General features: G+C 42.7%; 2 protein-coding genes across 2 annotated transcripts; one reads left to right on the forward strand and one right to left on the reverse strand.

Annotated features, from left to right (window-relative positions):
- The first annotated feature begins 38,019 nt into the window (after positions 1-38,019).
- Positions 38,020-45,929, forward strand: amn1 (antagonist of mitotic exit network 1 homolog). The gene is made up of 7 exons (XM_080545415.1): positions 38,020-38,106; positions 41,059-41,191; positions 41,446-41,575; positions 42,344-42,561; positions 44,170-44,226; positions 44,384-44,495; positions 45,468-45,929. Exons 1-7 carry the CDS (start codon positions 38,081-38,083, stop codon positions 45,542-45,544), a joined length of 753 nt encoding a protein of 250 aa, XP_080401541.1. The 5' UTR covers positions 38,020-38,080; the 3' UTR covers positions 45,545-45,929.
- Positions 45,930-46,686: 757 nt separating this feature from the next.
- etfbkmt (electron transfer flavoprotein subunit beta lysine methyltransferase) lies at positions 46,687-56,363 on the reverse strand (the record flags this gene model as incomplete). The annotated part of the gene is made up of 5 exons (XM_080544718.1): positions 46,687-47,701; positions 48,040-48,170; positions 48,415-48,645; positions 55,578-55,606; positions 56,283-56,363. 5 exons carry the CDS (start codon positions 56,361-56,363, stop codon positions 47,352-47,354), a joined length of 822 nt encoding a protein of 273 aa, XP_080400844.1. The 3' UTR covers positions 46,687-47,351.
- Between the last annotated feature and the right edge of the window lie 8,756 nt (positions 56,364-65,119).

The following is a 65,119-nucleotide window of genomic DNA, read 5'->3' on the forward strand; positions in this document are numbered from 1 at the left end:
GGGGGGGTGTAGAACACAGAGTCAGCGACCGGGGAGGGGGGGGGGTGTAGAACACAGAGTCAGCGAACGGGGAGGGGGGGGGGGTGTAGAGTCCGGTGTTGATGTTGCTGGGAGCCTCGATGGGGCAGCGGAGAATGGCTGCCTTGGTGGCAGCAGCAGCAGTGAGGCGATGGTTGTGGTTCAGTGAGTGTAGGTGAGACGAGAGAAGGGCAGGGGGAGGTGGGGGGCAGGTGAGACGGCCGGGAGTCCAGGGCAAAACGACAGGCAGTGAACCAGAGCGACAGCGCGGTGCCGCCGTTGCCGTTGTCATCTGTATTGCCAGCCTGGGACCGAACCCGCGCGGCCGGCCAGCCTAGCCGTGCCATGCCATGCCAGCGACCAAATCGCGCAGCAGTGAGTGAAGGCTGGGAAGGACCGACAGATGGCAACCCCCGAACCGGGGAGGGAGCGGTGGCTACCTCCCGGGACGAGGGTAGTAGCACAGCACGGCCAGGCCAGCGATGTCTGAGAGCGGCGCGCAGCGGGTCGGTCGGCAACACAGAGCCGGGGGACAGGAACGGTGAGGCGGTGAGTACTGCAGTCCGGTAGTGAAGGCGGTGAGTATTGCAGTCCGGTAGTGAAGGCGGTGAGAGGCGGGAGATGGCGGGGGGGAAGGCAGCGGAGGTCGGCGGGACAGGATACAAAAAGGATAAGACAGGATACAAAAAGACAGGATACAAAAAGACAGGACAGGATACAAAAAGACAGGATACAAAAAGACAGGAGACAGGACCGGGAAACAGAAGCGGCAGTCACAACGCGGACGCCAGCGTGCTCTGAACCCGGAAAAACAACTACGGGAAACACAACAGGACAAATAGGACGAGACTGTGTGTGTGGTGAGGAGATAGCAGAGGCATGTGGGTGTGTCATTCATTCATTCATTCCAAGTGAAGCAGTTACCTCAGCCTCCAGCAAATGGCTCGGGGACTTTCCACCCAACTGGCTTGGGGACTTTCTACCCAACTGGCTTAGTTGCACGTGACATAACCAAATATTTTCAATCACATGCCTTGTGGTGATAGAGCAAGGGCTAAAGCAACCAGAGAGAATCTACTTCAAAGACAGACCTCCTGGGGCCTCATGTAAATGGTAAATGGATTGACTTATATAGCGCCTTATTCCAAAGCGCTTTACAATGGCCTCTCATTCACCCATTCACACACACTCACACCAATGGCGGCAAGCTACCATGCAAGGCGCCGGCCCGCTCATTGGGGGCAATTTGGGGTTAAGTGTCTTGCCCAAGGACACTTCGACATGTGGCCAGCCGGAGCTCGAACTGCCGATCTGCCAACCTTGCGATCATTAGACGCCGGCTCTACCTCCTGCGCCACAGCCACCCCGTATATTATATAAAGCTTTGTATAGAACTGCCGTAAAAAGCTTGTGTACGTAGACAAGCAAGAATGTTTACGCACACCAACATTTGCATTTCAGGAATCGTGGAGATGGGGAGGGGGGGTGGTGACGAATCTCCTTATTTATTCAGTATACTGTATTGGTACAGCCTGAAGCAATACATTCAGCCTGAGTCTGAATAGCACATGCAGGAGGCCTGCGATCCACGTGACAATGCTGTACTCAGCTCAGTAACTACGCCATGTAGGGACAAGCAACGCCTATTACTTTTAATGAACTGTCTATGTGATGCACTTATTCCAAGACTAAAATGTCACTCTGTACTAGGCGAATACGGGAGGATCATAGGAACAGGACATGATGCGAAGCCAGAAGCAGTGTTTTGCAAAGTGCGGCCTTAGACATCACAAGGCCTGGATCTGGGATTAATCAATACCATATCCGCATCCCACCCACTCCTGCATCATCCTTGTGTTCTGCCACAGCTATGGTTAAGAAACAGAACTATTGGGTAAAGATGTTGTTTATAAATCCACTGTCCTATATCCTATGTCCCTACACTGTTCCATGCTTGAATACGTTTGTATACGTTTATATTACTGTTGGGAGAAACTGAGTAGGTTCCGGGAAGGGTGAAAAGAACAACCTCAACTGATCTCTCCTGTCAAGCCCTACTGCTGAAAAACATTAAGTAAGGATGCGCTCATTGGGTGCCACCCAAGGTCATCAGGCGGGCTCGTTGTCTCCAGTGAGAACGGTTTATTTAGACTGAGATGTCACCCTGCCCTCTTACATGCCAGGATGTACCCCAGCCTCTCTTTGAGTGAATTCATGCACAGATACCAGAATTGTGTTGGGATGACCATAATGATCTAAAAAAGGAAATGACGGCATAGAAAGAGCGTCCCCCTATATATATACTGTACATCTGTGATTTTGCCATTCTCATTCAGTTGTGGTTCGAACCAACTCGTTTGTTGCAATCTGTGAAGTTTGTAATAAACTGGTATCTCGGCTAAGCTCAGTGTTTCCCGTGTTCATTTGTTCTCAACGACCAGAAGTCTCTATATGCATCCTTTCCTGTTTTTAAAAAAAATGTTTTAATTAAAAAAGCAGTTTTCCCGTGTTCATTTGTTCTCAACGACCAGAAGTCTCTATGCATCCTTGCCTGTTTTTTTTCTTTTTAATTAACAGACACATCCTGGCACATGTAAGAGGGCAGGGTGACATCTCAGTCTAATTTACCTCACTGGAGACACCGAGCCCGCCTGATGACCTTGGGTGGCACCCAATGAGCGCATCCTTACTTAATGTTTTTCAGCAGTAGGCTTGACAGGAGAGATCAGTTGAGGTTGTTCTTTTCACCCTTCCCGGAACCTACTCAGTTTCTCCCAACTTATTGGATACATTTTTAAATCTGGAGTGCCTGGATTTACAACATTTGGAGTGGGACAAAATCAAAACTTTCCACAGTAAGCATTGAAAATGTGGTGGATGTTTGTACTAATAGCAGTAGAAGTTTTTGTGAACTGTGTTATGGCTAGACAGGGTATATACAGGAATCTTGAGGTTAATTTCAATACCTTTCTAAGACTTTTTAAAGACCTTGTCAATATTTTTCCAGACCTCACTGCCACTTCGAGATGTAACCGTTTGAATGAATGAATGAATGAATGGTCTTTATTGTCATTGCTATAGTACAGGTACCAAACAACGAAATTTAGGAGGGGGGGCTCCCCTGGTGCTAGGAAAGAAAAAAAGAAAAAAACTAAAAAAAACAACATCAGTGAGGCCTTTAACTTAACAGTTTTAGTTTGCAATAGACTAGACCACTATCAAACAACACAATTTCCGGTTCATCTTTGTTTAATGAGTCTAATTCAGAAAAATACCAACAAAATTCAAGACCACATAAAATCATGATAAGACTTTTTAATACTTATTAAGGGTCTTGATTTTCCCAAAATTGATTTATCAACTTTTAATACTTTTCAAGACACCGCGGATACCCTGCTAGACAATGAATAGATACTTTTCACAAGATACAATTGTTTTCAGATCACCCCACATGCATCAAGGTTGTATAACAGATAACACTGTGTGGGAACCCATCCTGGAGGTAAATGTGTAACACTTTGTTACGATTTCAATATTGTTCAAAACATGTGCATCAACAGGCTACAGCTCAGGTTATGATCCAACTGCGAGTGTGGGTAATTTTTCCACACTTAATAATTTCTCAAAATATCAATAACAATTTCCAATCAGTTATCATAATTGCTTTGCACTTGATTAGTTTTACATTTACATTTACATTTTTGGCATTTAGCAGACGCCTTATTCCAAAGCGACTTACAATCAATACATTTGAATACTAAGCATGTGAATCAGCAATCCACCATTCGTTGCAGAAAGAGTAATCTAGCTCGGGCCCGGGGCCACTGATAGAAGGAAAAACCTTCTCCCTATCGCCTTCTACTAAAACCTTTTTTTTCCCTTTTTTTTTACTGGAGAAACTGAGAAACAGTACAAGGGGGGCAATAGAAGTTCTTAGGGACACAGTAGAGGGGAAAGCGGGTGTCTTTAGGAGACGTAGTGGTGAGGGTCAGAAGATGTCTCAGGAGGAGCAGTTAAGTTGAATCAGGTGTGCTGGTGGTGGAACAGATCAAATAATATTTGGAACGGCTGGTGGCCCCCGAGGAGAGGTTTGAGAACCACTGCTCTACTTGAAGCTTGACATTTGCTAGACAACAGACACATTTAAATGATCACAAAGACCTAATTGCTCTCTTTTCTCTTAACCTGCACCTAGAGAGACTGAGCCATCTAGAGCAGTTCTGGGCCTTTGTGTTTCCAGAGGCCTTTCCTCGTGGCCATTGTTTGCCATTTCCACCTAGAGGCAGTGGGGGTCAATCCCCCATAACCTCTTCATGCCTCACAGTTAGCCGCTCACCTGAGGACAGGTTTGTTACCTGAGTGTATAACAATACACCCTGTCCCCCCTGTGTCTAGACTGATGTCCCCCTGTGTCTAGACTGATGTCCCCCTGTGTCTAGACTGATGTCCCCCTGTGTCTAGACTGATGTCCCCCCTGTGTCTAGACTGATGTCCCCCTGTGTCTAGACTGATGTCCCCCTGTGTCTAGACTGATGTCCCCCCTGTGTCTAGACTGACGTCCCCCTGTGTCTAGACTGATGTCCCCCTGTGTCTAGACTGATGTCCCCCTGTGTCTAGACTGATGTCCCCCCTGTGTCTAGACTGATGTCCCCCCTGTGTCTAGACTGATGTCCCCCTGTGTCTAGACTGACGTCCCCCTGTGTCTAGACTGATGTCCCCCTGTGTCTAGACTGATGTCCCCCCTGTGTCTAGACTGATGTCCCCCCTGTGTCTAGACTGATGTCCCCCTGTGTCTAGACTGACGTCCCCCTGTGTCTAGACTGATGTCCCCCTGTGTCTAGACTGATGTCCCCCTGTGTCTAGACTGATGTCCCCCTGTGTCTAGACTGATGTCCCCCTGTGTCTAGACTGACGTCCCCCTGTGTCTAGACTGATGTCCCCCTGTGTCTAGACTGATGTCCCCCCTGTGTCTAGACTGATGTCCCCCCTGTGTCTAGACTGATGTCCCCCTGTGTCTAGACTGATGTCCCCCTGTGTCTAGACTGATGTCCCCCTGTGTCTACACTGATGTCCCCCCTGTGTCTAGACTGATGTCCCCCCTGTGTCTAGACTGATGTTTCACTGTTAAAGACTTGTCTTGACATGCTTGTAAACTTCTCCTTTTGCAAAATATAATTAAATACCTTTCCTATACAATCTATTATAGTCTACTAGACACACTGGTGATCGGAAGGTTGTGAGTTCAAATCCTGCTTGAAACAACACCACTAGTGTGCCCGTGAGTAAAGCCCTAAATTACTCCAGGGGGAATGTCCCAGTAAGTTGCTTTTGGATTAAAAGCGTTTGCTAAATGGCAAATTCCATTCTATTCATATCAGAAATGGACACAACTGTTGCATTTATTTATTTATTCATATATGTATTTATTATAGTCTACTAGACACACCAACATTTAAGACAACATAATTATGGCCACATACACATCGACACAGTTTGTCACAGCACCTTTATTGAGCCAGACATCACAGATGACGGTGGGCTTATTGTATTTCCCCCCAAATTCCTGACTTGTGAATCAGCCGCCATACCACGACCTGACCAGCAGATGGCATTGTGGAGCTGCTGTATCGACTGCATCGATAGATCGACACTTTTCCCGACACAATTGTGTTGAATGTGTCAATGCGTCGAAAGCTTCGTTTCCCCCCCCCATCACTAGAAACTAAACCGTGAAGGAGTGTAACCAAAAGAAGATCACGGGTAGATATTGTACAAAGGCAGCCATTCACCAATTTTCCCCCCACACCGGATACACCGGATTCCTTTATCTGATTTGCTCCCAGGCAGTCACTGGTCAAGGGGAGTGGTCTGGGTCTTGTTTTCTACCCCCTCCCAGAAATACTTTTCCCTTCGGAGCTCACAGGGAACCTACACGTGCGGCTGCAGGAATGTTGTGCAACACATACAAAGAGAAGATCTCGACTATGGATTTAATGCTATAATAGGTTGAAAGTGCTCAGGAAAAGCTGTAAGTGAATTATTTCCGTATATTCTCCTTTGTGCATGTAATATCCTAATTAATTAGTTAGATAGAGCGTAGTTGGTGCATGGGCCAACCCATACAGTGAAGACATCTTTGAACGTGACTCAAGGGCTATAGTATAGGAGCGAATGTCTAATTTTGCGTAGTTTTAAAACATTTTGATAACCGGCTTAGCGTGAGATAACTGTCCGATGACCCGCCAGACGCCATAGCGAGACACAGCAAAACAAAGGACAACGCGTCTAGCTGGCGCAAACCTTTCAAATCGCCACGCACCGTCCCTTATAGAACTCAACCATGTTGACGCTCGCAGAGCTTTTTCCATGGACGCGGATCAGGATCATATAACAATCTAGGGGAGTAGAGGGCTTGTAGTAGGGTTAGGAAAGGGCTTGTGGTCGTTTGGAAAGAGAGACTACTTTTTAAAGCTCTAAAAAAAACAAATAAATCCTGCGTGTGCGTTGAGCAACCTCTAGTGGTTCCCAAACGGCGCCGTGTAGCCATGGCCTAAAGCCCAATTTATACTTCTGCGTCGAATTTACACGCGGCTACGCCGTAGCCTACGCAATTGGGCTCTCCCAATTTATAGTTCTGCGTTGGTCGGTCTGCGTCGCGTTGGTCGGTGTACTCATAGCGGCATAAAAGCGATTTTTTTGTTATGCTTGTTGTAAAGAAAATGTCTAATGCATTGAAATGACATTAAACTAAGATAATACGATGTGTAGGCTATCATAATTTTTCAAATCTTTATTAATAAGTAATTACAGAAAAAGTAAATTACATTTCTGTAATGGCTTCCGCATTTACGAGAGAGAGTCGGAATCATGTCGGAATCATGTGCTACCAAGCGGACCAATCACAGTGCTTACGGTCTGCGTAGGCACTGCCATGCGTAGTTAAGCCTGATTTATACTCCTGCGTCGAATTTACGCGGGGCTACGCCGTAGCCTACGCGAGGGCTCTCCAAGTTTATAGTTCTACGTTGGTCCGCGTCGCGTTGGTCGGTGTACTCATAGCGGCATAATAGCGATCCAAAAACTTATATTTTTTATGCTTGTTGTAAAGAAAATGTCTATAATGCATTGAAATGACAGTAAACTAAGATAATAAGATGGTTATCATACATTTCCAAATCGTTTACGAGAGTCGGAATGTGACGCTACCAAGCGGACCAATCATAGTTCTTATAGATAATAACTTAACATTAAATATGTCTATCATAAATATAATTTAAACCCAACGAACAGCCATGGGGTTCCCTGTAACTAATCATTTATTTCTAAATAAACAGGATTGTACATCTCGTAATTGTGAATCGCGCTCAGGAAGGCTGTGCCTGACGCTTCCATAGGGCGCTCCGTTGGAACGGTGTACTCAAAGCGGCATAATAGCGATCTTTTTGTTGTTATGCTTGTTGTTAGTGTTGTTCCGATACCATTTTTTGATCCCGATACCGATACCTGACCGTGCAGTACTTGCCGATACCGAGTACCGATCCGATACCACGGCGTTTGAAAAAACAAAACAAAAAAACATGTTTTTTGAGCCGCATACTCACCTCGATGTAAAATTATTGCTAACACTTAGTCTGGCACTGCTCAAAACCTTTGTAAAACAGGAAAAAATACCAACAGAGAGTGAATACTATAGAACTTTTTTTTATTGTCTACCTGGTATGGTGACAAGAAAATCAACCCCTTATAAAACCTGAAATGTGGCTCTCACAGATGCCAATCAGTGCAATATCCATTTAAGATATAAAACAGTCGTAGTAGTAGTGCAACAGCAAGTGAACATTTACAAACAAAATAACTTTAGTACTTAAAAAAAAAAAAAACGATACCAGCATTTTTGTGCGTATCGGTGGCCATGCCGATACTAGTATCGGGATCGGAACAACACTACTTGTTGTAAATAAAAGTTCTATGATACATTGAAATGACATTAAACTAAGATAATACGATGGTTATCATAATTTTTCAAATCTTTATTAATGAGTAATTACAGAAAAGGTAAATGACATTTCTGTCATGGCTTCCGCATTTTGGTCTACGAGAGAGTCGGAATCATGTGCTACCAAGCGGACCAATCACAGAGCTTACGGTTGCGTAGAAACTGACCTACGGGTTATTTTTATAAACTGGCCACATTTTGGGAATATACATGGTTACTTTCTAGCCTGAAAACATATTCAAACTTAATGAAGTGACTAGGGCTGTTACGATTAGTCGACGTCATCGACGTCGTCGACTACGTCAATACGTCGGTTTGCGTAGTATGCGTCGGTTAGTCGTAAATAAACAAAATGGCTGCGACCAGTGCAAACACGGAGAGAGTTAGCGATTAGCGATGTTAGCTTATAGCCAGTTTAACAGAAGTAACTTCACTTTTAACATTACTTCCCGTGGTCGTAGCAGGCTGGCTGACGGCTTAAAATGACCGTGATGACCTGTAGACCTTATCCAGCTATAGTCTTGTGTTTCTACCCCGGGGCATTGCCCTATTATCTCCATATTTATCTCCTAAAACAGTACTAGCTAAGCTGTTGTGTTTACCACAGTCCTGTTCTGACTGGTCGCGGGCCGTAAGTGATGCTTGTCTCACAAAGGAACAGTTTGTCAGTGTGTGTGTGTGTGTGTGTGTGTGTGTGTGTGTGTGTGTGTGTGTGTGTCTGTGTGTCTGTGTGTATGTGTCACGCATGTGTGTGTATCTTTGTCTCTGTGTGTCTGTGTGTGAGTGTGACATGCTCACATTCCTCCACAGTAATGCCTAAGGTGGAGGGGGGAGAAGGGAGAGAGGGGGGGAGAGAGCTAAGGGGGGAGGGGGAGAGCAGAGAGAGGGGGAGAATGTTATGTTTGTTATTGAGATTGTTATTGTTAAAGATTGTTACTGAGAGGTATACGGTATTCCGGTTAGAATTTCACTTTTTTACAGAATTTACTGCATTACTTGCACTTTTCCTTTTACTTGAAGTTAACTTTTATATTTTATAATATTATATTTTATGTTGGACTGTAAGAAAGAGATAATCTTTTTTGTTGTGTGGAATATTGCCCTGCAGTGCAAGAATAATTGAATAAAATACTGAAATGTTGATAAGAGAAGTTTTTGACATTTATTTGGGGGAAATTAAGTGATACATTAACCGAACAGCAAAAAATAATCGTTAGACTAATCGTTAAATTAGTCGTTAGAATAACCGACTAATCGAACAAATAATCGATAGATTAATCGTTAGAAAAATAGTCGTTTGGGACAGCCCTAGAAGTGACACACTTGTAGAGCCAAAATTCCGACAGCTTTTAGCCCATGCTTTAAAATCCCCACTGCTGGCTGGTGCGAAATGCATTTCGGGATACTGAGCTGCATATGTCAGTGTGAACAGTCTGCTGGTAATGGCATACTTATTATGAATTTAGTAGGCAGTATGCAGTACATACTCATTGAGTATGTTATGATATTCTATTTTTCTGTGCTGTTTTTATACTAACAAATACCATGGTGCAAAGTCAGAATCATAAAGGTCGTAAGACAAATAACGAAACAGGAAGTAAGCCTTGCTGCAAGCTATGTGACAGGAAGGACTGCGCCTCAAAACAACACCCACGCTTTTGATAGAACATCCGCACTTGGTCACAAGCACAGAGAATGGGTCTGCTGTGAACAGTTGTGAATAGTTGAACCAGTGTTTCCCCTAGGTTTGCTGCCTTGGGAGGGTAAGATCCTGTGACAAGATGTAAGATCTAGTTTGAATGTGAATGAATGAATGTGTGCAATAGCAACACAAATAAAGTTTTTTCCCCAAGAAAAAAAACAAAACTTTTTTTTTAATGAAAAAAAAGCGTATCAATAATTGATCGTTAATTCTTGATCGTTTGCCCAGCCCTAACTTGTACATTAAGCCGCCTCACGCTACGGAAACAGGATATAGGCTCCTGCCCCCTAAGGGCCGTTAGGCTCCAGAACCATCGGTTCTCAAGGCTACTTACTTATGTGGTCTTGACTACCTGTCCACTTTCTCACCTGGTTCTTGCTCTCTCTCTCTGGTGTGCTGACACCATCCTGCTCTCTCTCCTTCTCTCCCTTTCTATCCTCCTCTCTCCCTCTTTTGCTGTCAACCAAAAGGCAAACATAACAACCAGAGTATTTATAATCTAATAAGAGGTATACATTGATCCATATCAATTTATAACATAATTATAATTGTATATTGGATTGCTGTGGGCAATGCAGTCAGATAATGTCATTTTGACTTTACTCTCTGACCTGAAAAAATTATAAAAAACAGACATTTCCAATGCTTCAATCCACTGCCCATGTACTGTAAATATGCCATTATGGCATAAAGCCCAATCTACTTTAACCCCAAAAATAAAGTGCATCCAGTTAGCTCTTTAGCTGGCACGTGTGCAAGCAGACTAGCTCATCTCATCACCTCTGAGCTAGCTAGCTAGCTGGCTAGTTCTTTGACACCATGGAATTATAGTCGAGACACTGTCTAGTCACAATAATAACGACCCATGTTAACCAACTTTCTCTGTCAGAACACTCCAACTTGCTTACTTTCTATCTGCAGACATCTCACCCGGCAAAAACTCTCTCGCGTCGCGCGCACACACTCGCGCAAAATCTTTTATTATTCTCCAGCGCTGCCACAGTGCGAAGCGAAGTGCGGAGATAGGTCTGGTTATATGACACTACTGGCAGAACTAACGTTACCAACGAGCCCATGGGCTCCCTCTGTGTGTGTGTGTGCATGTGTGTGCATGTGTGTGTGTGTGTGTGTGTGTGTGTGCATGGGCTTGCCACTCGCCAGATTCGGGTTGGATGCGTTTAAAAAAAAACACAGATATTTTAGCCTGCTTGTCAGATGTTTGGTGTCTACGTCTGTAATAATTCCTCTTTCTTGGGGAGGCGGGGGGTTCCGTTGGGGGGCGGCCCGTCCCCCCAAGGCAATTGTAGGGGAAACACTGAGTTGGCCAATCAGTGTTTTAGGACCCATGTAGATACGGGGCGTGCCCAAGCCCAAAGAGAATGACAAATGTGACTGTAACCATAGGTCTTGGCTCACTCTGACAACTATCCTTGCTGATACTGTCTCAATGAGTCCAGCGCTGCCTTGTACTCTGCCTGTAATCTTCAATAAACAACCGCCTGTGGCGCAGGAGGTAGAGCCGCCGTCTAATGATCGCAAGGTTGGCAGATCGGTGGTTTGAGCCCCGGCTGGCCACATGTCGAAGTGTCCTTGGACAAGACACTGAACCCCAAATTGCTCCCAGTGAGCGGGCCCGCATGGTAGCTTGCCGCCATTGGTGTGTGAATGGGTGAATGAGAGGCCGTTGTATAAAGCGCTTTGAATAAAGGTGCTATATAAGTGCAGTCCCCAATCAAGTGTGAAATAGATCAAATCCTCTCCAATCTTCTTTGAGCTGTTCAACTAAAGTACCGGCCTAACAGTTAGTATGCCATTTCGAACCCTGGTCATCAGAGACCCAAATGTCTCTGATGACCAAGCACTGAAAAAGTGAGTTTTTCATAATATGGGACCGTTAAAAACTTCCTGTCAAAGCTTTTCACAGTTTGTGCCATTGATTTTGGGCATTACTAGAGTGTGATGCATCAAAGGCCCTGACTGCTATATTGCTCCGTGGATTTTATGTGGAGTGACAAACTCAAAGTGGTTTCCGTTATATAAAAACTAGGGGCGTAACAGTACACAAACATTTTGGTTCGGTACGTACCGCGGTTTTGAAGTCACAGTTCAGTACGTTTTCGGTTTAGCAAGGTAACATTTCATAAAACATATATTAGGCCTATATTTTTCATTATTATTAAATAGAGATGCTCCGATCAGGGTTTTTGGTGCCGATCACCGATCACCGATCACTGGAACCAGTGATCTGCCGATCCAATATCACCGATCACAGCGTCGAAAATGGCAATTGAAGCTTTTTTTTTTTTTTCTTCTTTCCTAGCACCAGGGGAGCCACCCCTCCTAAATTTCGTTGTTTGGTACCTGTACTATAGCAATGACAATAAAGACCATTCATTCATTCATTCATTCTATTTATTGTGTAGCATTAATTATGTTTTTAATTATTCTTAACACCATTGATATTGTATATTAAGTATTCAAATGAAATTAGGAGATGAGAAAGTATCATGAATTGACAACCATCTGTTTTATTGAATTCACAACCACCTGTAGCTTACTTCAGGAACATACAAATCATAATAAATAAAATGTGAAAATAAAAATCATAATAAATAAAATGTACACTGTCACATGACATCAAATGTGCAACATTCCACTCGAATGAGAGGAACTAGGGGCTCTTAGAGAACTTGGAGCTTATACTGTAGCTTTCCTGAGGAACAATAAACAATAAACATTTCCTGAGGAACAATAAACATACCCAAACTAACAAGCTGCAGCAAGTGCCTCTGCGGTGTGTGACCCAGGGAATTCTTGAGAGTGAAGCACCACTTTAGTCAGCTCAAAGTTTGCGTTGATAAACTGCGCAGTCAGGCTCAGCATAGACACAGGACTGACACTCGAACTCCAAATGTCAGTCGTGAAGCTGATTGACGCGATGTTGTCCTTCACTAGGCTCCCGATGTATGTGTAGACAGTGTTATATAATTCCGGCAGGCAAACATCAGTGAAATATTTTCGCCCCGGCAGCGTATAGCGTGGATCCAGGCAGGAAACAAGGCGTTTGAACCCGGCGTCTTCCACAACAGACAGGGGCTGCTGATCAAGGCATATGAATTCTATTACTTTCGCATTTATTTCCTTTCGTTTCTTGTGGTCGTTGCCGTATGGTTGCTGTCGTTGCAATGTCTCGGTAACAGTAAGCTGAGTGAGTGGTGTCGAACGTTCTTTCGACGACTCTTTCTCTCTGGCCTTAGTGCTCGCCAATGTATTAAACTCGTTATATTCCTTCGTGTGACAAGCCTTCAAATGCCGTATTATATTCGTTGTATTGAAAGACCTTGCGTGCGTTCCTCCCCGAGGTATTTCTTTTGAACAGGCATTACAAACGGCATATTTGTTGTCTCTTTCCGACACGGTGTAATATTTCCAGACGGGCGACGCCATCTTGTAAACTGGCAGGGTTTGATCGGCCATCTTGTGATCGGTCGGGTTTGATCGGCCGTTTTGAGAACTCCGATCAAAACCGATCAAGGCCATATCGGCCGATACCGATCAGCGCCGATCAGATCGGAGCATCACTATTATTAAACAGTGGTTTAGTGAATAAACAGTGGGTCTTCCTTTCTTAATTAAGAAAGCAGGTGCCTTGGATAAGTAGTGGACAACTGTAGTTTGCTCGTTTATAAAGGTCTGGTATGATTTGCTGGTTGAAATGCGGACGAGGGAACTACGTAACGAGACTCAATTACTTTCAACATAATGTTTAAGTATTTCGACTGTGTTTTCGACAACGGAGTATAGTCCGCTGCAATGTTTGTTATTGCTTTGGCCCGGTCTGGATTGTTAGCGAGAGGCTACTTAAATGCCATGGGGCACTGGGTTTGCGCTTCACTGTTTTTTTTCTTGTATCTGTGATGTTCACATTCGGGTGATGCTGCCTCAATGAGTGAGCGAGTTCGACGTAAAGCCAACCCAATCGCAGTTGAACAATGCTAGCTTTGGTCCGATCCACCCCATGCCACCTGTCTCCATCGTCATTGTAGGTAACTGAGAAACAGTCATTTTCCCAAGCAGGAGACTTAAGGGATGCTGGAGGAACTTCAAGCTAAACTTTAAGCTGAAGTACTGACAGTCTCTCGACTACAGAATGCGTACCGGCAGTTTTTTCATTTATATTTGCATAAATTAAATACATTTAGCTTTTTATTCATGCTTTTCAAAGAAAAAGAGTTGTGATAACTTTTATTGATCACTTATATTGAACATTCCAGCAAACATTAGGCTATACCAGGGGTTTTCAAAGTCCAACACAGTGAGCCTCCCTTAAGAGAACTGTGACATACATAGGGGTGTAACGGATCACGGAAATTCCGTGATCCGTTCGGATCGCCCTCCACGGTTCGGAACGCATGTGTACCGCGGATCAATTGCAAAATGTTAACAAGTAATAATATTACTTAATATCTTACTTAATATCTCTTGTAAATCACAATGTAGAGTTGCCATGAAAAGATAGACGCGACAGCTGCGGGCTTTGTTTTACTCTAAAGCGCAATGATAGGTTGATAATGCGAAAGAAAAATAATCCGTTGTTTGCTCACTACACGTGAAGCTGGGGAATCCACAACAACAAGGCTGCGTTCGTAAATCCGCGTTCGTAAATCCGCTCTGGAATCTGAGCGCTGAGCGCTCTTGTCCAATCAAATTACTTGGTCCCTTTATGACGTCGGACCCAGTGTGCGCTCCGGCGCTCTCAAAGCGAATTTACGAACGCGGCCCAAGTGTATCATGTTACGTTGTTCGGCGGAGAAGAACTCGAAATGCCTCCTCGTCATTTAAATCCCATGTATGTGAGCACTTTGGCTTCTCTGTCAACTATGACGGGAGGCACGAAAAAGGTAGCTCGACAACTTCTGATAATGTAGGCATTTTTTTCATACCATGTTCAAAATAAGGGTTCACTTTATTATTTAGTTAAAAGTGGCATAAAACATGTTTATTCATCTGCTTTAAAGAGCCCAGTGATTCACTGCTGCAACCAGGTCCTCCCTCTCTCCTATCATTTAAATTGAGTGTATTTCAGTATACCGTAATTATGTAATGTTTGAGTGTAGAATATGTTATATATATATTATATATACTGTATATGTATATATATATGTATGTAATATATATATATATATATTACCAGTTTTGACATCTTGAATGTTGTTGGTTTTTGTCACATAGTAAAAGTGGTGTTTTTACAGAATTCAAGAAAAAAGCAGTTTTTATAAAAACAAAAATGTTTTGTGTTGATCCGAAAAATGATCCGATCCGTGACTCAAAAACCGTGACACGATCCGATCCGTGAGTTAGGTGATCCGTTACACCCCTAGACATACACAAGCCCCCTAAATGTAGGTAAATATATATTTGAATAAACAGTAAAATAGACAGCAATAGACCTTCTCCATACGCCCTATGAAAGACCGAAACCTTGCGCAATAACATCAGATGGCGCATTGGGTGAAGGATCATATGGAAGGAGATCAGAAGCTGCTGAGGATGCAGGTGGACCCACCCATTGTTTCCTGGATTATGGACTACCTGACCAAGAGGCCACAGTTTGTACGGATGTGTGCAGGGATGTGTATCAGGCTTGGTGGTGAGCAGCACTGGCGCCCCCTAGGTGACAGAGTTTGGCCTCCTGCCCAATTGATGTACCAACCAGAATGCTCCTTTAATGTCTTGGTTAGACAAAAGCAGAAATAACTGACATTTGCATCCTGACGTCTTACTGTAGATTTTGGACTAATCATCACTTTTCATTATGTGCCTTAATTTCAGAAGTTCCATTCCACCCTATTACACGGCAGAAGCGAGGACTGAACATCCAAGCAGAATGCAGAATGCATGGCCACAATGTGGAGAGAATCAATCCTTTGTTACACAGTATTCCAATTCTGATGTGACCAGAGAAGACCATGATGATGGGACCAGAGGACAGATGAGTGGGAGTCCAAGCACCAATTCTCATCAGTATAGGGGAAGTATCTTACCAGCTCTTCTACGTACAGGATACAGGATACAGGAAAGCCAAAATCTCCCACAAAGCAAATCCGTTAGCCGTCATTGTATTAGAAAAATCAAATCAAAATTATCAAATCAACAAGCCTCAAACATGAACCAAAACACCTCTCAGCAGGCACACACAGGAACCAAGGCACCAAATTCTACAAACCTCTTGCAGTTGTTAGTGAACATTGTGACTTCACAAACACCTTGTGATAACACTCCAAATGGAAACAATGACACTCTTCCCGGAAGGATTGACACCTCTGTTATCAATCCTGATAATCAAGATACATTTATTCATAAAGTTGTTCAGCATCAGGGTCATGTAAGACAAGTGAGGGCCTCCCATAGCAGCTCTGCCCCTCCTGCTGTGGTAAATAGCCCTATCCATGTTAGTCCAAGTTCTCGCTCTGTCCAAATGGCCCGCCACCGCTTGTCGTCTGTGCTATCAACGGCACCTCTCACTACATCTAGACAACCGATGGGTCAGCCTAATAACCAGAGAAACAGCAGTGGGACTGAGATTAATAGGATTCAACATGGAGTCTCTCTTGAATCTGGGCCACCTAACCCACTATATCAACATCCCTCTCAGCCTTTCAACAACCAGGTTAACATAGTAAATGCTGCAAATGGACTGTCACTGCCAAACACGAGCCAGCAATCTCAATACAATAGGATGGGTAACTTTCTCTCAGGTTCTTCCCAGACACATCCAAATGTCTCTATAGACCAGGCAGGCCATCACTATTCGCAACCGAACAGACCCAATTCAATTTCTCATCTTGTTCCAGTAGTTGTTTACAATGTAAAGCACCCCAATGTTACATACTCAGGACTTCCTGGTCCTTTGCCAAATAAGGTTGGCTTTGGAAATGCACTCCTTTCCACCACTGGGAACCAGATGGCACTTTCTGCAGGGGCAGGAGGCCAAACTCAGCAGCATTTTACTCACCAAGTGTCAGCTTCTACCCCTGAACACTACACATCTCACAATGGACCAGCTGTATCTACTTCAAACCATGGTAGGCAATCGTCAAGTACACAAGATCCACGGGGCCAGCCACCTTCATATCCTAGCAGTCAGGGCTATTATGTGATAGTAACAGAGGACAAAAGTGGACATGGATTTAGGGCAGACAATGTCATTTTCATGGGAAATAAACCAAGTGAAAGTACTCTGGCTATACATGGACACTGGCAAGGGCCATCAGCAGGTCATGTCCCATCACAGGACCACAACAAAATCAATCACAACCAACTTATTATCAAACCCAGCGAAAGCCATAACCACAAGGCCTCTGATGCTGGACTGAAAGCCATTGCTGTTGTTCAACCACAGGTGAGCAGAACTGTCAATGCTAAATTAGCATCGGTGACCCAACGTGTCACAACCACAACAGATCAAGTTGTGAGCAACCCTGGAAAACCTTGTGATGAAAGGCCACAAGCCGGAGAAGACGACATTCGAGCCACATTTTTGCCCATGGAATCTGGACACAAGGACCCCAAGATTAGGCTAGAGGAGTTGTTACCAACAGATTTTAACACAGAGAAAGTGGATTCTCAAATATTATCTAATGTGGAATACCACACTTCCCTCACTCCTCACAGAAAAGAGATAAATGACATAGAAATTAACACTCAATGCCTTGTTAACCAATCAAAAGAGGAAATAAATGAAAAGGAGGGGCAAGTAGTTTCAGTTGAGGACACTTTTGAGTCTTCGGTTTCTGTAATCAACTGGACAGTTGATAAATTGGCGAAGTTGATTGATGTGCTTGATAAACTTACACATGACAACTCGGAGGCTAAAGTTGCAAAGGACATAGTAGACCTATTTTGGGGTGGAAGTTTTAAGACACTTTTGCAGGCTAGGGGATGCATGAAGGATTTGAATGAGGAGATTAAAGATTTCTTCAGGACACATGACACATCAACAGAGCCGATCATCCTTGCACAAATAAAAAACTGGGATCAAATTTCAGACAGATGTCACGTTCTTAAACATAATGTTTTTCCCACGGTGGTGCACAAGTCATCATGGTTGAATACCAATAAGGAACTAGACGACATAGATAAAGAGTTTGGCTTTCCACTGTCTTTAAGGAATGGCTTACAGACTCTTCAGAGAGAGGAACAACCCAAACTGATGGGGACTGAAAAGGACAAATCTGCCCTCTCTTCCAGTGAGAAGCAAAATGAAGTGACAACTGATTTTGACCCATTTTCCTCCTTGGTGATCCGCGTTTTACCGCCAGAGGAGATGCAGCGTATTTTTGGTGCTGAATCGATGGTCACAAGCGAATGTTTGAAAAATGACACACTCAAGGATGACTTACCAGAGGAAATGGATGTACAGTCAGTTGAGATGGCATCTGAGGACAAGGTGAATGATTACTGTTGCCTCTTACAATGGCTGAAAGGAGTCAATGGGTCAAGCTGCTCTTTACCCTGCAAATGCCAGGGCACAATTGAATTAAGTCCAGGAGAGACTGTTGTGAATACAGTGGACTCAGGTGAGGCGATTATGGTTAAGGAGCAATGTGCAACAAAAGCATCACAAAGGGAAAGCCTGCATTCTTCTATTTCAAATGGAAGTTTGAGTGACACAATGGAAGGGAAGAGGATACAGTATTCTGGCAATGATATGAATCTTCTATCTTTGAAATCTATAGGAGCTGAACAATGCTCTGGATTTATTTCCATTTCCGATGACGAAAATGAGATTATTATGAATCCTCTATCTTTGAAATCTATAGGAGCTGAACAATGCTCTGGATTTATTTCCATTTCCGATGACGAAAATGAGATTATTATGAATCCTCTATCTTTGAAATCTATAGGAGCTGAACAATGCTCTGGACTTATTTCCATTTCCGATGACGAAAATGAGATTATTCATTCAAGTACTGGTGAAGGGACAGAGAGCTTGCCTCTGCCAAGACCCCCCTCAAAGGCTCTAACCATAACCCACCAAAACATAGTTGAAGTTGTAATTGATGATGTCTTCTCAAGCTTTGAGGATGTTCTCAAAATGACCACCACAATTTCAGAGCCAATAATAGATAGTGGACTGCATAAACTACCAAGCAAGGAATTACCAAGGCCACGTCAGAAACCATCAGATTTTGAAGCCTTTTCTAGCCTAAGGTCCAGTGATCTTCTGCCTCCAAACAATTTCCTTGAATCTCTTTCCTTGAGAAAAAAAATTAACAAACCTCTCCCTCCTAAAATGAGCAGCTGCGAGAATGAAAAAGGGTTAAAACGAAAGAGGAGTCTAAGCATCGAAAGTCCTTTTCCAAAGAAGCGAACGAAGAAGGCAAATGTGCCCGCTCCTGAAGCCAACTTGACTAAAGACTGTATCAAAACATCTTTTGTGGACGAATACAACACAGATGAACCTCACACATCTGGGTCATCCAAATCGTTGGAAGAAAAGCAACCAGATGCTACAGACCTAAAGAAGGAGACAGAAACTGGTTATGGGACCAGTCGTGGCAAAGTCAGCGTTGTACAGCTGGCCTTGTTTGGCTCCTCGCCCCAGAGGAAAAATGGGACTATAGTAACAGGTCAACGCAGGGACTATAGATCGTCTCCATCTAAGCTTATTTTTTCAGACAGAGGTCCAATGCCTCCTCCAACCATCAGCGTGAACGTCACTTCCATGTGCAAACCTCCTTTAGAGACTAGCCGTGTAAATGTCAAACAACGGATCATAAGAGATTGGTGGAACAGCCACTTTGATGTGGCAACAAAGAAACAAAGAAAGTCCAGAAAAACATCCAAAATCAAAAAAACATCAAAAATAGATGACAGAAGACGCCTCAATCGAAATGTTATTATTGCGGAAGCACCAACCAAAACACCAACCCCCACCAACACAGATGCATGTCTGTTATCCTCTGAGGGAGGAGCAGTAGAACATGGAACAGAACAGAACAAGAAACCTTTGGGGCACGCTGTAAAAGAGTCCGTCTTAAATGGTCTGAAACTGAGATTGAAAAGATCACAGATGAGGACGGTGCCCTCCATCAAACCTGATGCTGTGGAGAAAAGTAAATATGAAATTGGGAACCCTGCTGTAATGTCTGTTCAAAAGAGCAATGTTTTACGGTACAGTGTGTTACCTGAGTCTTTCAGCTTTGAAGATGAACAAGAAACCATGGATCTCCAGACATCAACAGATTCAACAACAGGTACGTAATAAATACTTTGAGTTTGCCCTGTCTCGCTTTGTTAATCTGTACCAAGCTATGTTTAACATTGCTGTTTTTTTAACATACCTTTTAACCTTGTCTTGCCTTGTAACACCCTTTTTCATCAGAAATGACTGGCTCTGAACTCCCTGCCTCTGCAATAACAAAGACATTTGTGAAATCCCAAGGTAATGGGAGCAGGCTATTGCATCCACATAATGAACATTTACAGTGGCTTCCAAATCACATGAACTATTGATAATAATGCGTTAAGAGACTGAATTCAATTTATTGAGTGACTTGTTGACAACATAACTTAACACGTTTTAATTTTCACTTTGTTATTATGGGGCATTGTATGTGGATTGAATGGCAAAAAGAAACATTTAGTCTGTAACACAAGAACATTTGGAACAAGTACAGGAGTCTGAATACTTTCCGAAGCCATGTGGGAATCTGTTTGTCAGACTAGAATAGACAAGTACATTCCTAGAGGTGGGAGAGTGTACCCTCTGTCCCAACATCAACAAACAGGCCTCAATGTTGTTTACTTTATATTAATGCCCATACAAGGTTATAAGTATAAGATATGACAATGTTGACTGTGAGTTATACAGAATTAATATATCTATAATATGTTCCACCACACTGTTCTTAATAGGCTGATAGGTGAAAATAAATGGAGATTAGAGAATGTTATACTCATACACATTTTGTTTTATTGATTATTTAAACAATCTCTACAGGTGCCTGGTCAGTTGAAACTGGGAATAAATATTCTCCCTTCAACTCTTCAAACGTCAAAGTCCCTAAGTCAACCACCACCTTCCAGGAATATCAGAAGAAATACAATGACAAGACAGACATCTCCAAGTGAACTGCGAAACTGAGATTTTGGTAGCAGAATGGAGTGTGTGTTTCTTTAGATCTCAAACTGACTTTTGTTACTGGTTTCCCATGGAAATATATACTTGTTAATAAATCCATGTTCTTTTGAAATGCTGAAGTTGGGATTTCATTTATTGTGATAAGACACTGAAGCTATTATGTTATATTTATATTATATGTTATATTTACTACCTCAGGAAAGACATAATAAAAACGATTATTTTTGTATTCCTGTTTTATTTTTGTATTTTTTTAAATGTAATTTCACCAGTCAAATGCAATTCTTCAAAATCTGTATTGTCAATATGCTTTTTTCTTTCACCAGCCAATGACCTTTGGTTGATTGGTTGACCTTTGATTGATTCTCCCTTCTGAGAGGGAGGTAAATTATGTTGCTCTCTAAAGAGCGGAAATGGTTCTCCCTCCTATTGGATGCTAAATGCCTTCTTTACACTTCCTATCCACACTGACACACACACACACACACACACACACACACACACACACACACACACACACACACACACACACACACACACACACACACACACACACACACACACACACTCACATGCTACTCACAATACCAATATTGTTGTTGCTATTACTATGGCACCTTATGTTATTGTTATTATTGCATTGTTATTTGTCGATTGCTGGTTTATGCGTTGTTGAGGAGTTGCTTGTCCAATTTTTTTTATTGCACTATATCTAGTATGTTGTGCGCTTGGCAAATAAACATTGATTTTATTTGAGTAGGGTTGTTGGGTGTGTGATTTTATGTGTGATCTTTTAATTATTGAACAGATGGTAGTAATGTGTGCATTCAAAACCACTACTTTATTGGCCTCTTGGGACTAGTCACTAGTAGAAAAGAACAATGCTCATACTCCCCAGGGGCCTCATTTATAAAGCGTGTGTATGCAAAAAAAAAACGGGCGTACGCAACTTTTGGGCAAATGTAGCGTGAAAATGTGCGCTCCACGCACGCACACTGGGATCCATGCGTGCTCACAGAAACGGAACAAATGAGCAACCACTCCGCTAGCAGAAGGATGAGACTGGAGAAACGCTTTGAAATTGCTACCATTGTGTAAAATAAATCGAAATATTACCTCACGTATTATCTATATTGTCACCTTAAAATGATGGATTACGTCAATTTTGAGAATTTTTTTTTCTTTCTTATCATATATTCTAGATTTGGTTCAGTTTATTCCGTTTTTGTCAAAACTTGAAAATATGACTTATTTTAAGGTTGTGATATGAAGGAGTGCACATAAAACATATATGTGCACATTGCACTTATCTTAACTGTACATATATTCGCCCTTGTCCTGTATGTGTCACACTACATATTGATATCCATGCAAATATACTGACTTACCATTCATATTCATTGCACGTATAGCGCGAGGCTGGACATGAACAAGTTGGGCACTATCCGCATTGACTTCACAGTAATGAAGGGTAACGTTACCAAAAAGACCAATGATTGCAATGTCCATACATTCATGGCTTTTGCACAATGCATCTGGTTAGATGACGAACTGTTTCGTTGTCTTATTACTTGTACTCTGTCAATGACAATAATGTTGAAATGATTCAGGATAATAAATACAAACAGATATCTTTTGCAAAACGACCCCTCAAATAGGCTATGTTGTACAGTTTAATCGGGAATCATATTGAATTGGATTTGCAATTATTAAACAATACTTGGATGTTATGAAATGTATTATCATAAACAATAAGGTGAACAGTAGAACAAAGTACGTTAAATCTGATTCCGTTTTCGAAGAATTTCGTTTTCATTGTTATGACGTGTTCTTTGCGCAGGACTGTTGCGCAGAAATTCACTGAGTGAACATTCTTTCTGTCGGGGTTTCAGTGACAAGCAACTATGAGCGTTAAAAATCGTGTTACAAGACGCTCGTTCATGTGTGCAAAATTTAGAGAATGTTGGTGTGCATAAACGTTCTTGCTTGTCTACGCGAGCCTTTTACCAGTTCTATGCAAAGCTTTTTTTCTCCCTTCCTGACATCCTCCAGATGTCAGGAAGGGAGAAGGTTAACAAAAACACCATTAGCACAAGGGAAGATGGAACACTGCCGTCACGAGAAATAGGACCAGACAGAGTGCCAAAGGGGAGCTCGAAAACAGAAAAACAAGTGATGCAGAAAGATGTTTGTGCAAGTGTATAAAATGAATGTGCCAAGTCAATCTTATCAGTGTTGTTCTCGAGATAACTCACTCGGTTTATTGTAGGCTACCTGCAGGGGCGGATTTAGGATCGTAGGAGATCCGGGGCTTAGCCCAGAGGGAGAATATAATGTGCGCGCGGAGCGCGCCGGAAAAATTTGCCTTCAACCTTCAACTTACCACCACCTTAAAGCGGACAAAAGGCACTGGAGAACACATATACATTCACACCCTTTAATGAAGCAAACTAATTGTGGTGGTTCTGGGCACAGAGGGAGGTCAGCACACGTAGCTCCCCCTGTCAGTCACCATCATTTATATTTGTATAGAATTACATAATTGATGGGCTGAGGCTAGTTATGTTACAGTATGTATATCAGGGCAGACTCTGTGCTCACCACTTATATTGTATTTAGAGTCTTGTCCTGTGTTATATGACGATATATTACATGTATTGTTGGCCTGTACTGTGAAATCAAATCCCCCCTGGGACATTAAACAAACTTAGTTAGTTAGCGTTACATCTTAGGATAGATTTGAGTCATGTTCTGTATACATACATACTACCATAAGGGCATACTTAATGTGGTTACTCCATGTTTACTAGCTGTAACATTAACGTTACATCATTCTTTTTCACTTGTTACTCAGTCAACCAGAGTGCAGATATCAAAGACTATCAGCCTGTTATTCACTTTATTTGTATAAGTATTATCCTTTGTTTGATTTCTTACCATGTACCGTAACAGTACCTTGCTATGTTTCATTTTCATTATAACATAACGTTATGTTATGATAGCCAGCTAGCATTAGCAAACCGGAAAAGTAGTGTCAGTGAGTCAGTCACCTTTCTAATAAGATTCACAAACCTGAAACATCATCTATGTCATCACTGCTGGTGATGTCATTGTTGTCAGCTGCTGATACGGCTGCTGCAACAGTTCTTGGCGCTTGTTTTGTTGAAAACAACTTTGGGATATCCATCCTTACAATTTTGCAAGTCAGGCACTGATTGAGATCACTTCTTCTTCAGGGCAGGGTAGGCTACGCAGTATGCAGGCTAATGTCGCGCAGCTGCTGCCTCTCTGTTGGACTCCGGTACTGCACGTTACTCACGAGAGTTTTTTTTTTTTTTTTAAGTAAAACATTCGGGGCTTTTCAGAAAACATCCGGGGCTTGAGCCCCAGTAGCCACCCCCTAGCGCCGCCCCTGGCTACCTGCGAAGACTGCAATAAATCTATATATCTCTGCTGCAATCTGATTCCAAGTGTCTATTATTTTGCACAAGCTTCAATGACTGTTTCAAGTCTGGTTTGGATTAAGCTTTACATTCAGTGGACACAGATCATCCATATTTATGAGGTAGATTAGATACAAATGGACACCCTTGTGTTTCATAGAGATGCCACTGTTTTTTCATAGGGATGCCTCTGCTGAAAATATTTCTACAATTTCTTGCCAAAAGAGTTGAAAAGAAAAGTTTTCAGTGAGGAAAAGAAGGGTTAAATTCAGGCTTTGTTGGCAGAGGGACACAGTGAGTGTCAGGTTGCTACCATCCTTAACATTTCAAAGACGACGGTTCATTAAAAACAAGGTCAAGCAGCAGACATTGGGAACAACAAAGCTACAGACCAGCAGAGTGCAAAAACTGATAGGGCTGAATAAGGTTAAAACAGGATACTCTGTATGATTCTGTGTATCACTGTGTAAACTTTGTACGGCCTGTCTCTGGGCTCTGTTAATGATTGTGTGAACCTTGTACACCCTTGTACTCTGGACTCTGTTTATGAACTTTTCCTCACCCATTACCCCTGCTTATCAGATTTCCATGACACTTTTCGAAAACAGGTTTTGGTCGCTCACGGCCACGTCTGTTAATGATTCGTTCTGAACACCACCCCCCTTTTCTAGGACTCTGATAGGATCACAAACTGCCTCCTCTTTTCCATTCTGAGAGAATAAATAAACTGGCTTACAGGAGGAGAGATTAGTACCAATGTGGGGTCTCTCTCTCAGGAGAGGCCTCATATTCGTCCTCCTTGCAAGTAAATAATAATCATGATTGATTCCGTGTCTCTTTGTTGTTTAAAGTCTACTACGGTCTGTTTGAACTAAGCGATGGGTTAGCATGGCTTGCTTTACAACCAAGCTGAACAGAATATAGCATTTAAGCCCAGAACCAACCCGACAAAAACTCTCCACTGACCAGGGATCAAGTTTCAAGTTTATTGTTATGTCACATTACACAAGTGTAAGACTTCAAAACATTCTTAGACTTCGGTTCCTGACATTGCAGCACAAGACATAATGCAATAGGAATAATTAGAAAAATAAGATATAAAAAAAAGTGACAGTAGTACAGGACATACTACAAAAAATAATAAGGCAGGATATTGTTACGGTCAGACAGAGAACCCAAGCACAGACACAGAGACAGATGTAAAGTAAAGAACCCCAATGGGGTGTATTTATTTAAGGGAGTAGCAGAGGATGGTCGATAGGCAAGCGGGGGGGTCAGGCAGGAGAAGTACCGTAGTCGGCAGGCAGGCAGAGGTCTAGGCAGGGGGAGTAGTCGGCAGGCAGACAGGGGTCAGGCCGGTAGGGCAGTCAGGCAGGGGGTAGGTAGGAATTGTGGGGCAGGCAAGGGGGCATGTAGGGCAGGCAGGCAGGAGGGCAGGTAGGGCAGGCAGGAGGGCAGGTAGGAGGACTGGTAGGGTAGGAGGGCAGGCAGGGCAGGGCAGGCAGGCAGGCAGAAGGGCAGGTAACAGGAGTCAGGCTGGGGGTAGGTAGGACTTGTGGGGCAGGCAGGCAGGGGGGCATGTAGGGCAGGCAGGAGGGCAGGTAGGGCAGGCAGGGCAGGTAGGAGGACTGGTAGGGCAGGAGGGCAGGTAGGGCAGGCAGGAGGGCAGGCAGGCAGGGCAGGTAGGAGGAGTCAGGCTGAAAGGAAGTGAAACTGAAGCTACGATCTGGCAGAGTAGTGAAGGCTGGACCGGGTCTTCATGGAGGACTAATGAGTTGAGATGTAGAGCAGCTGAGCCTGACTCCCGCACACCTGACAACTCCTGCTGATTAGGGGGGAAAGAGGGAGAAGGAGAGAGAGAGAGAGAGAGAGAGGCACTGCCCACTACCTCGAGGTAGAGGGCGTGACAGATATACACTGAACAAACATATAAACACAACACTTTTTGTTGCTTTTTGGACGGCATATGGCTGTGGTTGGGGTGGCTGGGATCTTTGATGATCCTCCGGGCTTTGCTGACACACCCTTTGTCGTTTATATCCTGGACGGAGGAGAGCTCACATCCAGTGATGCGCTTGGCTGTCCGCTCCACCCTCTGTAGCACTCTGCGGTTGAGGGCAGTGCAGTTGCCATGCTAGGCAGTGATGCACCCAGTCAGTATACTCTCGGTTGTGCCTCTAGTCTGCCAAACTTCTAGAACCACCTGATGTGAAAGAGGTGCTGCTGTTCCTTTTTCACCACCTGTTTGGTGTGCATGTCCCAGGTGAGGTCATCAGAGATGTGGACGCCGATGAACTTAAAATTGCTGACACTCTCTACGGCTGACCCATTGATGGTGATGGGGTCCTGTTCCCGACCTTTCCTCCTGAAGTCCACCACCAGCTCCTTAGTCTTGTGAGTGTTGAGAGAGAGGTTGTTCTCCTGGCTGTACTGAGCCTGGCATATTGATACGCAATGTCCTTTGGGAAGACGTGGATATTTGTATCCGTAGTGGGCGTGGTCTGGTGACGTCTTCTGTGACGATATGAACCATACATGGTAGTGTTGGAAAATATCCTTTTATGCTTATATTCTTCATGAATGTTTTAATAACAACAAGTAATAATCAGCATGACTATGCAAATGCTTTTATTAATCAACCATATTCAATTGTGCAGATGAAGACAGGATGCTTGAAAGAACATAGTGTGCAAGATGAACAGGATGTACAAACCGTCACAGGATGTCATAGCGTCTCGAGCAGCGAAGACGAAAAACATCATATGTAGAAATCCTATGTCTAGTGATGTGTATAAATATGACTGGATCAGGAACGTTAGTTTGTCAGACAAGATACAATCTGATCCAGAATTCTGTAATACTACTTAATGCTTGGCTTATTATGCTTTAATATCTAACTAAAGACATTAACTCGAACTTTATCTTATGTGTGGACAATCGACTTGTTTCAAAGGAATCTCTTGACCATTCAGAAGTACGCATTCACCCACAGGGGTGGGTGAGAGTTAATTGAAATAGTATAACTTCCTTCAGTAGCTCTACGAGCCATACATGGTAACTCTACAAACCAGACATGGTAGCTCTACGAACCATACCTGGTAGTGTTGTTTCTAAAATCTTCTTGATTATGAATGGTGAAGAAATACTTGATCCAGATCCGATGTTAAATGAACAATTCTCTTTATTGATATCAAGTAACATAATATTCAATGAAGGTCCCAGGTTCCAAATTATGAGCTCTCTCTGCTTGCATCCCTTTTTATACCTCAAATGACACTGCACACATTTCTGATCTGATTGGTCTAGCTAGTAGCTCTACGAACCATATATGGTAACTCACGTTCCTTCAAATTCCATCACATTCGGCCGCGGCCATAAAAGTTGAGGCAGGAGAAATTCTGTTCATACCGACAAATAGCCAGTTCACATTACAAAATAGACTTTATTATAACGGTAATTCCTTAGTATTACAGTTTTAAAACCATGCAGAAATGTTTTTGATTAACATGATGATAATAGTTCTGCATATCTGCTCTCTATCATTTGTGCAAGGGCAGCAGTGTTCTTTAAAAAGAGGAAGTCACTGAGTCACAAGACAAGATCATGTACGGCGAGAGAGTTCAGGTCAAGTTCAGGTCACTCGTGAGTCTAATGACTGCTGACAAGGCGGACACAGACCATAATGGTTCTGCAGTTGTAGTTCTAGCCACAGAATTGAATTATGCTCGGTCTTATTCCATTAGATATATACAGAGAGGGAGATAAATATTTGTACACCATATTACGTATCGCGGCTTTAAAGCAAATCACACGTAAATGGTTGGACTTAAACCCACCATCTGTTAATCATTGGAAAAAAACTGTTGAAGAGATAAAAGAAATGGAAAGAATTACTTGTAAAGTGGGAAACCGTGAAGAGCAATTCACTATGAACTGGAGTAAATGGACCGAATGAATGAGTAGGAAGGAAGCCCCCCCCCCCCCCCCTCCCCGATCCCACCCCTCCCACCCCCCTCCCTTTGTCTCTTACTTTTCTATCTCTATCCCTATAATTTCTCTCTTCTTTTTCTATATTTTCTCTCTAGTTTCTATTCTTTATTTTTGTATTTCTTGTTCTCTTTATAAAAAATAAAAAAACAAACAAAAATGATGCAGGATGAACTTAAACAAGTGAAGAAAACTTGTAAAGTGTATGAAATGAACTTATGAAATGAAATGTACAGTCCTGCAATAAAGTATATATATATTTTTAAAAAAAAGAATTGAATTATGCAAAACCAAACTTCTTAACTGTATATACGGTTGTACAAGTTGTACGCCATTTGGATGGCTTTAGAGTGGATTGAACAAGCCAAACCCAACATAGCTCTGATCTGTAGTGACTCTGTACAGCCTAAAGCTAGGAACAGTACAGCTAGTAATCGCCAAGACCTGCTATTTGTAATAATGAAAACACATTCACGAGTGTAGAGTATTCTTGTTGGTTATGGATCACGGAAACAATTCTGAGTTTAAGACTATTTATTTAAACAAAGTACACATGTTACAGAATATATGAGAGTTGGCTGGAGGTCTGGTGGTTGCTTGGATGATCAAGAGAGAGAGAGAAATAGTTGAATGGTGGTCAGAGAGAAGAGAAAGCCCCTCAGGCCCACTGCCTTATTTATAAACAATAGTATGTAAATACAGTTGTAAACATGGGCCTATCACCTTTACTGCTTGAAGTGTGAAAATGGGGCAGTTACCTGTGATGTCACTCTACCCTAAAGTTATTCCAGGTTAAAGTTCAGGGCAGATTCACAGGAAGTCATTCTAACATGCCCATATAAGGACAGCACTTCCTGAGGCAAAAACATAATGGCCCTTGAGACAAAGGATGTGTTTACAAGGTGTCATAAACCCCCCTTGTCAGGAGACATCCCTTCATAGCATACAGGCCCATACCATACAGTCCATGCATGTGTGTGTTTAAGTCAAATATACTACACGAGTAATAAAACAAGGAACTGTGGTCACATTTATTTGGGTCCCTGCGCATATGGGCATTATGGGCAATGAGAGAGTGGACTAACTAGCCAAACAAGCTGTTAAAAAAGGAAACATAGACACCATAATTAAAATATCAAAATCAGAGGGAAAGAGTATTGTGTGGAGGGAAGCCAATAAAGAGTGGCAGCAGCAGTGGGACCAGGAGACAAGAGGAAGGCAACTACATGCAATACAAAATAGAGTGGGTAGTGAGAGAAACAGGGGAGGAACTAGAAAAGAGGAGGAATAGGAAAAAAGAACAAGACTAAGATAACCCTAACCCTTGATCTCCACATCAGTTCACTATTCTTGGGACAGTCGTCTGCAGACATACCTTCTGCTGTGTTCTTGGGTACGTTTTAGTGAGTTACATGTGTTGTATACTAGGATTTTGTGTTGTTTACTTAGGATAGCCAAACAGTTATTTGTTGTTTTGTGAGTAAGGTAGCATCAGCCCCGTTGTTAGCATCAGTTATCAGACATATGGGAGTTAGAACAGCTTCTTCTTCTGTGAGGATAAATGGCATCTTGTACCCGAAACGCAAACATGCATGGAGATCTTTTATTCCATCCGGATCGGTCATTAAAATCACTGGGGTCCTAGGGTAAACAAATATTACCGGGGTCCTCAGGTAATTTATATGCCGTCCGGACAGGGCTTATGAATAGGACACAGTAACTTGAACGGAACTCTCCACATTATAGGGAAACATCCAACTGGACTATGTGAACATTGTGTGGGTTTTTTACTCTGATGTAAGCCCCGCTGTTCACTCAGACCAACAATTCATTAATGTTAGGTTTCAATATGTTTTCAATGTTTGTATAAACTGCTAACAATATATATGTGTGTTTTATTAATGGTAAAAAGTATCTGTGTACAAGATGTCAGTGTGTGTGTGTCCCACCCTAAAAGTGGGCCCCTTTCAGAGAAGTACAGGAAGACGCCCAAAGCGTGCCCCAAGTTGGAAGGAAGCTTATCTTCATTATTATGCTAAGTCATGTATGCAAAGTCATGTATACTACGTCATAAAATGTCTGTCATGTTGTGATAAGGAATTCAATAAAAGCCAGGAAGAAATGTGGCACGAGCAGAGATGGTTCTGGGACATCTGCCGTGCCAGCATCTCTCCTTATATAAGTAAAACTGAACTCGAGTCTCTGTCTATCTGTGGTTAATGAATTGTTGGTCTGAATGAACAGCGGGGCTTTACATCAGGTTTAGTACCCAACAATTAACCAAAGATGACAGACTTGAGTTCTCAGTTTCACTTGCTTGCAAGGAGAATGTTGAGCGGCAGTCTTTGCAAGTCTCCAAAACACTCTGCCCGCTCACCACCTCCTTGCAGCCTTTTATTGTTATTCTGCGGTTACATCATCAACGTTATCTGGACGGGTGGAGGGGTGGGGCACAAACTGTCACCTTATTGTCACTAACCCGGCTCAGAGTAAGTGACAAAATAGGGAGACAAGTCGAGGGTAAAGGTAAATTATTATTTTATTAACAACTAAAGACTATAAAGAATGAAGAAATGAGATGTGATAGTCAGTTTATCAGTTGTGTAGGGTGTGGGTGAGTGATCTGTAATGTGGAATGTTGTAAGGTGTAAACAAAGGATCAAAAGGTTGCCACTAACAAATGAGTAAAACAAAGGATAACCTGTATGGAGAGAGAGAGAGAGAGACTGATCCCCAACGCACACCCTAAATAGGCACAGGTGTGCTACATCAGCCAATCAGGCCTCCTCTCCCCACTGCCATCCTGAAACACAATCAGAACAAGACAGCAGTGGAGGGAGGAGACCGTAACACCCCCCCCCATAAAATTTGGGGACTAAAAAGGACCCAAAATAATTTCTAAATATTAACTTATTTACAAATTTACAAAATAAAGGTATCCCCATAGCCACCAACCTACTCACCACAACAGCACCCCCCCCCCCAGGCCACACCGCACACCTCAGCAACCACGGCCTATGGAAGCAGATTAAGAGGGTGAAGAGAGCCAGGGGAAGGATACAAAAAGGAAGAGGCTGATGACCAGGAAAACCCAAAATCAAAAATCAACAGATGCGGTAACCAAACCACACTCTCAACCAGGGTCAAACACAAATGTAAGCACGACCCCCTTGTTCAAGAACAGGAAAATTAGTCCTCCCACAAAAACACAAACAAGGCCAGCTACACCCCCACCTTCCTGCGCTGCCACCACAGGACCAGGAGGAGAGCTGGGCACTTCCACACAAATTTCACAGACAACACCAACAGATGCACCAATGGCAGGAACAGAACACAATGGTACAGACTCTGTAAGCTGAGGGACAACAATTTGAGGGACAACAATTTGAACCAAAGGATCCCCCATAGAACAATCTCCTTGAGGAACCCCCTTCCTCACCAACAGCTGATCCTCAAGGTAGTAACCCGCAACAACCTCGTCATCAGTTAGAAGCTGTTCAAATAGAACTTTAAGAACAGGGTCAGCTCTCTGCTTCATCACCAGGTCATCTCGAGTAACTACACTAGGACCTTTTGACAAAAGGTCACACGCCTTGCTTGTAACCCTTTTTTCAGGGTCAGGTGTAGGAACAGCATTTGCACGGCTCAGCGCACGTGTCACAGCACAGGATGGAACCACTTCAGGGAAACACTGTTTCACAACCAACGGTGGGGATATGTCACCCCAGACGCGTCCACCCGCTAAATTATTCCCCAAAATAACCTCCACACCTTTAACAGGCAGCAACGGCCGCACCCCCACAACAACTTCACCCTGTACCAGGTCTGAAAAGAGGTCAATCTTATGCAACGGGACTGACAAGGTGTTAAGTCCAATTCCCCTAATCAAGACACTGTCACCTGTATCAGATAGCTGGGAAAATGGCAGGGCAGATTTCAGGACAAAAGATTCAGACGCACCAGTGTCACGCAATATCCTAACTGGAACCTTTTCCCCACTCCCAAGGATAGACACAAAACCATTAGTAATGAAAGGTGCATAATTTGAAACAACCAGAGATTTCTCATCTGGCTGCACACAAGACAAACTGGGGGTAGACCAAGCATCTTCAGTAACTGCTAGCCCAACCGTTTTTACCTCAGGACCAGAAAAAGACCTGGTTTTGCCCTGAAGGACAGGACACTCATTCTTCCAGTGACCTCCCCCCCGGCAGTAGCGACAGGCTCCTCTTCCTTGTGAGCCTCTATCAAATTTAAAGGACGGGGTCTCATTCCTCGCCTCAAAACTAACAGGACGAAACCCAGATGAGCTCCGCCTCTCACTGCGGTCCCAGTCACGAGCACGTAGCTCCCCCAACCTGCCGTTGTGCGTTAAAACAAACTTATCAGCTAACACTGCTGCCTCAGGAGCTGTACACACCTCGCGTTCACCAAGATATACAGCAAGGTGCTCAGGAACAGAATCTCTGAACTGCTCTAACACAATTAACTGACACAACTCCTCATAGCTGGTAACAGATGAGGCAGAACACCACCGATCAAACTGTAACGTCAACTCACGGACAAAATCAACATGAGATTGCTCGTTACGCCGCTTTGCAGTTCTAAAACGTTGGCGGTACGCTTCCGGAACCAATTGATAAGCACGCAAAATTGCAGTTTTAACTAAGGAATAGTCCCTACAGTCAGTCCTACTCAGAGCAGAGTAGGCCTCCTGGGCTCCACCCGTAATCACGCTCTGTAGGAGCAAGATGCGGTCTGAATCAGACCAACGTCTAACCTCAGCCACTCGCTCAAATAGTAAAAAAAACGAGTCAAGGTCTCGCTCATTGAACTTAGGCACAAGCTTTAGGTTAGTAGAAATATCAAAATGGTGACCCACACGTTCCCTAGCGGGGTCGGGATCATAGAGAGAAAAACCCCCGACATTTTCCCCCTCTTTAATTAACTTAAGATGCTCCCACTGTAATTCTAACTTAGCATCCTCCAAGCCTTTCTCATGCTCTTGCCTGCTTTTCTCATGCTCTTGCTGCAACAACAACAACTCCCTCTGTTTGCTTTTCTCATGCTCTTGCTGCAACAACAATAACTCCTTCTGTTGGTCAAAAGTCAAATTACTACTCACGGGAGTTGGGACAGGCGTAAGGGTTAGAGATTCCTCCAGGATACCAGCTTGAATCAGATTATCCATCACGACCGTTCTTAAAGTCTCCTTGAGACGGCTAACAGTTTTACTTATTTCAATCTTATGGAGATCCGCGATTTTCAAAAGTTGGTCCTTACTACATCTCTCTAACAACTCCACTGATGGTTTCTGCATGAACTCTTCGACAATAGAAGCCATGATTAATGTGCACGTAACTACTATAACAACAAATGCCTCCCCACCTGTTGAAGCATACAAAACAGTAGCAGTCGCAGTCGCACCGAGCGCAGCAATGGAGATATTTAACAGAGCTTCCCCAAATCCTAGATAGCTCAACCCTAGTCTTCGTAGTCTTCGTGTGGCTTCGTGGTGGGTAATTACGCACTCAATACCGCTAACACGGAACAAGTAACCAGCACGCTGGCGCACTCCCCCGTGCTACGGCAATGCCCCCGAGACCACTGCTCTAGCCACGGTTACCACACAAAAATAATAAAAAAAACAACAAAAGCCCAACGCACTCCCCAAAGGAAATACGCCGCTAAGCCTAACATGGGGTAGAAGGCATCAGCTCCTAAATCTCTCAACACTGCACAAGGAACAACCACACTCCTAGGTGTCCCAACAGATAGCAGAGCAAATGGCGTCTCTAGCCTGGGCAAGTGTCTGGAGACAAACCGTAGTCCTCTCTCTCCCCCAGCACACAAACAACCACAAATAACTGTGGGCACAAATCACAACACAAAGGTAACTAAGATGCCACAGCATCAACAAAACAATACTCAACTTATCTCCCAAATGTTTAGCGCTTAACAAAGAACCTACCGAAGAACAACGAACCAACGAACTAACCAATTTAACAAAGAACCTACCAAAGAATCCAAAATCACTGAACCTATCAACAGTGAAACAAAGAGCGCTAACCAAACTACAACAAAAGGTCCTACAACAACTAAATCCGACGGCCGAGCCCCCATTTGTCACTAACCCGGCTCAGAGTAAGTGACAAAATAGGGAGACAAGTCGAGGGTAAAGGTAAATTATTATTTTATTAACAACTAAAGACTATAAAGAATGAAGAAATGAGATGTGATAGTCAGTTTATCAGTTGTGTAGGGTGTGGGTGAGTGATCTGTAATGTGGAATGTTGTAAGGTGTAAACAAAGGATCAAAAGGTTGCCACTAACAAATGAGTAAAACAAAGGATAACCTGTATGGAGAGAGAGAGAGAGACTGATCCCCAACGCACACCCTAAATAGGCACAGGTGTGCTACATCAGCCAATCAGGCCTCCTCTCCCCACTGCCATCCTGCAACACAATCAGAACAAGACAGCAGTGGAGGGAGGAGACCGTAACATTATCAACAGCTACAGCCTGCCTGTCCCACCTCTTACCCAGCCTGTGTGTGTGTGTGTGTGTGTGTGTGTGTGTGTGTGCGTGTGTGTGTGTGTGTGTGTGTGTGTGTGTGTGTGTGTGGTAAGTCTTAATTCCCTATTCTTTGGGACACAATGTTTCAGAGTATGTCACAATTGTACAGTTTAAGCAAAGCAATACATTTCTTACGCAAAGTGCAAAAGGTGATTTATGCCTATGGGGTAAACATAATTAAAGCCTAAACAACAATGAATCACACATCTATTGTTTAGCAGCTATACAACATTGAAAACATATTGAACTCTAACACATTGTCAGGTAAAAGGAACAGTAGAACATGCACATGTTAACTGCAGGAAATATACCTCAGAAAGAAAGGACATGATGATCAGATCAGGGCTAACAGGAGCAGTTGTAAAGGGTCTACTGGAGTGTGGTGGAAGTGGACAAGGCAGGAAGTGTCTAGTCAGCTTAAGCCTCAAGAGAACAGAACTGATGGAAAATCTGACCAACCGGACATTGTAGGAGTTAGCTAACTCCAGAAGATGGCAGTAATGCCACATCAAGGATGCAAGCTGCCGTTGAACCCAAAAGGATGAATGAATGAATGAATGGTCTTTATTGTCATTGATATAGTACAGGTACCAAACAACGACATTTGGGAGGGGGGGCTCCCCTGGTGCTTAGGAAAGAAAAAAAAAGAAAAACTACAAAAAAACTACAAAAAAAACTTTAAAAAAAACAAAAAAAAACAAGAAGGGAAAGGAGCTGGTTTACATAAATAAAGGCTATGTACACTATCCACTATACTATACTATACAAATAAAACACTGTGCTGTACTCTATGCTATGCTATACCTATTCTAACATTTCCTATTCTCTGAACCTTATGTACCCTAGGGTTGTCATATTGCACATAGTGTTATTGCACATTCATTTAAAGTGTCGCAGTTTGCAGGCTTGAAATGTACACGTTTGTGCCTCAGCACTACACCTGATTTCAATCCAGCAGCTACCATCAATCCGTCCAGACTGTCCAGGGCCCAGAACCTAGGTCTTTGCTGTGTTCAGGGCCTGGATGGCCCTGGGGTAGAAGCTGAGCTTCAGTCTGTTTGTCCTTGCGAACATGGTCCTGAACCGCCTGTTCGAGGGCAGCCGAGCAAAGTGTTCGTACCCAGGGTGGGATGAATAAAAGGAGAAGAAGAAGAAGAAGAAGAAGAAGAAGAAGAAAAGCCACCCAACCAAAAAAGTGCTCCAGGCCTGCTGGGAAAGGGAGGGAACAGTACAATCAAGCTTTGGATGGACAGGAGATGCAGCAGCTGAGACACCTGGGGGTGTATGGAATGTTGTTGACCCATAGATAGACTGGGAGACTGGGGTGTTGTTGACCCATAGATAGACTGGGAGACTGGGGTGTTGTTGACCCATAGATAGACTGGGAGACTGGGATGTTCCTGACCCATAGATAGTTTTCTCCCATCTTAATATTTGAGGTCTGTGGCTTTCTCAAAGTCGCCATCGGCCTCACGGCGGTACATCTCTAATGTTTCATTATTCTTCGGCTGCTCACTTGAGAGTAATGGCCTGATGTAGTATGCCCTGTCCATTTCTTATTGATAGGCATAAACCTTTCAGAGAGAAGAAGAAGAGAGTTCTGCCCGGCGGTGGTGTGGCCTACAACCCCTGTATGGATGCAAGAACACATGGTTGTTGACTTAGAATTGTTGCAAGTTAAGGCAAGGAAAGAAAGTGTAGATTTTGTTTATGAATTTTATATGAATACAGAAAGGAAATGTACAGAATATATACAGGTGTTTACGGACGGATCAAAAGATCCAATAACAGAAAGTACTGGTTCTGCAATGGTAGTTCCTAGCCACAGAGTTGAGATATGTGACAGGACTCCAAACTACAGTTGAGTTGTAGCTACGCCATTTGGATGGCTTTAGAGTGGGTTGAACAAGCTAAACCCAGCAGAGTGCTGATCTGCAGTGACTCAGTACATCTAGCAAGCGCCAAGACTTGATACATAAAATAATGGAAATACATTCAAGAGTAGTGAAGCAAGGAATTGTGGTCACATTCATTTGGGTCCCTGCACATATGGGCATCATGGGTAATGAGAGAGTGGACAAACTAGCCAAACAAGCTGTTAAAAAAGGTGACAAAGACACCACGATTCAAATATCAAAATCTGAGGGAAAGAGTATTGTGTGGAGGGAAGCCAATAAAAAGTGGCAGCAGCAGTGGGACCAGGAGACAAGAGGAAGACAATTACATGCAATACAAAATAGAGTGGGTAGTGTGAGAACCAGGGGAGGAAATAGACAAGAGGATGTGGTGATGGCAAGACTAAGAATAGGGCACGGTAATTTGAAGGGAACTTAACATTATGGGAAAACATCTGACAGGATGTCACACTGTTGGTAGAAGAAACAGTGGAACATGTATTGGTTAATTGCAGGAAATATACATCAGAAAGGGGGGGGACATGATGGAGGGAATGAAAAGAGCAGGACTGACAGGAGCAGGTTTGAAGGGCATAGTGGAGTGTGGTGGATGTGGACAAGGCAGGGAGTGTCTGGTCAGCTTTCTTAAGCGAACAGGACTGATAGCGTGAGCTTAGAATGATAAGGTTCTATCTCCGTTTAGGGTAGTTCAGAGATATTGAGCGTCAAAGTTTTTACATTCCATTATGTTTTGTGAGATGGAACCTTTGTATTTTATGAATTACTAACTCAAAAATGTCAACATTTTAAAAATAACACCACACAGGCATTAATAAACACCTAATGGACCAGATTATGTAAAAAAAAACTCAATTTTGACAAAAATGGTATAATAACCGTATAATTCTAACGTCACGATAGGACAATCTGACAACCGGACATTGTAGGAGGTAACTGATTCCAGCAGAGGGCAGTAATGCAACATCAAGGACGCACGCTGCCGTTAAAACCAAAAGAAGAAGAAGAAGAAGAAGAAGAAGAAGAAGAAGAAGAAGAAGAAGAAGAAGAAGAAGAAGAAGAAGAAGAAGAAGAAGAAGAAGAAGAAGAAGAAGAAGAAGAAGAAGAAAAGCGGACATGGGTTTGTTTTTGTTTTGACCACTAGCCGAGTTACCAACAGTCGTGTCCATCAATCTAACCTGTTATTTATTTGAGCAAATGGCTAAATAATAGCGACAGTATTGAGTTTCCTTGAATGTGATCTATTGCGCTTGACTTGCTGGGGAGTTCATCAAACAACTGAGAGTAGTTGGCATTATTATGGAAGTGGATTCACTGTTGAACATGTGAGTATTGAGAGCTGAACGTGTTTCTGTAGTATGGAAGCATATAGCTGACCTAATTCAAATGCTAATGAAATATGAGATTGCAATTGCATGTTCCACTTTTGCATGCATTCTTTCAGACAATATTCAAATTCAAATGCAATTCTAATGATTTGCATTTTCATTTTCATGTACCCGATGTGCACATTCGCTATTAAAATTATAATGCAAAGACATTTGACATTTAATTTCCAAAGTCATGCGCTGCTTTGTAGCTGACCAAATTCAAAAGTTCATTCTAATGTGCAAATGACTGCAATCCCAAAATAGCATATTCATTTGCCACTTTTGCCTGCGTTATTTGAGTCAATATTCAAATTGTAATGCAATAATGTGATACGCAATTGCATTTACATGTTCTAGGAAACACATCCGCTTTACAGCTGACAAAATTCAAACTCTCTATGCAATTCAAACGCATCCGGGTACTTTGCTCTCCCGTCATGTCCACGCCCCTTTTTGGGTGATAGAAGGGGAGAAGTTTGACTGGCGGTCAATGGAAATTTCTGGTCTTTGCTACTTTAATCCGATAAAATAAGAAAACCGTAGTGCTTTTTAGATATTAGGCAATCAAGGCAATAAACAAACAAGTAAACTCACAATAAACCCAGCCTGTTATACTAAATACCCCCTAAATCATATTCATGCCTCCGACAACACCTCAGGCCTTTGGGTCGGGTGGTTCATCCACATGGATGGAGGCAGACTGAAAGTCTGTACTCCTACTTTGATTGTTTGTTTATTGCCTTGATCACCGTATTGAGAAGTCATAATATGACTTCTCAATACGGTGATCAAGGCAATAAACAAACAATGTTGTATGGTTATGGGGGGTGATATTGCAAGGTAATTTAAGCACCTGCGCACCTGGCATTGCGGTAGTGGAGAGAGAGGGGAGCGATGTATTTTTGTTGACCGCATTATACGCATATGACGCAGATGAACCACTGATGAACCAGATGAGACACTGACCTCATGTCTTTTAGCTTGCTTTTATAGTTTTTTTTATTTTCTTAATATTGTTGTCTTTATTTGCACTTGACACCACGGACCTCATTGTCTCTTAGCTTGTTTTATAGCATTTTCGCTTTTGAATTGGTCTAGTGTGTAATATTTGTGATATGTTATGTGTATATGTTTGTGAATATGTGAATATGTTTTTCTGTTTTTGCACCTTCAGAAGAACCACTACAATGTCATTGTATAGGCAACTGTACAAGGACAATAAAGTCTATTCTATTCTATATTCTATACGCATTGTTTGTTATTTTTCTGGTTTTGATCGCTTATGGATTATTTTTGTATGTCGCCAAGTTTGATTGTTCTATTCAATAAATGCTCTAAAACGTACTTTTCATCTCAGCGGATTGTTTAGCGCATCATACAATTACCAGCCAGACCCTGGTTGCGTCTCTCAGCGACTTTTTACTTTTGGCTCTATCTATCTATCTATCTATCTATCTATCTATCTATCTATCTATCTCGCTACAGGTGTCATATAACCCTAACCCATATCCTGTCATATAAAAGTACCTTATTGAATCTCCAGGTAATGTAGGCTATTTCTGACATCCATCACTTTTGCTGTCGTTAAGATACTTTATTTTTCTGTTTTGGTAGTCTGTCCAATGTGACACTTGCCCTCCTCCACCGGCCCTAGTTTTGGATCTAGCTTGCTGTTCATTATTTTCATGATAAATCGTAGCTAGCTAGCTATAACATCTTCATATACACCATACAGGCTACTGATTAACAGTAGGCACTGATTAACAGTAGGCAAATGCCAATTGAACAGATTTATTCATTATCCTATCTTAAGAAAACTAATGTAACACTCACATCTGGGGACTTACACGGCAAATCAAATCAAAGATCGACAAATCCCTGATGACAGGGAGATGACGTATGACTGCTCTGATGAATCAACCCCTATTTCATTAATTTTCTCTATATAACGACGTCGATCATTGATCGGCAACGACACTATATAATAGTTTGCCTAACTGGCCATCGGATTTGGGCTCCTAATATCTAAAAAGCACTACGGTTTTCTTATTTTATCGGATTAAAGTAGCAAAGACCAGAAATTTCCATTGACCGCCAGTCAAACTTCTCCCCTTCTATCACCCAAAAAGGGGCGTGGACATGACGGGAGAGCAAAGTACCCGGATGCGTTCGAATTGCATAGAGAGTTTGAATTTTGTCAGCTGTAAAGCGGATGTGTTTCCTAGAACATGTAAATGCAATTGCGTATCACCGAATTGCATAGAGAGTTTGGATTTTGTCAGCTGTAAAGCGGATGTGTTTCCTAGAACATGTAAATGCAATTGTGTATCACCGAATTGCATAGAGAGTTTGAATTTTGTCAGCTGTAAAGCGGATGTGTTTCCTAGAACATGTAAATTGCAATTGCATATCACATTATTGTGATACGCAATTGAATATTGACTCAAATAACGCAGGCAAAAGTGGCAAATGAATATGCTATTTTGGGATTGCAAAGTAATTTGCACATTAGAATGAACTTTTGAATTTTGTCAGCTACAAAGTAGCGCATGACTTTGGAAATTAAATGTCAAATGGCTTTGCATTATAATTTTAATATTGACAGCGAATGTTCACATCGGTTACATGAAAATGAAAATGCAAATCACTAGAATTGCATTTGAATTTGAATATTGTCTGAAAGAATGCATGCAAAAGTGGAACATGCAATTGCAATCTCATATTGCATAATTAGCATTTGAATTTAGTCAGCTATATGCTTCCATACTGTAGCAGTAGCAAAAGATCCCCACAAGCGTGTGTAGACTGGATGGCTAACGTAGTTCAGAGACCATTTCATGACCTGGACCATCACTGGCTGTGAAGTCAAGTATCCTATACACTTTGTTTATCTCCCCTCATTTATAGAAGCGCTAGTTGTGTCGCCAACTATGCAGACAACTACCACGTCGACATTATCACCCTACCCGTGGGCTTAAAGGACAAACTGGTACGAATCATGACGTCACGTGGCACAGTCACCGATCTGAACATCAGTCAGGTAATTTATTTTGCAGTAGGTCAGGGATCAACAGGCTCAGGCAGGCAGGCTACTGGAGAAATGTGATTTGCTTCACCAAAATAAAATGTCTTAAGTACCACTGGGTTCATATTATTAGTATTATGTGTTGGCTAATTGTTTTCATAAGATAATAATATGCATTACAAATAGCTAGATCTGGTGGAGCTAGATGATACACCTGTGATCAGTATGTGTGGTGATAGGGCTACCCCCCCTGCTATACTTGCCCTCAGCTGTTGCATTGTGGGATACACACACTGGACCTACACAACTGTGACGTGTCAGACTCTGCGCTCCGACAGATACACTGCCCGCAGCTGAGGACAATATTACTGAGAGGCGTTCATGGCATCACCACAGAGGGTACATTCTCATGTTATTTTCTCTCTGCTTACAATACAGTGCATTCAGACTAGAATTACACATTCAAGAAGAAACTTTGTGGGCTTATTTTGGTAGTAGAACTACGAAGGTAGTAGAACATGGTTTGGAGAACTGCTAGATAGGTTTGCTGGATAGTTGAAAGAAAGTGAGTCTTATTATGGTAGGAGTAAATAAAGTTAACGCTGTTTTGTTGGTGGGTTGGATGGATGGATGGATGGATGGTAACTGGTAGCCAGAGAGTGTGTCATTGTGTAATCATTGAAATCATTCAACCCATTGACCCCACCAGATGCTTGGTATCTTCTCTGGTGATGCTCTGTGGAAGAACAATAGTTGGACATGCTGAAGCAAGCCCACTAATAATACAATATAATACAGCACAATGGTGCAACAGAACGAGGGAGTGCCAGCTAGAGAGGAGAATTGTATTATAATCACTACAGACATCAGTTGCTTAGAGTGCCTAGTATCTGTACATCAATCATGACACTTCCTATCAATCTAGTGTGATTTTAATGTGTTTTATTCTGAGATGCATTAGGCTAAAACCATCTCGTAGATGATATTGTGTTTGACCTTGTTTCTCTCAGCAGGATGTAGATACTGAATATAGGAAATTCTGAGATGAACTGTTCAGCCAGACAAAACCTGAATATTAGAATTGAAAGATCATTGATTGACCTCACCCTCTCTGACACGCCATGCACACAGTGGTCGCTTATTCATGTTGTCACTGATCCTCTGTAGGTGTGAGAACCCTGGCCTCCCTTTGCCCGAACCTACAGGAGGTGGACCTGACATCATGTGTTGCAGTGACCGATGAGGGGGTTGTGGCTCTGGCCCACTGCTGCAGCAGGCTGGAGGTCCTCTCCCTCTGGGGCTGCACCGCCATCGGAGACGCTGCCCTGCAGGCACTGGCAGAGAACTGCAGGATGCTTCGCAGTATTTGCCTCTCTGGAACACAGGTGACTGAAGGCTATGTTTGTCTCTGTATGTCATTCTTATTTTCACACCATCTCCTCTCCATCATCATCATCATCATCATCTGCTATGGACATCAGTACAGGATTAGAAAAAACTACGCTTTATGTATAGTTGTTAGGTGGTATATAGTGCGTTACTCAAGAATCCCCTTAAATACCTCCATTTTATGACTGTGCTCTTCTCTTTATCCTCATCAACAACAGCATTTCTGGGCCTGGGGTTAAATCAGGGGGAATGAAAATGGAACTCTACTACCTGGGTAATTACCATAGTCTGTCTGACCCTTGGTTTCCCTTTGCCAGACTTCCAAGTCTCGTTAGCCCTTGTCCTTTGGAAGTCTGGAGAATTTGATGATTGGAAAGCGTTGAATGGAGCGCAGGCTGCAAACATTGACATTTTGTTTAGCTCTGAGCAATGCCATCACATTTTTTGTTAATCTTGAGAGGAACAAATTAGTCAGCCAATTAACTTTTGTTCACCCTCACCCATCTTCACCCTCGTGAAGATGACCTACTTCCTATGCTGGACTACGGTGACACAATCTATAAAATGGCATCAAAGTGTGCCCTTAGTAAACCTGACACACTCCACCACTCAGCCCCCCCCCCCCCCCCCTTGCCCCACATACAGTGCATGCAGTTCACACTTACGTACTCCATCTGCACATTTACCTCGTCTTCCTGTCTATCTTTTGCACCACCAAGACAAAGGATCAGGTACAATTCAGTAATACAGTAACACACAGTAGGGATGCTCCGATTTATCGGCCACCGATTTAAATCGGCCGATTTCACTCCAAATGACTCGATCGGTGATCGGCAAAAATGGCCGATCGCAAAACCGTTTGTTTTTTTCCCCTGGGGAAGACAGATAACTGAACAGAAAACATAGGAGGACGTAACAGTATGTAAACCATGAAGGCCACGTTTATGATGTCTTTTATACAGCCATATCGACTGACTTGGGCTTCAGGCCCTAACTGGGTGATAGGCCAGACTTTTACTATGCCATAAAAATGGGTCTGCGTTTGCTTGGTGCCTAATGGATCAGAGCTTTTGTCTAAAAAGCTAAAAATATGTAGGCTATCCAGTCAGTAGGCCTACAGTTATGTATTTAAAAAAAAAATCGGTATCGGTATCGGTTGATCTTGAGGAAAAAAATCGGTGATCGGTATCGGCCCCAAAAATCCAGATCGGAGCATCCCTAACACACAGTAATTATCCATCTTATAGTCACATCTATGCGTAAGCAGACTAAGCACAACAGCTATAAAAATGAGCATTCAAAATGTATGGAATAGCATAAGCAATACATAAGCAGTATAAACAATGTAAGAGCAATCAAAACATGCTGGCAATATTCCTCTAAACAGTTCTGTCAATGTATTTTCTATGCTTCTCGCCTGTGGAATGCTCTCCCTCACAATGTCAGAGCTGCTGACAGTATTGACTTTTAAGACCTTGCTAAAGAATCACCTGTTCAGGCAGGCTTTCAATATAGGGTATGTAATGTATGTTCTGTGACTTTGATGCATAGAAATACCATCTTTTAAACGTTTTGGGTAGATTAACATTTTACCTTTGCTTAAGGTTACAGATGTTGGTGTCATTGGGCTTGCCTCTGGACATTCCTCTAACAGTTTAAAGGTAATATCACATACACTATGACAATATCTTATTCAAAGATTGCCGTCATCTGGCCATGTCTTCTTTTGTTGTTGTGTGTATAATTTTTGTTGAACCTAAAAAACTAAATTGCAATATTCAAACCATGTGATGCGTTCAAACCATTGATGCGTTGTAGGAGGTAGAGTTCGGCCGCTGTCGTCACCTGACAGACAGGGCAGTGACCGCTATCCTCACAAGCTGTCCCAACATTCAGATATTCAACTTCGCTGGATGTCCTCGCATCACTGGTGAGCTTTGATAATCCGTTTAACGCTTTCTCATAAAACTTTATAGCGGCTGTATATTTACCTCCTATATCTAAAGCCCTATTTGGACGGGATTAGTATTATCTGGGGACCTCATGTAATTTACAAATTACCCCCGACGTGTTTCGTGTGGTACATTCGCATGGGACAAGCGAAGTCTGTGTTTAACTCGAATTTACTGACCTTCCCCCGGATATGATGTCATGGCTCTGTGTAATATCCGACTTCATGAACAACAAGCGCAACAGGCATTGGTTAGTTCTCGAACATGTGGTGTTTGGTGTTTACGCGTGTGGATCTGTGATATCCGGGGGAATGTCAGTAAATTCCAGTAAAATACAGATTTCGCTTATCCTGTCCGAATGTGCCACATGAAACACAGACGTTGGGGCGTAATTTCTAAATTACAGAGGTCACCAGATAATACTAGTCCTGTCTCCAGTGCGAATAGGGCTTTAATCTATAATCAATTTACAATAATGTTTTCATTGTAAATTGTTCTATGTTTTTTATGTCTGCAACCCTGTTAATTGTGTTGCTGCCTGTCTTGGCCAGGATGCTCTTGGAAAAAGAGATTTTTAATCTCAATGAGACTTTTCCTGGTTAAATACAGGTTAAATAGGGGGTGGTTGTGGCTCAGGAGGTAGTGCCGGCGTCTAATGATTGCAAGGTCTGCAGATCAGCGGTTCGAACCCTGGCTGGCCAAATGTCAAGGTGTCCTTGGGCAAGACACTGAACCCCAAATTGCTCCCAATGAGCGGGCCGGTGCCTTGCATGGTAGCTTGCTAACATTGGTGTGTGAATGGGTGAATGAGAGGCCATTGTAAAGCGCTTTGGAATAAGGCACTACATAAGTCAGTCCTTTCTTTGAGTTTTAAAGTAGCTTTTTACAGGTAACGGGTGTAATAATGGTATAACCTCATTCTTAATAACCTTCTTAAACTTGCCTCTCAGATCGGTCCAGGGAGGTCCTGCAGAACTTCATAGGCCTAAATAAGATCCGTCAGGTGTCATGGACGGTGTACAGTTAGTGAAGGTGTATTCGGTGGACCAGAGGAGGACATGCTAAAATGCACTGTGGCTACAAATGACTTAAATACCATATTGCCTCTAATTGTTTTCTCTTTTTGATTGTAACTTGATGTAAGCACACATGTTGTGTGGAAAAGGAATGTGCTGATGTAACAAAGTACAGTATGTTTGATAGATATAGGCCAAGTGATGGAAAGTATGTTTGATATAAGACTTTAAAGGCTAAGTAGCATCAGCATTACAATGAGTTGAGTTTGAATGAACTTGTAAACGACTAAAAAGCCTGCCAAAATGAACACTGTACTGCACTTCTTGTAATGGAGCTGGGAGGCTCTAATGTTAGATTGATGAATTGCAGTGTGACCGTTTGATGTTGTACGTTACTACTGGGACTGAACATGTATGTAATAAATGTTTTGAGACCTTACTCTGTGCTTCAGAAATCTGTACACAACTGTATTGAAATTCAACAGGAGGTCAATATTTCTGAGGAATACAGATCTTTATTGTCATATCAAAGACCTGGAGTTGGTCTGCAGAACAACTGAAAACACCTGTTCTTTATACTACCGTATGTGAGAACCATACCTCCTCATCCTCAACCATTATCGATCGATTCATTGGATGGGATTTATCCAATCTCATTCAACCAAAGTGGCATCATCAGCTCTCCACTTATGCTTACCAAGTCACAGTGATGACTTGGTAGTCAGTGACCTGGTAGTCACAGTGATGACTTGGTAGTCAGTGACCTGGTAGTCACAGTGATGACTTGGTAGTCAGTGACCTGGTAGTCACAGTGATGACTTGGTAGTCAGTGACCTGGTAGTCACAGTGATGACTTGGTAGTCAGTGACCTGGTAGTCACAGTGATGACTTGGTAGTCAGTGACCTGGTAGTCACAGTGATGACTTGGTAGTCAGTGACCTGGTAGTCACAGTGATGACTTGGTAGTCACAGTGACCGTGTCTGTCCCAGACTGGACTGCAACATTCTAGGCTGAGGAGAGTGTATTCTCAATAACGAGTTTGCTACCCAATAATCATTCACACAAAGGTCATATGACACACAGATAATGTATTATTGTTCATGAATATATGTAAGATCATTATGGATTTTCCACCACAACACATTACCCTATCATTACCCTATAGTTTATTATTGCTTTTATAGCACTCTGCTAGATTTGACATTACAGAAAGACAGTGCATTTCTACATTTTGGCATTTAGCAGACACCTTTATCCAAAGTGACTTACAACAAATACATTTGTCTAAGTAAGGGAATCATCTATCCATCAGTCATTGTAAGATGAAAAGCAGAGAGACCGGGCAGAGGTTTGGGGGATGAGCATCTCTTGCAAGTCGGGAGGGGCTGTGTAGGAGTAAGATATTCTTTTATGTGACTTGGCGGTGTTGTAATGAATCACAGGCCAAAATAGGCTGTTTTATTGACTGTATATCAATGGATATTACTTTATTTATAATAGTTGTCCAGTTAGTTAGACATAATCAAAAGCACAAACACCCCGAAGCTCATTCCAGGGACAATAAAATGTGAACACATACCTTATGTAACATAGAAAGGCAAAGAGGTTGTGCTATGTCTTCAGTCAATGAGGAGCACTTGGTGATATTCACTCAGTCATGTGTCATGACACTATAGAGTATAAGAGGCAGTTGTATTGAAGAGGTAATGGTCCAAAGTGCAATTTACAGTCGCAAGTTCGTGTTCAGTAAAGGACCAAAATGTATGATTTTAGCTTTTAAAAAGAACACAAACTGGGGAAAAAGCATTTCCCGATCGTCAGAGTTCAGGCTGGTAGTGCCACACAGTGCTACAGGTCAGCCCATAGTTCTCCTCCCTGACCGACTTGGGCAACTCAAACTGGGCCAGTTGATGCAGGAGCCTCCTGATGCTGTGGCTTTCAAACTGGGCCCTCCCCGGGTCTCCTATCAGAACCTGAGTATTGTGGGTCTGGATGCACTGATCCAACCAACCATGAAGGCTGTCTGCTAGGGCCTCCTCATAGAACATGTCTCCCAGAAGGATAAGGTCATAACCCTCAGGTGCTGAACCAATCATATTCTCTGTCACACAGGGGAGGGGGTCCAGACCATTCAACTCACAGTTCATCTGGGTGGCGATGGCTGCAACTGGAACAAGAAGAGTGATAATCAGGGCTCGGGTGACTATCACAATAATTGTTGTTATTATTATTATTATTATTATTATTATTGTGATATTGGAGTCAAAGTCCAAGTATTTTAGATACAATATAAAGACCAGCCCCTTCTAAGAACGGTATAGGCTACATATATTCCACATTGTTCCACTTTGTTCAATCAGGAAATACACTTGAAATAAGTGTTGTATATAACTATCATGTGTTATCTTCTGAGCTCATCATCATATATTTGTATCACTTATATGCCCCACAAAATAAAATGTGGCAATCAATCAGTGTACATAGAGCGTGTTGATGATTTCTTACCAGGGTCAATGTCATTAGTGACTACATGAGCAGCACCACAGAGCTTGGCAGCGATGGCTGAGGCCCCACAGCCACATCCCAGATCCAACACTTTCTTGCCCAGAGACACTCCTGGGTTACTCAACAGATATCTGGAGAGGTGGATAGAGATAATTGTGGATTCACACAACAATATAGGCTACATTGAAAGATGATTTAGAATGCAGTGAAGGTATATGCTCAATAATGACAATGCCTACATTGATTTGATTGCTTAATAGTAGCTGATTAAAAAAAATTATATATAATAGTACAAAATGTTATGGGGCAAACATGTTGACAATATTCTATTGCTTCAACCCATATTCTCATCTGAATGACAACTGAAAGTCATACCTGGAGAGTGCTTGTCCCCCTGGCCAGTAGATGGCCCAGAAAGGCTCAGAGAAAGGCCAGAGCTCTGGTCTTTCATGCCAAAACCGACAATTTGGTGTAAACAGTCTCAAATGGATCTCTGGTGTTAAATTATGCTTCGTTACTATTTCCGTGTTTTCTACAATAAACCTCTTTATCTCGTCATCAGAATTAAAGCCTTGGAGGTGTCTATTTCTGCTGGTGCAAAAGGCTCTGAGAGCAATATGAACGTAAGCTTTGTTTTTAGTGCACAGAACTCTCACACATGTGGTGAACATGTTTAGCTAGATACTCTAGCCTGCCGGACGCGAATTTGCGAAACCTAGGATGGTAGGGGAAGGCAGGGCAATACCGCTACCTGATTAGTTGGCGAAGCACTCGTGAAGAGCCCCCAATCAGGTAGCGGTATTGCCCTACCTTCCCTGCTTCGCCAACCAATCAGGTAGCGGTATTGCCCTACATTCCCCTACCATCCTAGGTTCCGCAAATTCGCCTGCCGGACAGCCTAGCAGTTAGTTCTCCAGGAAGATTTAGCGCACTGCATTAAAAACATACACATGTCAGCTGATTTGGCAGAAATTAACAGGTTTCTTAAAGGTTCTGGTCCATTTTACACAAAAGTCTCATAGATTATCCTATTGAAAACACATGACATCAGTCGTTTCCACACGGACGCAAAACAAGTGAGACATGTGCACCATTTTCATAATGCCCCTAATACAACATACTATGTTGTGTTGGTTCCGCTCAGGGTTAAGGCTGGTTTAGGTTTAGGGTTAAATAGGCTACTGCTATTATTACACACATTTAAATACTTTTAAACAGCTGATGCAAGCCAGGTCACACATTTTGTAGTTACTCTAGTAACAAAATCGTACTAGCACAGTCACATATTGCACAGTCATTTGGTGATTGCATGGTTGCTAAAAGGAAAATATGCAAAGAAAACCAGTGACACAATTCTTTCCATGCTAAAATGAAAATGAAAGTATATAGAAAATAACGATAAAAAAAAAAAAAAAGTGGCCATCTGGAATTCAAACAACGACAAAGTGGCCGCCACTTTGGTAAACAGGTGGGGCACGGGGCTGGAGAAATGTGATCACTTTCAAATTCATAGCCATCGATGCAGATTGACCATTCATGAGATCAAAATGATAGTTTTAACCTTGTTTCAAAGTTATACAGTGTTTGTTTACAATTACATTATATTATATTTTTTTTTTTTTTTTTTTTTTTACAAACAAACAATACAATACAATGTTATATTTTTGTTCTGGTAAGACAGTTGAACTACGGCATTTATATGTTCAGAATCAATAAAATCTTTAACACTCAAGTGCCTTATTGCTTTTATACAACAGTTACAAAACAAAACAGAGAATTGTAGTATAGTATTAGTAGTAGTATTTATTGTGTGATAGAATGTTGTGGTTTCTGCTCTTCACTTAGAAATATACAGTGCCCTCCTTAAGTATTGGAAAGAGGAAGCATTTTGTCTTTTTCTTTTTAGCTCGATACTCCAACAGTTTGAATTTGAAATCAAACATTACTATGAGGTTAAAGTAGAGATTCTCAGATTTAATTCAATGGGTTATTTTTTTCTGATTGGTTTCACCCTTTTTATATATTGTCCCCCTATTTCAGGGCACCAAAAGTATTGGAAAATTGGTTTGACAGGTGTTTCTGTCTAGTCACGTCACATAATTTGTGCAGACCTAAGACAGTTGTCAATATCTATAATGGGGTATATTTTTTTTTATAGTATTTTGGATTCTGTGAATGGTGTCAACATGAGGACCAAAGAGATGAATGAAAGTCATGGAAGTCATTATGAGGATGAAATATCAGAAAAATCAATCAGAGAGATAGCCAAAACCTTAGACTTACCAAAATCAACAGTTTGTAACATCATTAAAAAAGAAAGAAAGCACAGTGAGCTCAGCAATCGCAAACAGGCTGGTAGGCCAAAGAAGAATTATAGAGTAGATAACCGAAGAATGCTTGCTATAATTAAGAAACTACTGTCCCACACATTGATTGATTGATTGAAAACTTTATTAGAAGATTTGCAGAAGTAGGTACATGAAAGTACATATTACATACAAGGTCAACTAACAGGATAAAAACCCAAGAAAGCCACTGGCTTATTTCAATTGGGGTCCTTGATTCTCAATTCATCGTTACATGTAAGACAGACAAAAAAAACTAGTACTATCTACAAGATAATACAGACAAATAACTATTACTATCTACAAGATAAACATACATCCATCATGGGAAGAACAATACAACAAAACATAAGGTATGTACAGCGGGTAGGACAGGTGGGGACATACACCACAGGTGGGGGCGGGGGACAAAACACAAAGTATGTACAGTGGGTAGTTCGGGTCTTTTAATCTGATTTTGATTTAGAGGGTCCAGTTACGGATTGCAGCCTCCTGTAAATGTTTTTTGAGAGTGGTTTTGAAGGTGGGCAGTGTTTTGCACTCCTTTAAGATTATAGGAAGGGCGTTCCACATTTTTACTGCATAGTTTGCAAACGAGTTTAACCCCTTGTTTGTGGTGCAACGCGGTTGAACGTGGTTCGTGGAGCTTCCTCTGGTGTTGTATGTGTGGACGTTGTTCACTTTTTGGAAGTATGTTGACAGGTACTTGGGTGTCTTTGTGGTGTAGCGAATCTTGAAGACCAGGCCCAGTGCAAGCTGCTGCACTCTGTCAACTACTCGTAGCCAATCAAGGCTCAAAAAATGAGCAGCGGTTAGATGTGTCCTAGGGTTGAGGCCTAGCAGAAGCCTAACCAGTTTATTTTGGGCTGTCTGGAGTCTTGTTTTATGGGCCTTTGTGGTTCTATAGTACCATGATGTTACGGCATAGTCGAAGTGACATTGAATGAGAGCTCCTGATAGGGTCCTCAGTGTGTTTTTACTGACAAGTGAGGATATCCTGTACAAGAATCTAGTTCTATGGTTCACTTTTTTGATTACTTTTGCTGCCATTTTATCTCCGGAAAGATTTGGTCAGGAACACAGGTCAGGAACACTCTCCGGGAGGGAGGTGTGAATGTGTCAGAGACTAATCTTAAGATTTAAATCCAATTGAACATGCATGTCATTTCCTGATGATAAGATGGTCGGCAAAAAGACCTTAAAATAAACAAGTGAAGATGGCTGCAGTACAGGCCTGGCAGAGCATCACAAGAGGATATGCAGAGCGTCTGGTGAGATCAATGAGTCCAGACTTCAGGCAGTTATTGCATGCAGACGATTGTGGACCATATTAAATATGAATGCTTTATTTGGACATTATATGATTTTTTTCCAATACCTTTGGAGCCCTGAAAAAGAGGGAGTGTGTTTAAAATTTTTTTTACTTTCTTAATTATTAATGGTGAACCCAATCTGAATAAAAAACCCATTGAATGAAAGCTAAGAGTATCACCCCATAGTAATTGTTGTTAATTGTAGACATTGTTTGATTTCAAATCCAAACTAATGGAGTACGGAGCTGAAAGAAAACTAAATGCTTCCTCTTTCCAATACTTATGGAGAGCACTGTAGTTCTCAAAACCATAGCTCAAAATGACCACTGTTGTCATGGTAACATACGGTTGGAATATTATTACTGTAGGGTAGGCTATGGTAAACAGGAAAAATGCATCATAGCTGTTACATCATCTGGGAATAAAGCACGGCTTTGAACGCCAATTATTGTTGATCAACCTGATCAACCTGATAATAACAAGAATAATTATGGTGCTTTTACACTGTCACTTTTGACACTGGTGTTTGGCCTAAAGCCTCAGACCTTTATGTCTCCATCTCTGAGAAGGGCCAAAGAAGACCCCAAAAGACCAGGGGCCTCATTTATAAAAATGTACTTGAACGTCATCTTGCAACTTGCACGTAAGCACATTTTTCTAAATGGACGTAAGCATTATTTATGTAACGGGCTGCGCTTGTTCTGTCTATAAATAACAAATATACTTGAAATTGAACGCAATTAAGTGAATGAACTTTTTCTCCAACAGCATGTTTGGATACTGGATTCTGATTGGTTAGCAACAGTGGTAAATACCCCAACAACCTTCAATTCAGCTCCAACCGCATTTCCAGTATCAATGCGCCTCCCAATCAATCTGATTAAGAACACCTGTGCTGACTGCCGTCGCCAACACCACCAAAACGGACTGCTTTGGATAACTGTTTCAATAACTGTACCCTTTCAGGCAATGTGTCAATAACTGTGAATCCCGCTAACAATCAGGTTATGATTTGTTTTTGGCTCAAAGGCAAGTGAATTATAGTCACTCAATTATAGCGGCTCAATTATAGCGGCTGAATTAAGTGCTATAAATAGGCTTGATTGAGGTGTTGAGCAGCACCTTTGGCGGGTTCACACGATGGTAGACCAACGAAAGAAAAACGTTTACTGAGGAGATCGACTGTCTTTGTCCGAATTAGACGCGCGGTCGCAAACGCTCTTCGGGAGCCTGAATAGTGGGAAGGATCACCACTAAAACCACATGTGTTGCCTGACAGTGTGTCGCTGCCAGTGTCAATGAAGTTGGAGATGGTGTGAGAACACTAACCGAGGTTAAGAAGACGTGGTGCTGACCACAAGGCCAGCGTGAAGGCACCTGGGGGAGGACCGGCTAGCGCACCGGAGCTGTTGCCAACGGACCAACGCGTCGCCTCCATCCTGGGGACATGTGCTGTAAGTGGCATTGGACCACACTGGGGACATGTGCTGTTAGTGGCATTGGACCATACTGGGGACATGTGCTGTTAGTGGCATTGGACCACACTGGGGACATGTGCTGTTAGTGGCATTGGTCCATCCTGGGGACATGTGCTGTTAGTGGCATTGGACCACACTGGGGACATGTGCTGTTAGTGGCATTGGTCCATTGGACCATCCTGGGGACATGTGCTGTTAGTGGCATTGGACCATCCTGGGGACATGTGCTGTTAGTGGCATTGGACCACACTGGGGACATGTGCTGTTAGTGGCATTGGACCATCCTGGGGACATGTGCTGTTAGTGGCATTGGACCACACTGGGGACATGTGCTGTTAGTGGCATTGGTCCATTGGACCATCCTGGGGACATGTGCTGTTAGTGGCATTGGACCATCCTGGGGACATGTGCTGTTAGTGGCATTGGACCACACTGGGGACATGTGCTGTTAGTGGCATTGGACCATCCTGGGGACATGTGCTGTCAGTGGCATTGGACCACACTGGGGACATGTGCTGTTAGTGGCATTGGACCACACGGCGACACAGAGGGTTTGTTGGATGAAGGCCCAGCTGGCAGTCGTCCCACTCCCAAGGTGTTGACCGACGAGGTCCTACAAACGCAAAGAGACCTTTGCAAGGCAGCGAATGACATTGTTGAGGAGTTGAAACACAGTTCGTCATCTAACCAGATTATTGTGCAAAAGCCATGAATGTATGGACATTATTTGCATGGTGTATGTATGGACATTGCATGGTGTATGTATGGACATTGCAATCATTGGACTTATCGGGAACGTTACACTTATGAAGACGTTCATTACTGTGAAGTAAATGCGGACGGTGCCCAACTTGTTCATGTCCAGCGCTACGTGCAATGAATGTAAAAAAGCAATACATGTGCATGATATGTAGGCCTATATATCATATTGTGGTGGGTTGACATAATTCACCCACAGAACTATGGGTTGGGAGTATTGTTCCGCACGGACAGTTAAGTGCGTGGTACCCAGGTTGTTTAGTTAGTTATAGTTACATGCTTGAAGTGTGTGGTTGAGACTCGTTCATGTCATTCAATAAATGTTTAGCTTTGACATTTGATACGCCGCCTACGACTCCCGTCTCTCGGCGGGAATATATTCAATATGATATGTAATGTGTAGAGTGTGATGCGTACAGCAGAACAAGGGCGAATATATATTTATATGTCCAGTTAATATATGTGCAGTGTGCATGTATTTGTTGTGTGCACTCCTAATAAATTATATAATACGTGAGAAGTAATATTTCTATTTATTTTACACAATGGTAGCAATTTCAATGTGTTTCTCCATTCTTCTGCCAGAGGAGTCACAGTTGCTCGTTTCTCCCGTTTCTGTGTGTACACACGGGTCCCAGTGTGCATGTTTTTATTTTATTTTATAAATCCCCAAATTTGCATCAAAGTTGCAACCCATCTTTTTAACATTGCCTTTAAATGACTAAATAATTAAATTAAGATTATATAATGATTAAAGCACTTTGAGCTGCAACGTTTGCAGGAAAAGCGCTATACAAATAAAGTTATTATTATTATTACACAAGCTTTATAAATGATGCCCCTGGAGTGGGGCCCAGTCTCTAGTGGAAAAGCACCATGATTATCATGCAAGAGCTTTAGAGGGGTGGTGAGGGTGGAGATGGGGTGGTGGTGGACCCCGAATATTCTCAGCCTCTAATGGTAAAGCTACTAGTTTGTAATAAAACGAGTGTCTCTGTCTTGTACTTATTGTGAGGAGGTATGCCAGTTAACCAGAGTTGATGTCCACTACCGTCTAGACCAGGATTCATTCATATCAATGCCTACTGCTTGAGAGATTTTCTTTTTCTTATAGGGTTAGTGTCTATCAGTGCCTGAGTGAAGCTGTCGTGAACAGTAGCCCAGCTGAGTCGATTCCAACCGAGTCTCGAACTTGCAACCTCTGACTTGCAAACACACGCGACTGTCTCCTCAATAACCTGATGTTAACCAGCTGCGCTATCGAAAAGTTAGCATTTCGACAGCGCAAATGGGGGTTTTGAACTTGGAGTGAGTTTATCATCTCAACTCGGTTACATGAGTGAAATTAATGCGACTTCACACAGGGACTGTAACCTTGAGCCCTGGAGCCTGAGTCAGTGGTGACAGAGTGGGCTTCTTCTTCTTCACACAAATGGAGGACATGAAAGTGCTGAGGCCTTTCCCTCACCCATTAACAAGGTTGTGATTCAGGCAACCTTTTGGAGGATCAATGATGAGGCTTGTTGCCATGTCCAGGAGCTGGAGATTTTACACTTCAAATACCCAATTTAAGTGGCGCACTGCTGAGAGGGTGGTGCGACTGTGACTGTTCTCAGAGATTGGAGCAAAAATAAATCACTTACCTTGATCTTGTACGTACGTCACTGCTAGTCTAAAGCACAATCAGAGATAAGAGATGAGATTCTGAGGAGTAGATTGCACATTGAATTGACATGGAACAAGCCTCTTTTCTATAAGTTTAATCTCAACGGGGTACCTATATGTTAAAGGATAAATAGCTAAAACATATTATACTACATGGAATGAAAGCAGTAGAGAACTGCCTGTTTCTCAGGATGTGGGACTATTTGTGAGATAGTGATGTCTATGCCACAAAGCAGTTCTACATTTACCAGGCACAATGAGCTTTAGTTCCGTGAGTGAGAAAGCTTTCCAAAATGGCTGTTAAGTAAAACCTGGATTAAAAAGTGACAGATGATCCTGTGCCAGCATTTGCCATTTTACGTTGAAGGATCTTCTTGTCGATAATGATGTTGAATGAATCAATCTATAGAGGATAGTCGTGATCTTAAATTGCGTTGTGTCGTCTCTGGATAGATCAGGTGTGCAGCAAACACGAAGTGACAAGGATATTCAAAACACGGGTCTTAATGATCACTCAGGTTTATTAAACAGAAGGAACTGCATACGGAATGAACGTCTTCTGGCATCTGAGATCAGCATTAGACAATCACACAATGGCCAAGGATGGTTTAAAATACTCATTGTATCACAGTTGTTACATCGTAATGATCAACACATCAGCCAGCCCTGGCGCCTCGGCTCACGCAAGACACCCAAGGTCGGTGCCCCTGGGAGTCAGACAAGGTCTGCCGAATGCCGGCCAGTCTGCCAGATGCAGAGGCCATCTTCTCTAGAGTCTACACATGACAGACAATAGCAGAACAGTGTGATCCTGTACTGACACACGGATTATATTGTAAGAAATACCACTAAGATCTAACAATGTCATAAGTATGTCACGGTGCAACGAGTCTCTCCTCACCTTTCAGGCTGAGGGTCTCGGTGGGTTTCTCTGATACAGTGAGCCAGACCAGGAGCCACAGCTGCTCACATCTGTGGGATTAACAGGCTACTGTTAATGGATGTTAATTACCTCAAATAGCATCAAGCTCTTATTTTGTGTTATTTTTATATATATATATAAAATATATAATATATTTTTTGTTATAGTATTATTACTTGTTGTGAATATTCGTGGTTGTATGGCACTGGACTTGTGGTATGCACTTAGCACTTGGCTGTTTATTGTCTGGTGTTGATTGTTTGGTTTACTGTGTTTTTACATTTACTGTCTGTTTGGTCCTTTCTATATCTGCTGCTGTAAAAGAATTTCCCCTTGGGGATTAATAAAGTACTACTCTACTCCATAAGAGAGATAGCAAGGTGTTCTGCCGATTCACCATGAGTTACAAGGCTCATTGTTTTGGCACTGGCAGACTATGACCGTACCTCACAGACCTTACCTCACTACATTAAATAAAAATCACTGTTAAACATAATTTACAGAACAGTAGACAATATATCATCACAGAGCAGGATCGATGTCACATACTGGCGAAGATAATGTGCCGCAGTGCCTGGTTTGATTGAACTCCAGCTATAGGCTGTAACAATAGAGGGATTCAGTCAAGCAAGTCCCTTGATGAAGTTGTAATTTTGAGGAACAACTACACAAACACTTAAAGTAACAAGCAAACCCCCCCCCCCCCCCTCCCCCCTGGGCTTCCACATCAGAGATTTCAGTTTGCCTCTATTTGGCTTCATAACACAAATCACACCGCAGGAGGCGGGAAGGAATACTTGCCAGGAAATTGGGGGAGCATAATTTATTTAGAGAGCACATACACTTTGATTAATGCAGTCCAAAACAATGAGCTGCACTGAATTGATTTTCTTCTTTTTTTAATTATTGCTATATTCGATCGAGGGAACTATAAAACAATCAAAGGATGGGCTTGGCTTTGATCTTAGAAAGGCATATTGTGATATTTTGCCAGAGGATCACTCTAAGAGAGTGATAATGTATGCTTCTTTGCCCAAAGGAAATTGATAACAAATCAATTGTGTGTTCCATGGTTACTCTTGTATCACTAACAATTCAGATGACATCACTGTTATTGAATGTATCAGCTCTATGCAAATATGCCAATTAAAAAGTACTTCAGAGGAATAGAGTACTGTGCAATGGTAAGCTCAAAAATATCCTCGGAAGATACAACACTCCCTCTGTCTTCATCCAAGAGAGAACAAGGGAAACAGAATCCTCAATGCACAACTGGTATCAACTGTAATTAGGGTAGAAAATGATCTAAAGAAATGACACAGATATACGTAGATACAAATGCATCTGATGTCCAGTCATGTTCTCCCCCCCCCCCCCCCCCTTCCTCTTGGAATTACAGATTGCATTTTCTTCTCAGTGTGAAGGACTGGAGACAACAAACAAGAGTTTTTAAGGTGTGGCTTGAAAGGTCAGCTACAAAGTCACAACAAACCATTTGGACCTGAGAGTACAGCTGTGTGGAAAGTTTTTTTAATAGTTAAATAAATAGGATGTGTAATTGTCTTGAAATGGCCATGCCGGGAAGTCTTGGTACAGGTGCTGTCGACACGAAGACTCCACTATGTTTGTTGCTCATGTTTTCCTGCAATGTGCACTGCCAACTGAGACATGGGGCTCCAATGTTCTTATGCTATAGCTGCATTTCTTATGCTATAGCACCCAACAAGAAACTCAATTCTGCAGCACTGAACACCCCCACCTCAAAAGACCACCTTCGACGGCTCCTTGCTGAAAGCAAGGCAAGGCAAGTTTATTTGTATAGCACATTTCATACAACAAGGGGCAATTCAAAGTGCTTTACATACATTATTTAAAAATACAGCAAGAAGAGCATAGTAAGAAAATAGAAATTACAATGAATAAAAGCAAATATAAGACGTCAATATAAAAATAAAAAAAGTAAGTTAAACATTTAATAAGACAATAGTTAATGGAAAAAAGACATTGATAGAAGTGTTTGTGTTTAGTCATAACTGCTGCAAAACATGATTTTTTTTTGCTTAGATTTAAATATTTTAAGGGTTTGGGCCTGTTTGTTTGAAAACCTCGACAAGATCCCAGAGGAATCAGCTGACTGGCCAGCTCTGTGCCAGGCTATCCACAGCGCAGCCTCTGAGGCGCTTGGCCAGACGAGGAAACGTCACCAGGACTGGTTTGACTGTAACTCAGCCAAGATACAGCCCCTGCTAAAAACCAAGCATGAAGCCCACAAAGCTCTCCTGTCCTGCCCTGGTTCTCCCACCCTGAAAGCTGCCTTTGCTGCAGCAAGAACAGCAACCCAGCGCGCCCTCCGGACCATGGAGGACGCCTGGTGGATACAGAAGTCGAAGTTCAAAAATTCAGTCGAAGTTCAGTCGACGGTTCGACTCTCTTTAAGGACCGTCATGAGATCCTCGCCCACTGGGCAAACCACTTTGAGTCTCTACTCAATCACACCAACCCCATTGACCCGCATATTCTGGATAATCTTCCAGACATGCCACCAGTTATGCTGGACACCCCACCACACTTCTCTGAGACCCGTCAAGCCATTGCGGGTCTAAAGAACAATAAAATCCCTGTACCCGGTACCTCCTCACGCGCCGTCTGCACCTCCTGATCTGCAACATCTGGGAACATGAGACCCTCCCACAAGACTGGAAGGATGCAAACAATGTGGTCATCTACAAGCAGAAAGGGGACACAGCAGTCTGCAGAAACAGCCGCGGAATCTCTCTCTTCTCCATCGCAGGGAAAGTGCTGGCGAAGATCATGCTGAACAGGCTGGTGGAGAACATCTTGGAAGGTGTCAATGTGGTTTTCGGAAGACCAGATCCACCACCGACATGGTCTTTGTCCTGAGGCAGCTACTGGAGAAGAGCAGAGAATATCGCAAGGATCTTTACATAGCCTTCATAGACCTAAGCAAAGCCCTCGACACCATCAGCCGTGAGCTGCTCTGGAAACACCTCGACAAACTTGGAGTACTACCCAAGTTCCTCTCCATCCTTCAGCAGCTGCATGACGGGATGCCAGCCAGAGACCAGACGGGTGAACTCCAGTCAGAATTCTTTGAGGTAAATGTTGGGGTGAAACAGCGCTGTGTCTTGGCTCCGGTGCTCTTTAATCTCCTCCTCTCTGCCATCACCTGCCTCTTCCACCGAGCCTAGGGACATGAAGACGGTGTCCATGTGGAATACCGCCTTGATGGTAGTCTCTCCAACATCCGCCGACTCCAAGCACACACAAAGACAAAGTCCTGCCAAATCTGTGAGCTTCAGTACGCTGATGACTGTGCCATCTTAGCTCACAGCCCAGAGTCTATGCAGCACGCTCTCAACAACATATCCAGTCTGTACAAATCCTTCGGTCTCCAAAGCGGGCTGCTGGAGGCCAAAAGAGATGCTTTAAGGACTACACTAGGGACCACCTAAAGCGAGCAAACATCAACAACACACGCTTGAAACTCTGGCACTCGACAGATCAGCCTGGCAACTCACTTGTGCCACTGCAGTTTCCCAAATACACCAAACCAACCAAGTCCGAAGATCCGAAAGGCGCACACAACGACACCAGCGGGCGGTTGGAATCCCCCTGGTATCTGGCTTCCTCTGCACCATCTAAAGACGGGTGTGCGGCTCAAAGATCGGACTCAACGGCCACGAGAAGTGGCACCAGCGGCAGGGTCGCTGAATCCTGCCCCCCATCCCTGGAGCAAGCGTCATCATCGAACACGATGGACAGCTAAGATGGTGTGTGAGTGTACGTGTGTGTGTGTGTACTTGTGAGCATATTGTATGTCTGAGGCATGTATAGCAGGTAGGGATGTAACGATGCATTGCGATGCAGTTAATTATCGATACAAATACATGACGATTTCAATCGGTGAGATGAAAAAATTATTGTGATATTTGTTTTGGACAATGCAAGGAATATGGGCATTGCAGTGAGAGAGACCAGGATAGAATCACATAATATCACCATATTATAGTGTTTTGTCCACATGTTAAAGGGTTTGAGTGTACCCTAGAATGCTTTTTATGAATGTCTTGTAGCTAATAGCATTGTGCAATTTAAAACATGCAGAGCTACATTTTCAGTGTTTTTCACCCATGACACTTGATCACAGATTACATGCAAGACTAGCTAGCTCACTCGAATAAAGTTTGATGTGTCTTTCATATTGACAGGTGGAGGCCACGAAGTTGTCATGCTTGTGTGAACTTGGAGTGAAAGTCATGTAGCTAGGTGTGGGGAGCATGGTGCGTTCTGGCCTGCAGGTGGAGCCAGACTGTGCTGGAGTGGGGATGGTGGAGCTGATTGACGCAGGTGTCCTCAATCAGACTCATCATCCCAGATGGTCTTTTTAACCTGTGTGTGTTTGTTCCATCGAGGCAGTGACTGGCGAGTGAGACGCGGGCAGATGGTCGGCTGAAAAGCTGTAGCAGAGACACCGCAACGCAAAGACGTGTGGGATCAGTGATCCCAGATCACTGCACTTATTATTATTATCATTATTATTGTTATTATTTGTCCCGTGCCGGGGACTATTGAATAAACGGGCAGTGCCCAGACCCAAACCTCCGTGTCGACCTCCCTCTGTGCCTGAATCTGCTACACTAGGCTAACTAGCTAGCATTCTGGTTATCTATCCATGTTGTTGAGCTTTAAGGTTAAAGTGTACTGTAGCTTGCTGCACTCATCTTGCAATGGGGTTGTAGAAGTGTGCATTGTTGGTGGTGTGTTGGTGTGTTATTGTAAGTGTACAGCTAAACTAGCTAGCTACATTGACATTGGGAATTCAGTTGAAGATGTGATTCTGCATGCAGGGTCATCATCAAAATGTTAACTATGGGGAAAATGGGTTATAACATGCAAATAGATAATTTCTATCAGTGCTTAACTGAAGACAGGTGTAACCCCCACATAGTACTGGGTAGATCAACACCATAAGCACGCACAGCTGCCCCACATTCCCCAATCAGGTGGATGGCCAGGGAAGAAAAACCACAGGCTCGTTAGCCCCAACGTGCCACACCTGCGCCTGCGCCACACCACACCACACGTGAGTCTCCGGCAGAACAATTCTGTGACAAAAGTATATTGATGAGTTTTGTCTGTCACCAGACTGATCCCGGCCATAGGCCGCAGTCAGACGGGGAGAGAGCCCAACTGCCACTGAGGGCAGCCGGCAGGCCCTTCCAACCTACGAAGGAGCCAACCTGTCCGCCCTCTGCCCAAGATAATTTATTTTATGTGTTTTGTCTGCCGCCAGTCCGATCAAGGGCCATAGCCCGACAAGACCTGGGGAGAGAGCCCGACAGCCACTGATCGGCAGGTCCCTACGGCAGGTCCCTACGACGGTCTGTGCCCCCCTCCACAGACCTACCTGGTACGCAGGAGCCCCTAGTGGATCCATAACCCCCCCACCCCCCGGACACTTTAGGCGCCAGACGGCCATTTGAGTTAACTTAATCCCCTGTGCTAATTATTCTTTATTAAATACACTGGTGAGGCTGAACTGCTCCCTGTTGCCAGTGTCTGTTCTTACCTTGGTTGTTTTTGTTATACCCGGTCCTAAGTAGTGGTTACTACAATATCAGCAGCAATACTTTTTGAAAATATGATTTGAGCCGAGCGTAGTTGAACACATCCCATATGTCAACAGAAACAAACAATACAATAACTCATTATTTCCTTAGTTATGAAGAAGTACAAATAAGTGATTCTTGAAGAATTTTTAAATAAATAAAATCATATTTTTCTGTCATAATTTCGTGATAAAATCGTATTGTGAGTTGAGTGCATTGTTACATCCCTAATAGCAGGTGATAAATTAGGGTGTAAATTTGAGCTTGTCACACTGGTGAATCTAGTACAGTGTCCTTCGTAATTATTGGGACAGTGAAGTATCCTTATTTTGTCTCTGTACTCCAAAGGTTACTCATTTGTAATGAAACAATTACTATGACGTTTAAATATAGATTCTGAGCTTTTATTTGAGGGTATTTGTGTACATAGTGGTTTCAACGTTTAGAAAAGACAACCCTTTTTTTTTATACATAACCCTCCATTATTCCTGGGCACTAGGAACATTCATGGGACCAACATTCATGTTTAGTATTTGGTCGACAATCCTTTGCATGCAATAATAGCCTGAAGTCTGCGACCCATATGCTGGGTGTCTTCTTCTCTAGTGATGCTCTGCCAGTAGTGCAGCAGATTAATGAAATAATCGTTCGCTTGGTGATACAAGCACCAAATTTGGCACACAGGTGCTTTGGGACCTACTCTCTCAGAAAAGTACGGTTTCCACTTGAAAAAACAAAATGGCCACCATTTTTCAAGATGGCCGCCATTCGAAATGGATTCAAACAGCGTTTTTGACTGAATAATCCTATGTTGATGGCCTATACATTGAAATATATGTTTTTGAGTGTGAGAAATCCAATTCTGCATTTAGAATATCAAAATTATTGAATATTATGGTGATAAAATGGGAATTAAACTAAAAACACTCTCTTGGTGTTGTTTCCGATACGCAAAATACGCATATTGCATTTAAGCAGTGCTACAAATTTATTTTATTTTATCATTTCAAAAAGGACACAAAATAACCAGAATGATTGAGCAATTTCCTAAAAGATGCATTAAAGACATTAGTTTCACTTTTGGCTATTGGACCTGTAAGCTACTTGTAGGGAAGGCCACATAGAGGCTGTCTTTGTCTCCCCCAATGTTTTATTTTTTTGTATTTTGTATTATTTATTTTTGTATTTTTTTCATTTATACTGTAGTTAGCGGAAACACAGAAAACATGTCCAAGCATAGGCTGCATTGTACAATTCTGAGCAAAACATGGCTGGCAATCATGGCTGTTTCTTATTTTAGTCCTCACATTCACAGGCACACAACTGGGTACACTTCAGGCCGAATCGATAACATTTGCATCGTCCTCTGCATTCAGTCTTGCAGCCGCATTTCGTCAACTGCTCACACGTCTGAACAATCGGTGGAAGGGTTGTCCAGACCACTTGCCAGACCTCACCATCTTTTTTCCAGCCCCAGTTGGCAGGGCTTTCAATTTGCATTTTGCACACTGTTGCCTGGCCCCATATGCAGGCAGCTTGGAAGGCAGACCGTTTCACATGCTGAACGAGGGATGCGCTTGTCGGTGGAATGGCATCATAAGACCTTTGCTTCCGCGCAAATAATTCTAGTCTTGCCTCATCAACCTTGCCTGTAGTGCTCTGCTTGTCATACATGGTGATGACAAACTTCTCAAGGATGTTGAGGTCTGTATCTTCTATGATAGGTGGGTACTGACTGAGCTTTTTGAAGACAGGGCTCACTTCAGGGCAAACCTCCCATGCTTGCCATGCCGTTTTTTTGCCTTTGCCACGAAAAGCTGACACAACATCACAGCCAGTGAAGGCGTGAAAGAACAGCATGCCACTGGATTTCTCTGGGCCAAGAGAAAGCACCATGGCATGGATAGGCAACCACTTAATGGACTGACCTTGGCCAAATTCTACCCAAAGCCTTACTAAGCCTGCATCCTGAAGAGTCGCAAAAACATTGACTGCAACAACAAGAATATCTGTGTCGCATGCCTTGATCAACACAGACTTCATCTGTTGCTTGGCTGCATGAAGAGTATGTATGAAGATTCTGGAGTCAGCTTCCTCATGGTTACATGGACTTAAGCCTTCAAGGCTGATGGGCTTGTTTGATAGAGCCTGCTCCCCTTTGGTCACAACTATGACATTGTTGGGACACAGGGTCACTATCTTGTCGGCTAGGAACATGAAGAGCTCAGTCTTGTTGTTGCTGTCTCGCAGGAAGCTTTTCCAGTTGGGTGGCAGTTTGGTTTTGTCTGTCACTCTTCGTCGACCTCCCATACCTCTGTTTGACCTAGTTTCAGCCTTCAGGCTTGAAGTCCAGTAGACATCAAAAATGATATCTGTTTGCTCATACTTTGATGAGTAGGTCTGGATTTTTGGAAATCTGTTTGCTCATACTTTGATGAGTAGGTCTGGATTTTTGGAACTACATCCTAGACAGCATATTCCTCAAAGGTCTTTGATGTCGTAGGAGACAATGAATGCACAAGAGAGGAACCATCAATGATAATGGCATCACATTCTGGTTGTTTGTCAGGAGGAGAAAGGGTAGCTTCCAGAATTTTTGAAAGCTGAGACTTCTGGCCAGAGTGGAGTTTCCCGTACACTCAGTGCAGCAGGGAAAGGTTGATTCTCATGCTTAAAGAACTCAAGCAGGTCACACTCTCGTGATTGGCACGATATAAAAAGCTGCGATAACAGACGACAGTCATCTTTGAGTACCTGCTTCTTCATGTCACTGGAAGCTGCAGCTGCCTCTTGGCGAAAGAAGTCGGCTTTGTTCTTTTTAATGGGCTTATAGAAGGAACCCTCATCCCCCAGACCATTGAAAAAGTCTCTAAAGGCAGCTTGACCTTTCTCAAAGTGAGTTCTTACAAGCTCAGCAGCACTGGGATGTGCGATGGTTTTTGTGTCCAATGTGAGCAGATCTTTGGAC

The sequence above is a fragment of the Nansenia antarctica genome, assembly GCF_963989245.1.
Source record: "Nansenia antarctica genome assembly, chromosome: 14".
In the NCBI taxonomy this organism is placed as follows: Eukaryota; Metazoa; Chordata; class Actinopteri; order Argentiniformes; family Microstomatidae; genus Nansenia; species Nansenia antarctica.

Excerpts from the sequence above, each read along its gene's own strand:
- amn1 (XM_080545415.1), top strand. The coding sequence starts at position 38,081 with ATGGAAGTGGATTCACTGTTGAACAT. Across the intron at positions 41,192-41,445 it reads CCGATCTGAACATCAGTCAG|CTGTTGCATTGTGGGATACA; the intron begins GTAATTTATTTT and ends ACTTGCCCTCAG. Across the intron at positions 41,576-42,343 it reads TCATGGCATCACCACAGAGG|GTGTGAGAACCCTGGCCTCC; the intron begins GTACATTCTCAT and ends GATCCTCTGTAG.